Below are 72,089 nucleotides of genomic sequence, written 5' to 3' on the forward strand. Positions count from 1 at the left end.
CGATGGGGCGAAATCGGTCTAGCCTCCACTAGCCCAATTTTGCCACATCGTGTGAATAGCCTCAGAGTTTCCATGCTGCAGAAAGCTTTCCTAGCTGTGCAACCCACAGGGACATATTTCTGGGTGACACAGGGCACGGCAAGAGGCAGTGCAGATAGGTAAAATTTGATCTTTTTTCCCTCCACTGCATGCACAGGTGCACATTACAACAGCAACAATAAATATTTGTATACCGCTTTTCAACAAAAGTTTCCAAAGCAGATTACATAGAGAAATAATAAATAAATAAGATGGCTCCCTATTCCTAGAGGGCTCACAATCTAAAAAAAACCATAAGATATACAGCAGCAACAGTCACTGGAGGTACTGTGCTGGGGGTGGATAGGTGCAGCAGTAGTGGGAAAGTTCTCCACTATGTTGACACATCTTCTTGGTGCATCCATTGTGTGTCGCTCTGGATGTTAGCCCCACCCTCATCATCCACTCCCACACACACAAAAAACCACACACACAGAGCACAGAGACAACTTGGGGAAATGGGACTGTCCACACACTAGTACGCAGAGCTCTGTGTGTGTGTGTGTGTAAAATAATAAAATGTAATGACCTACACAAGTTAACTGCTATTTCCTACATGTAAATTTTCTACATGAATTTCCCATTTGCATTCAGTTATTTTTTCATGTGAGCAAGAAACCATCTATATGTTTTTCTAAAAAGGAACAAGGTTGCACTGATAAACATTCAAATAGGAAACCAGGAAAATAGGAGTAAGAGAGAGAGAGAGAACTTGGCAATTTGACAGTAGTGCTCTCAAGGACATGTTAGAAGTTAGCTAATCTCTGTAGCTAGCCGCATATCCTTTGCAATTCTCCATGCTGGACCAGAGTGTTGTGTTGCTCTGACTTGCAGCATGGAAATTCCTAAAGATGCAGAGAATCTTCATGCCAGCACTGCATATTACGGGAGGTGTGCATCACTGGCTGACAAGAAATCCCATATTACTAAGAGTGCCCACAAACAAATTGTGCTATGTTCATGTTATGGAGAGGGGCTCTAGCTTAGTGGTATAGCACATGCTTTGCATGCAGAAGGTTCGAGGTACAATCCTTGGTGTCTCCAAGAAGAATCTCCAAGAATCCACATACACTTAGGAGACACCAGCGACTGGAGAGACACTATGGCCACATTCACATGTAACATGAAACCGGAGGTCAGCAGACCCACGGTTATTTTTCCTAATTGTGAATCGCATCACAGACATTTGTCCAACTGCAGTCTGGCAAGCTCTGGTTTCAGGGCAGTTGAACCCCTCCCTTTCCCCTGTCCTTCGAGTCCACATCCCAGCAAGCTCCGTAGCATTGGCATCACCAGACTGTGGGCAAGGCATCAGCACATCACCAGGATGATTGCCATTGGCCATGATCTTCCAGGGGACATGTTGAGCATGATTGTGCTTTATCAGAATGGGCCACCTGCCCTTGGCATGGAAAGGGCATTTAAATCCCTTCAAATGCCATGCCATGCCAGCACCTTTTCTGACAGCGATTGTACCACCACTGTCCTAAGAGCCCAAAAACAAAACTGTAGCACACAATTTGGGGGTGGGGGTGGTTCCCTGTTAGGGTTAGTGTTAGGGGTTTTTTTTTTTCTGTTGGGGGTTGGGTTTCCAGCTTGCTGCCAGCAGGCTAGCACTCTCATGAGAGGGCCTGTCTACTGGGAAGGACCTTATGGCAAAACACCCTCGGTCCTCCATTGGACTGTGTGCTCATGAGTTGAGCTGACCCAACATATGGGGCCCTCCTCACCAACAAAGGGGCCCTTTGCCAACAAAGGGGGTCCCCACTCTCTCTGGTTAATGACATAACTTTTGCATTGCTACTCCCTCCTGCCCTCAGAAGACCTGCATGGTCCCAAAGGAGATTTTGACACCCAGTGTGTTAGAGCTTACCAACATGTGCAGATGGGGAAATACTGGGTGCAGGGACGGATCTTTACTCTCATTCAAAATTCCCAGGTTCAGTCCAGTGTGCCATATGCAGATCTTCCACCTTGGAGAGAGGGGTGTCCTGATTTCCAGCTCCCGCAGGAGAGTGGAGTCATCCTTTCCACGCACAAGCAAAAGTGCATATGTCCAAATGGGTAGACGGGCTGGCAGAGGGCACACTTTGACAGCTTCTTGGCAGCGGGGAGAGCAGTTGCTGGGTACCCGTCCCCGTGGATTTCCTATATAGAGCAACCTAGCTAGGTGTCATCTGCTGTCCAGCACCCATGGCCTGACATTCTCATGAGAGAGCAGTCCATGAGAGAAGGGGATGCCATCATACATTATGGGTGAGTCGGCTCAACACCCCTGTCCCCGCAGAAGGTCTTCTCATGAGCTGTGGGCAGATGCCTCCATGGCTTTACACTTTCATGAGTGAGCGGTCCCCTCGGGATCAGCATCTGTCATCATCACAGATGTCAAATCACCCCTTGCTCTGAGGCAATGCTGATTCTTCTGCCTGATGTTTCTCATGAGTAAGCCTAAGGTATCCCAAGGGAAAGGGGCTGGAGCCCCCTTCCCCAAAATCATTCTACAAAAAAATATGCCTTAGCCATTCAAGAATCCCTGGTTCAGGCTGCCTTTTAACCTGACCCTGGGTTAACATAACGGAGTTCCAACCTCTGCCCCATTTAACTCCAGTTGTGTATTACATCTTAATTCAGCCTATGTTGAATAGAGACAGTTGGTTTCCCCTTCCTAAATATAATTGTGCCACCACTTTTAAAATGCCTCTTTGCCCAGTTATCAGGAGTCACAGATGGAATAATAGTCTAAAGAAAACACCTTCCTATATCCGTTTCATTGGCGTGCAGAAAGTCAGCAAAAGAAAGCAGCCTACCATGTTGATCAGTACATGTGTAGATTCGAATGAAGGACCATTTAGGGACCAAGACCAACAGCAACAACCCTGGAAGCTGAAACAGAGCAACCTTCTCAAGGGCTTAAGCATGCCATATCTATTAAGAATATAGAAGAGCCTTGCTCTTCAGGCCCATGCCCATGGCAAAAAGAATGCTGGGTTAAATCATGCCCCCTGTCCTGCTGGTGCTCTGGCATTCGTAAGCATCCTGTCTGGAGATAACCTATAGTAATCAGGACTATTTTCCATTGATAGACCTGTCCTCAATCAATTTGTCTAATTCAGGGCTGGACAACTTGAGCTGTTTTTGGACTACAGCACCCATCATCCCCAGCCACAGTGGCCAATAGTCAGATATAATGGGAGTTGTAGTCCAACATCTGCAGGTGGGCTGAAGGTGTGCAGCCCTAGTCTAACACCCTTTTAAAACTATCCAAGCTGGTGGCTATCACGACATCCTGTGGCAGAGAATTCTATAGATATATCATGGACTGTTTGAAAAAGTACTTCCTTTAGTCTGTCTAAATGCCAATCAGTTTCATAAGATGACCCTGGTTCTAGTGTTACGAAAAAGCAACAATTTTCTCTCTCTATCCTCTTCCTTCATATCTTGTTTAATTTTATAAACTTCTATCGGATCTCCCCTTAGTTACTTATTTAGCCTACTTTTCTTAAGAAAAAAAAGCATATGAGATAACCTGGCCTTCTGTGTGTGTGTGTGTGTGTGTGTGTGTGTGTGTGTGTGTGTGTGTGTGTGTGAACCCCTATCAACTTCACAATACCTGGACCAATATGTACCAAATTGGTATAGTTGGAGGGACACATAGGGACACCTAAACAGCATAATTTGTGATGTTGTTATACACCCCAATTCAATATGGCAGATGCATAAACATTTGTGGAACAAGTGGGCTAACTTGTGAACTGCCTAACCGATTTGAACCAAATTTGCTACAGCTGTAGGGACACATAGGGATGTCTCAATGGCATAGTTTGCAAGGATGTAATTTGCTCCAACTCAAAATGGTGGACACATGAACATTTGAGGTGCAAGTGGGCTAACCTGTGGACTGCCTAATCAATTTGGACCAAATTTGGTGCAGTTATAGTGAGTGACACAAGGGTACACCTCAACGGTGTGGTTTGTGATGATGTCATCCACCCCAGTTCAAGATGATAGACACATACACATTTGAGGTGCAAGCAGAAACTGTTTTGGACCAAATTTGGTACAGTTGTAAGGACATATAAGGACACCTCAGTGACAACAATGCAGATCCCCATGCCTATTCATTTAAGGCAGGGGTTCCCAACCTATGGCATTTCATATGTTGTTTAACTACAACTCCTTTCATCCTCAGCCACAATAAACTGTAGCTGGGGATGATGGGACCCCAAGCTCCTGAGGGCCTCCCAGCTCCACACATCCCTATTTTCTTCATTATCTCCCTCACGTGGAGAGGCTACCAGGGAAAGGGGTGAACACAGAGCCCCTCAGTAGCAGCCCCACTTCCACCATAATTAAGGCCTGGAGACTCTTCTTTATTAACTGTATTAGCTTCCTCAATTGAGAAGCTTGAGAAAACACAGAAGCCAGCTAATCTGAGGAACATGGTTTGTCAATGAATTGGTGGATTTGATCTTTTTGTGGTTAATGGTCCAGGATAAATATTGATTGATTCATGGATTTGATTGGCAGAGAAGAAATTATCTTGGAATAATTTTTTGATAAACTTGATCCCAAGCGAGACAGACTTCCTAGCAATTCCTTGAGTAAATGAGCACTCGATGGCATAAGTGTTGGAGAGAGGTCACCTTAGATGAAAGAAAGAAAGAAAGAAAGAAAGAAAGAAAGAAAGAAAGAAAGAAAGAAAGAAAGAAAGAAAGAAAGAAAGAATCAGAGTGGTTTTGATGAGGGTCATTATGTTAGTTTGAATTGTTATGCTCTTGCTTCTTTTTCATGGTAGCTAGTGACAAACATTTTGCCTTCATTCCAAACGCATGAGAAAATGCTTTCCTAGATTCACATATTTTAACCTTGCCTCATTCGTATGTGTATTGTCAATCCATATGGAGTAGCAAAGCTTTGCTCAACAGCCACCTGTTGATAACAGCTACCTTTGCTATCTACCAACTCAAATTTCCTGTTACTCATTATCTGATCAGGGCTGCCCACCTCTTTCTTGTCTCTGTCTCTCACGCCCTTTCTTTGCTCCTGCACTCACCCCCTTTTTGGCTCTCAAAAACAAGCAAACATTCTGCCTCCTCTCAATTTCCTGCTGTAGGATTAAGGGGGGGGGGCAATCTTAGTAGAAACTAGAGTAAACAAAATGACCAGGCCTATATTTAGAAGGTAATAAAGTGAGAATGAGTCATCTTGCAACTGCTGATTTAGTCCCTCTTGTCACACTTGGAGGCAAGTAATGTAAGGAATCATGAAGAAATGTTGGCCTAAGGGAGTTAAAGCAGAAGCTGAGAACCAGGCCCCAGGACATGAACAATTAAAAAAAACCCCTTCAACTGTAGAAAATACCTGTGGGGAAGATTTAGATAAAGAGGACTCTCTAAAACTAGCATCAGGGCTTTGGACTCCTTTAAAGAGGAATGGTCATCCTTTAAGAGCAACTGCGTTTGCATCAGATAAAGATATCAGGAGATATACTCCAGCACACTTGACATAGTTAGTACCTGCATTTGCCTCAATTTGTGTGGTACTCTTTAGATCAGATTGTATCTTCTGACAGCAAATCCAATCCATTCTATTTCCTGCTACCATCAATATGTAGAACTCACAACCCACAAGTCTGGTACTTTGATGCTGCCAATTTATTGACCATATATTTTGTACAATTATCCAATGATCAAAGGAACACAATGCTGCTGCTGAACATAGCTACCTTCCCAAATGTATGAATGATAACATATGAAATATTAAGCTATATCATATAAATCCCACATGATACAATCTGGATTTTGAAGTACTAACCAGTGTTTGTCCAAAGAATAGTTTTGTTTTTGTTTTTGTTTTGAAAAAGCCAGTCTAGATGCTATATCTAATGGGGATCAGCATCTTCATAGAATTTTCCTTCCCTGACATAAGTCATAGGAATGACTATGACATAAGTCATAGGAAATAGGTAGATTTCAGAAGAACCATCTTGATAAGAACAGTTTCTCAATATAACCAATTCCCTGGGGTGGTTGTGGCCTCCCATCCTGGAGGTCTTCGGGCATAGGCTTGACCAGGGATGGATCTGGTTCAAAGAATTCTATTTGGTATTATGTTATTGTATGTCTATATGTGTTATACAGATGTGTTTGATTGTTTTCATGTGTGTTGAGAGCTGGTTATTTATTCATTTAGCACTTATTTATTTCCTTTATCATTCTTTGTCCAGTAGCTGCAGGTAGCCAGCAGCTCAGCAGCCCCTCCCAATGATGGGGAGTGAGTGGGGGGTGCACACACATCCTATTCCACAACAGTGGGGTACCATTGAAAGTGTGAACATGGGCCCTCTCTCCCCTCACTACACTCCTGGGCTCAGGGGCGTATCTAGGAGTAGGGCAGGCAGGGCACATGCCCCGGTTCCCTCTTGAAGGGGGCGCCATTTTTCTAAAATTTAAAAAAAAATTAAAATGGCTGCTGAAAACAAAATGGCCACCGTGCATGCTCAAATGGCCTCTTTGAGGCCCTAGGCCATGCCAGGCCTCGCAGAGGCCATTTGAGCATGTGCAGTCACCATTTTGTTTTCAGTGGCCATTTTTTTAAAAAATATTTTTTTAAAAAAAATGGCCACCGCACATGCTGAAATGGTCCCTGCGAGGCCCTAAAGGGCAGAGAGGGGAGGGGAAACATTTGCAGACCCCCCACAGCCTTTAGGAAGCCCCCTGAAGGGGCTACAGGTAATTTTTTAAAATTAATTTTAAAAAAATTAAAAAAATAATTTAAATTTTTTTTTAAAAAAAAATCAATATAATATAAGTCACTGTACACATATTCAGTTTGGCACTATGTACAGAGAATCAGATGGGTGTCAGATGTTTGGACAGGGGGCGCAATTTCAGTGCTTGCCCTAGGCACTATTTTCCCTAGATACGCCTCTGCCTGGGCTTAACAGCCATCTGTTGGAGATGCTCTTGCTCTGGATTTCCTCCATCAAACAGGGTTGAACAAAATGGCCTGCAATACATCCTGCAATTATTTGATTCTATGAACTATCTTGATTTGATTGTTTAATGACACAAGTATCTCAAACAGTTATGCTGCCTCATCAAGAAGTGATGAGAGTGCTCTTTGCTCAACACAGATTTTCAGGAGATGCTGAGCTGCTATCATCACACCAAAACAGAAGAACAAAAGATGGCTGATATCCTAACCAATGAAACGAGTGCACTTTAAGGAGCAGCAGGGACGTACCAGGAGCCCTCACACAACCCCCCCCCCAGTGTGTGCACTGTTGCAACAAAGCCCTTAGAGTTCAGAGCACTCCCTATGGTCTGGAAGCACTCCGCAAGATCATTAATACATCACTGAGGGTCAACGATGTGTTTCTGAGCTTGCAGAATACTTCCAGTGCACAAGCTCTGTTGCAATGGGCTCCAGCATATCCCTGGGCTAGTGTTTAGAAGTCCTGTTCATGCTTTTGTTGTAGTTGCAACTGGGTACTGCATGAGGCTAATCTGAGCCAGGTTTTGCACAGGATCCAGAGAAGACTAGACCTCTGTAGCATGGCTTCTGTGAGTCTAAATAAAATGGTTTCTTCAGACTGTTCTAAGTCTTTACTTCAGACACAAAGAAAAGTGTGCCCAAAGTCCCTTGGAGAACACCCACTTCTTTAGTCAGGATTTCTGCCACCAACCCTACAATACCTCCTTTATTAACTAGCTACTCATTAGAATCCTTCCATTGTGTTCACATGGCACACATAGGTTCAGATTGTTCCTTAATGGGCTTTGCTTACCCAAAAGCAAGCCAGGTCAGCTGGACCTTCACTTCACTGATAACTGGGGTGAGAACTGAATTTACATAGCCCTAGCAATGCTGGGAATCAATACAACTTGAGAATTATGATTCCTGGTTCACTATGGACATTGCTTTGATCAAGAGATGAACCAAGATTCCATAAAAAGAATACAGAAACCTTGAAAACCTTTAAAAGTATGAGGAGGGTCAGTTTCAATTAATATCTGCTGATTAAAAACGTACAGTTTTAACCTACAGTTAATGAATTAACCACACTGCGTAATGATTTAATGCTTGTCCAGGCCACATTTCTTCTCGGATTATGTAAAAATGTACATGCCTCAAGCTGAAGCAGAGTGGGATAGGTGGAAGGGGGATAGTTCAGTAATAGCAGGATCAGTCATTCCAGACACGTTCCCTCTTATGGTACAAGACCCACATTTTCCCCCTTCTTGCTCCCCAAGCAATACTTTATAGTAGTGCTATTATATGTGATACAGCAACATTAGGACGATGTCATAGATGTGGCCTTTACCAGAAACATGAAGACTTCTTGAAATTTCTGAGCCACTACAGAAAATCAATTTGCACATATTCGAGATCACTTTGTTTGGGTCTGGCTGTTTTATCCTTTAAAGATCCCATCAATACTGGACATGCTTCAGGCAGTGGCATGGGGCTTTAATCGGCACTAAAACCAGAAAATGACACCCATGTTCTCTCCAGATCAGAGAAAAGCTGATAGAAATGTTGTCTCTGATCCTGGAATTTGTTTCATTAATTCCTTGCCTATGATGAACATCTTTGAAATAGGTGGTTTTCCCTATGGGTGAGGGATTTTACATGGTGCGGGGGGTATAGACATGTAATACTAGGAATTGACCATCTAGTTTTGCAGGACTAAGAAGTGGCATCTTATAAGGAAATATTATGAGTGAACAGAGTGGAAAAGCAAAGGGTTTTGTTTTTTTTAAAAAAAACTTCAAGTTACTTTTCTTTTGGGGTGGTGCACCAAAGTTACTTAGAAATCAAAATTATCAGCATGGGCACCAAAAATACCATATTATCTAGCATTCTCGGCTGGAATCAATGTTAGGAAGGCTGTGTAAGGTTTTATGAGACCTTTATCTTGAGACCTTCAGATCTTTTTAACCTGAAAAATACCCTTTTAAATTGTAAAAAGATCTCACAAAAGTGCTTGTGGCCCAAGTGTCTGAGCAATAACATGATTAAAACATTGATCTGTCTGAATGCATAGAGGCAATAAAGAAAGACACAGAGACTGAATAAAATGAGCTAACCCGCTACCCTCCGCTTAATTACCCCCTAAATAGGGGACTGTTCTGTGGTTTTCAAACATACCTCAACATGAAGGGCTGGCCCAACCCTAGAAACAAGCTTGCCAACTGCCTGAGGTGCCAAAATTCCAGGGACACCTGTCCCAGATATGTGAATGCCTGGTGGAGAAAGCCACTACCTGCACTTTTGGAATACACACAGAGAAGTAGCTTAGTGACTCATCACCTAGGTGATGATAACCCCTCAGTTCCAGCAGACAGGGCAGAGAGACTTCTGAATCTAATCTCCATCAGCTTCCCAAGGCACACCCATAAAAAAGAAAGAAGTAAACAAGTGGCAGACATAGTTTAAAAAATGAGAAAAGTAGCATCCTGGTCAACTCCTGATCTTTCAGTGTTCTGTTATGCTGCTCTTCATCTGATAAGACACCAGAGAGAGAGGAAATGTTACTTCTCATAGAACAGGCCTCCTGCCCGCCACAAAAGGAGGACCAACAGTCTCAGCATTTAGAGTTAGAACTTTTATTATTACAATCTTAGGATAGAATGCACACAAAGTTAGGGATATTAGATCAGAAAGATAGCAACTGTTGAAACAGCAGAAACTAAGAACATTTGAGTACAGCATGCAATTGATAATGGATAGACTAGTTCATGCAACCATGAAGTTGGTAGGACAAGCCTCCCACCTATCTTCAGGAGTAAAAGCCATCAGGTTTTTACCATGTGTGAGTAAAAACCTAAGTAGGAGGGGGAAGTACTAGTTTGGGAGCCTAATGCTGGGTAGGATGGTTTTTCTTCCTATCTCATTAAACAGCTGGATACAGGTGCTGGGTAGGACAGTGCCATCCTACCCAGTATAAGGCTCCCACACAATCACTTCCACCTCCTTCTACTTGTTGGAGATGCAGCTCCTGATGGCATCAACTCTCTATGTGCTGCTAGACCAGTTTAGTCAAATCGAATGACAGGTCTGGTCCGTTTGACTGAACTAGTTCGGCAGTTCAGGTGGCTAATACTTGTAAAGGGGAATCTGGTCAGGATTACCCTTTACAAGTAAAGGGGTGGGGGTCCAGGAAATCTTCAGGGGCAGCTGGGCAGCGGCAGTGAGAGAGATAAAAAGGTCCAGGTAGCATGGCTTCTGGTGGTGCTGCTCTCTCTCCAGGTCCAGGTGGCATGGCCCCAAGTGAACTCAAAGCTCTGCTTAGGAAGCTGCTTACATGGAGGTGTTGTTCTGGCCTCTCTGCATGTGTGAAGGCCATTTGTGTGATCACACAATTGTGTGCCCATGCAAATGGTGTCCATGCATGAGCAGACACCACTTAAATGGCCTCCACGCATGCACTAAGGCCTGAACCATGCTGCTGCCATGCAGGCAGTTTTCTAAATGGAACTTTGCATGCTCTTGGGACTGCACCGAGGTGTGTGTGAGAGCAGCAGCACTGGCAGCCACACTGCCAAGGTTCACCTCTCTCGCTGCCCCCCACTCAGCTGCACCTCATCTCCATATCAGGCTTGGTCTGGCTTTATAGCAGACCAAACTGCCCCCAGTTTGTTTTGCAACTGAGCCACCGAACCAACCCAGTTCAAGGTGAACCAGTATGATGGTGAATGGTTCATGCATACACCTATTGCAGAGAGAAAAGGGAAGGGAGCTTTTTCATCATGGAGACAACAGCACAGGGACAGCCAGTGGTCCTGGGGCTGAATGGATTTAACTATGAGACCTGGGGATGGAATCCTATCTGATGAGCATGGAGCTGGAAAATATTTTTCTAGAGGACAGACCTGAAGCAGCTGGAGAACAAGAAGCATGGGATGCTAAAAATAGAAAATTCTACGGACGCATCTTGCATGTGAGAGACCCAATCATTGTGCATTCGAGAAAGACCAGGATAGCTAAGGAAGTTTGGGAGACTTTAAAACACCTGTATGCTAGAAAGACAACTAATAAGGGTATTGATCTGATTGTCAGACAGTGTAATATGAAACTCAGAGAAGGACAAAATTTAACTGAGCATGTTAACTGAGCCAACTAATTGCAAGGAGATGTGCACACACACTCACACACATTGCAAGGAGATGTGCACAAGAAAATTTAAGACTCACAGATGAAGCAATTGTTGGATTAATTTTGAATAGTCTGCCTGAGAAATTTCAAGTGATATGATTTGCTTTGGAATAAAAAGAGAAGATTGGAATTTAGAATTTCTAGACTCCAGGATTTTGATATGAGATCAGATTCAATCCCTAGTGAGCTCCCTAATGAAAAGAGTTAAGTTACATGGTTTCAAACCAAACAAAACAGCAAGGTCTGTTGGCTGTGTAGGAAGCCAGGCCATTTGCACATCAATTGTCCTCAGAACAAAGGCCCTGGCCACAGCAGAGCTGCTGAAAGAAATTTCAAGAGGGATGACTCATCACCCAGAATCTCTCCAAACCAGAAAAAAGCGCTAACACAGATTCAAAGTAAAGAGAAGGGAAGGGGTATGAAATAAACCCAGAAATTCTTGAACCTTCTGAAAGTGATGTGGAAAGCAATTCCAAAAAGTGACTTTGCGGATCTAGTTGTTCATAGTGGCACAAGTGCAAATCTGATTAAAGTCAAGGAACTGTTTAGAGAGTTGGACTTGAATTATAAAACCCAAATAAGCCTGGCAGATGGCAGAAAGATCATTGCAGAGGGAAGAGGAGAAGCAAAAATCAGTTGAAAACTGCCAAAGGGACAGAACATAACCTTTTGAACTGAAGAAGCTCTTTATATCCCTACACTTGAAAGCAGTTTAATTTCAGTCTAGTACGCCATGCGCAAAGGTTACGAAGCAAAATTCAAGAATGATCACGGCTACATCAGAGACAAACAGGAATTGTTAATCAGAGGTTCTTTAAGATAAAGTGGATTGTTTGAGATTGATTGCATTAATGAGAAAGCCAATGTTGCAAAAGGATGCTTGCATTAACAATGTGAAAAACTGTGGCACCAAAGATTTGCACATAGAGAATTTAAAGTAATTTCTCAACTTGAAATGGGTCATTTAGCAAGAGGTTTGAGAATTCAGCCCTGCAAAACCAATGACTCATAATGTGTGTGCTGTTTGAAAAGCAAAGGAGTCAGTAAGAGTCACAGCTCCCCCTAGAGCTTATTCACAGAAATGTCTGTGGACCAATGCAGGTTGAATCATCAGAAGGAAACCTGGAGCGTCACCCACCATGCATCACCTTACTGTCACCCACCACGACCCGCATTACCCCTCCCTCTGACTGCCACTCTGCTCTTGCTTCTGCCTTGTATTCTCATGGACACCTTGGGTTTTTCCCAAATTCAAGCTCTAATTCTGATGCAGGGGGAGAATCATGATCCTTAAGGTGTGTATTCTAAAAGGAGAAGTGGGGTTGGTGGTGGTCTATTTATGCTGTCTGAGCCACACACAAGGCTTTCAATAGGAGAGGAGATTTGTCCCCTTAGCTAAGCAGGGTCTGCCCTGGTTGCATATGAATGGAAGCGTAGAAGTGTGAGCACTGTAAGATATTCCCCTCAGGGGATGGAGCCACTCTGGGAAGAGCAGAAAGTTCCAATTTCCTTCCCTGGCATCTCCAAGATAGGGCTGAGAAAGATTCCTGCCTGCAACCTTGGAGAAGCTGCTGCCAGTCAGGGTAGACAACACAGAGTTAGATGGACCTATGGTCTGACTCAGTATATGTCAGCTTTAATTAAAAAAAAAAAAATTATTAGAGACATTTAATATACTGCCCACTCTGAAGACTCTGGGCAGTGTACAACAACAGGCAAACAGGCAACATTAAAAATTACATTACATTAATAATTAAAAATTATTATCAATCAATCAAGCTTTATTATGGTCAGAGACCAGCATAAAATTACACATTACATGAAGGTAATACTGGAGAAAGGTTACATGTTAACAGAGGTGATTGCAAATATGATGATAGCTATTATAAAAAGGCTAAAATTTAAAATAATTACAATTTAAAAGGAGACAAGCTACTAAAAGACTATAACCGTTAAAAATACTTTTCCATAATAAAATGCACAGAAAAGATAGAAGGGGGATTTAAATAGTAGTAGTAATACTATATTAATATAGCTGGAAATGATTTCATATGTGTTAAAATGCTAGAATTAAAATTAAAAATGCTTAAAACTATAATGGTTACCATAAGTTAGACTATTACTAAAAACTGTAAAGTTACACGGAATTACACTGAATGATAAAATACACTAAAATGCGCTAAGTGGTGAAGTTACACTGTATTCATCTAATAAAACATTATGCATTGCCATGTCACAATTAATAAGGTACGAGGAATATGGAGGCAAGTGTTGACAGGACTCAAATTAGGGGAACCCATCAGCTATCATCTTTTGCCAGATGCCAATTGCAGCCGCGCAGAACTTGGCAACAATCTTTGTGGTGGCGGGGTTAGAGTCAGATAGCAGCAATTGATTATAGAAGTGATTCGTACGTCCCGGAAGCTTGTTCAACAGTGGAGAAATAAGGGTGGCACGGATGTCTCTGTAGCAGTATAAAAGGACATACTCAATGGTTTCAATTTGCTCTGAGCCGCAGGGGCATAATCGCTCTAATTAAAAATTATTAAAGAACTAAAGTAACTAGCAGAAAACAGAAAAATGAACTACAGGGCAAAGGCCTAGCGAAAAAGAAAAGTCTTCAATAGCGATTTGGAGATTGGTAAGGAAGGTGCTAGCTGGATCTGTAGGCAGAAAGAGTTCCAAAGGAGCGGGGCAGCAACTGAAAAGGCCCTTTCACGGGTCCTAGAGCCCCAAACATCTCGGAAATCAGGGACCAACAGAAGGGCCGTCTAAGCTGATCTAACTGGAAGGGATGTAACTGGATGGGAGAGGCGGGTCTGTATGTAGACAGTAGCCAGGCCCCGCAAGGCTTTGAAGGTCAGAACCAGGACCTTAAATTGAGCTCGGAAGTGAATAGGCAACCAGTGCAATGACTATAGGAGAGTCATATTTTGTCATATTTTCTGGCACTAATTAGTAGACGAGCCGCTGCATTCTGGACCCGCTGCAGCTTCCTGATCGTCCTCAAAGGTAATCCTAGATAGAGAGCATTACAATAGTCTAAATGGGAGATAACAAGGGCATGGGTCACTGTCATTAATGCCTGCCAGTCAAGGTAAGGGCGTAATTGGCAAACCAGATGAAGCTGGGCAAAAGCACTTCTGGCTGCAGCTTCCACCTGCTTTCTATGCTCCTATGTTCCACTGTTGTGCAGACACAGAAGCTGAAAAAAACTAGGGGAAAAAACCCAAATAAAGAAGCAGGCTTTATTTTGCAGGGGTGCGTTTGGAATAGGGGTGTGCACGAACTAAAAACCACAGTTCAGTTCTAATATGAATCTATTTGAAATGAGCCACGTTGCTCTGAAGTTGTGTTGCCAGAACCTGAGGGGTATACTCGTGAGTTAAATGGGCCGTAACCCAAAATTTGGCTTTAAAAAAGCCAAATCTGGCAACAGATTGGTTCAGATGAACCAACTGGCTAGTCTGATCCTTTTGATCTAACTGGTGCAGCCCCAAGTGCGCTCCCCCCTCCTTTACCAATCCACCACCGAGCTGGCCACCCGCCCTCCCAGCTCCCGCTCACCCTCCCGGCATGGCCCAAAGAGCGCTCCCCCCACCTTTACCGAACCACCTCTGGTTCAGTCCATGATCAAATCCCCTGGTTCGAGGCAAACGAGACCCAGTTTGAGGCAAACCAATTCAGCACCAACTGATTGTGCACACCCTTAGTTTGGAGGGGAGTGAGCAACGTGGGGTAAGTCTAAGGGAAGGGAAAGGGGATGCCACCAGAGCCCCTGGTGGTGCTGTGGTAAAACTGCCGCCCTGTAACCAGAAGGTTACAAGTTCGATCCTGACCAGGGGCTCAAGGTTGACTCAGCCTTCCATCCTTCCGAGGTCGGTAAAATGAGTACCCAGAATGTTGGGGGCAATATGCTAAATCATTGTAAACCGCTTAGAGAGCTCCGGCTATAAAGCGGTATATAAATGTAAGTGCTATTGCTATTGCTATTGCTATTAGTGTGGCCTCTCCTAACCCACCCCTCCTGTTTCACAGTCTCACCTAGTACCTAATTTCTTCCCCAAACTAGGCCCTATTTAAAGAATTCTAACCTGACCTAGTGGGGTGGGTGACCTTCTGGTGTCTTCTGCTGGAGTCTGGCCAGGTGCTGCTCTCAGACGCACTCTGGCCGACTGTGACTCAACAGCTGGGGGTAGGGCAGGTGTGACACCTTTTGAATTATGGCATGGGAACAAACTCAGACATCTACATCTATCTATCTATCTATCTATCTATCTATCTATCTATCTATCTATGTTCCTTGGATTAACTTTTTTCGTTGGTGGGTTGTTGTTTTTTACTGTTAATATATTGAGGGTGGCACTGGGTGGTGGTGGTGAGAGGCTATTAAAACAATTTCAACTACCACCAGGTAAAGGCAGCTGTATTTCCCTAGGTGGGCACTGTGAGGCAGACACCTCTGTCAATCCACTACTCACTTTATTGCAGCCTGTTAGTGAGCCAGACATGCTGGCACGGACTCAGTATAATGTGCCAGATGCAAGAAATGCTGGGAACAATAGTATTTTTAGCATCTCTGTCACAGGTCAAAAGTGCTGGAAAGACTACAGTAGGGATGTGCATGGAACCAGCCATGCCGGTTCGGTTTGAATCTGGCCCACTCCAGAACCACTGGACCAGTTCAAACTGGTTCACAGACCAGTTTGGGGGTCTACTAGTAATGGGGAATCTGGTGAGGATTCTCCTTTATGAGTAAAGCGGGGGGGAGGAGGCTGGGAGGGGAGTCATAGCGACTTACTTTAATCATCATTGGCTTCAGGGGGAGCCTTGGGGAGGCACTGGGGCTGGCAGGGGCTCCCCCCACTCCCACTGGCCTCCTTCAGAGTAGCCCGTGTCAGCTACGGCCCAGTTCGGGCCTCTGCATGTCTGCAGAGGCCAGAACCCAGCCTGGGCTACTCTGGAGTAGGCTGGCGGTGGCAGCGGGGAGCCACCATTGCCTTTTAAAGTAAGTAGCCTGACTCCCCTCACTGGGGGTGGTCCAGTTTGAATCCAGACCACTCAAACCACCGAACCACCTCAACTCAAACTGGGGTTCAAACTGAAATGGTTCTCACACCCCTGGACTACAGTTCCCAATTATCTTTGCATATAGTACACTGTAAAGATGATTCCATGCCAGGTGTCAGGGGAATGGGGAAAGATCACATCTCCTCCTGCCACGACCACTATTGGATCCATGAGGAAGGAGAGGGGGAAAGAAGGAATTTAGAAGGAAGGAATGGGTGGTAGGTAAGCAGGACTTAAATATGTCCTCAGCTCAGATTACAAGCTGATAATTTCTTTAAATATATCATAATGCCTTTTTTTTTTTTTGCCTTGGAGGATAGGATTATAAAACTGACATGTTCCGCTTCTGTGCTGTGCTCAGATGAAATTAATGAGTACTGGAGACTAGAGGTGTGCACCGAACACATTTGGTGTTCCGTTCTGACTTGGAACGGATTGCCAAATGGCCGGAATGTTCTGACCTAAACACCGAGGTAACCCTGGCCTTTGAACAGAACAGAACTGTTCCACATCACATGCACAAAGGCCAGGTGAGATCCAGAGAGGCGTCACCATCGTGTGGGATACCAGTGGCAGCACTACTGTAGCAGCTTTCAGGGCCTAAGGTACTGCTGGTAAGAAGAAGCTATGTTTGATTGTTAAAATAGCCTCTCACCACCACCACCCAGTGCCACCCTCAATATATTAACAGTAAAAATAAAAAATAAAAAAACCACCACAGAAAACTTGGAATGCTCCAAATAGAACAGTTCTGTTCCGTTGTGATTTCAGAACAGGGCCACTATTTTAGGAGTGTTCTGTCCCAAGCTCGGAGCACTCGAAATGGCCTGTTTCAATTTGGAATATTCTGTATTCAGACATTTTGCACATCCCTACTGGAGACTGTAGTTTTATTTTGTTTAATGTTTAACCTTCAGCGGAGGTGTTGCAATTGTAGTAGTATATTTGTCTGTTCCTGGGATGCTGTGTTTCTTTTGTTTTGTGATAGCTTTTGGCCACGAACGATAACGAAAAAAGTTAATCCAAGTAATCAGTTGAACTCATGTACCTATATTACATGCATGGTGTTCTGTTCTACTGCGAATATAATGATTGAAAGCCATGGTGTGGCACTTGTCTTTTCCTACACAGAAATGATCTCCATGTATGAATACCATCAGGTATGAGTGACAGGACCAATTCATATATTGCCATAGCAACATGGGAGCAGCTTCCCTATGCCCTCTTCCCACACTGCTGTTCCAGGCAGGGCCATTCTGCTTTTTTGCCATGCAAATGTTGCCTCCCTCAGTGCCAGCCAGCACTCACATGGGAAAGGACTACATCACTGGACTCATCAACACAGTTCAGGGATCAAAACGTTACCAGATCAGTGTGGGAAGTTCCTACAAGAAGTCAGCTCCTTCACTGCTTCAGTCACAAACGAAATGGCTCTCAGTCCCTTGCAGTACCATTTTACCTCATGGAAATCACTGTTCATTACATTTTGTGTGTCAGACCTTTGATGAGGAGAGTTTGCATTCTGAATATCGGGGGAAACCAATTAAAGCCATTACACAATTCAAAGCATATTATAGACACTTCTAGGCTTGCTTTTAATTTTATTTATTGGGGGGGGTACCCTGCAGTTGATCAATATGTAATTGTGGCTAAGAAAAGGCAAGGAGGTGAGAACTGGAAGCAATGGTGTGTGTGTTGGAGTGGGGGAGGGGGTGTTGGTTCAATAAAAGTCAAGCTACACCAAACTGAATTTGGCATAACTACATGCAATAGGGAACACTTCTTATCGCACAAGCATATGAAATGTGTTCAGAAATGGGCATTAATTAAAGCCAATGTCAAAGGACTGCACTAGTGGCTGATAGCTTGCAAAAAATAATAATAATAGTTTGTGACAACAGCAAGATGAGAGCGTCTGACATAAGGGACTTACAACCTGTTTCTTTCCTGTTTAATTAGCCTTTTAACAAAGAGAGGGAACACTTCAATATTTAACTTTTTAATCACAACGTTTTACTTTCGCTCTGAGCAGTGCTCACTGCTAGGCGCAGAAATGGCAAATTTAATTAAGACCTTGCTTTTCAATTATGCTTCACTGTATTATGTGCCAGTGAGTGCTTTGCTTTATCTTTACCTTGAGAAGGGTGCTACTGAATGCTTGTTTTAGGAACCTTAGTAAGATCAGGTTGAGAAGTCTTTCTAGCTTTGGGTGAATTAATGCCTGGATGAGACAACTGGGGGTAGGGAGCACAAGGATTCAACAGATGGCACTATTTCCTATGTATCAATACTTAACTAGTGGCCTAGAATGGTTCTGGAATCCAAGAAGTAAATTAAACTTTTATTCAAATATTATTTCCAAAGAACATTTTCAACCTAGGTATATTTTTCCTTGTTTACCATCCCAACCATGTATATTCTTTATATCCTCGTGTCACTATGTAAAAGGAGGGGCCATCACTCAAAGGAAGAACACATCTGTGACATGTATAAAGGTCCAGGTTCAACTCCCAGCTTCTCCAGGGTAAAGCTTTTCTAATAGAAAGGTTGGGAAGTCCCTTGTCTAAGAATGCCACTCAGAGGAAACAATATTGGGCTAAATGGAACTGTGGTATGGCTGAATATAATACAGCTTCATATGTTCAACGTGCTATATACTAATGTCATGGGGAAATACAACGGTTACAAGAGCCTACATTGCCTATATCAGTGTCCAATGTCACCACTAAATGATGGTCTTGTTTTTCCATTCTGTTTTTTCTCCCTTTGTGAATATAAGACTAATTGAGGATATAGGCATATTGATTTTTCTTAAGCACATATAATGAACAGTAAGATGGAAGAGACAAGCTTTGTAGAGTTAGGAAAAGCTAGAATAAAGTAGCTGTTCTGACTGTTCATTCATTTTGTCCATCTGACTTTTGATTAGTGTAAGTTTAATTTGTATTAATAAATATATTCATTAATTCATGGTTTGAATCTAAAAGACATTCAGCAAAGCAATTTAGTCACATATTGGTGTAGGTAAATATTCAAGCAGAAAGATAATGAACAGTCTTGTAGCAACTTAATGATTAAGGTACTAAAGTACAGTCTTGTGAACAGTCTTGTAGCAACTTAATGATTAAATACATTCATGTAGCATCTGTACTTTCAGGTACTCAAGTAGGTGCGTTAAGTGACCTATTTTTTATTTATTTTAAAATTATACGCAGTTTATATCAAATCTGCTCCCAAAGCTTTTTAAGGAGATGGTTACAATCATAGGTACAGTTTTTCACACTGAGCCCCCAAAGAAAAAGAAAATGCAAAATATAACAAATATTAATTCTATGAAACCACAGATGTTCAAGTGTATTTTACAAGCAATAAATTATTGACTAGTCATAATAAGCTTCTGATAACTTCAAATTATCAAGGATATGTTAATTCTGGTAAATTAACAAAATTGAGTGATTGATTAAAAAGACAGCTAATCAACAAATCTCCCTTGACAACTCCAATCAGGATGTCATTATTATTTGCAAAATCACTTTTTCTATTATTTTCATAATAGAAAACTAAAGAAAAGAGACTAAAGAAAATAATAGGGTTTTTGTCTATTATTGGACCTGATAGAACACACATATAGTGCTGTTTTTAGTCAGAAGCTAAACCCTGGAAAATATTCCTCATTCCTATGTTTTGAGGTTCCCAGTGTTGTGCGGTGTGTGGCTTCTAGACTATGCCAACAACGCAAGCTCAATCCTGTGTATGTGCCAGGATTTTCTGTTGTGGGGGATCAGAATATGTAGCAGATTTAAATTGTCTGCAATTATTTCATGGTTGGATTGATTATGTTAAAGAATGTATTATTTTCACATGCTCCATGCACAAACTAAGAACTGATGGAGTTGGCCCAAAACCAACCTGAAGGGCAGTACAGCATTCCAGGAATTCATCTTGTAAGTTCAATCTTCTTATCAGTAACTTGACAACTATTTTATATAAAGAGCCCTGGCACAAAGGTATGTAAGGAATAACCTAACAGACCTGGCTTTGATTGCATAATACATTCCCATCGTGCCTGAAAAATATGTATGCTTGTTGTTTTGTCCTCTGATGTCTCCTGAGACCAGGAAGAAACGTGGGGATGGAAGGGAGGCAGAAAGAGCAGAAAGGGCTTTCCCAATTGCTCCCACAGTCCAATGTTCACCACATCCTTTGGTCACCAGAATAAAGAGCTGAATAGGCATCCCTTGCTCCCATCCCACTACTGTCCTCCTACACATGGTATGAATGGTTTCTGTGAGAATCAGCGGTAATCAGACTTCAATTGACAGGTCCCAAATGTTTGTGAGGAGAAAGTGCAGCTCAAAGTACCCTTCCTTATCAGGAACTACAGCTAATATAATCATGACATACTATGAGTCTAAAAGAAGAACTTCTATCTCTGTAGAATAATGCACAAGAAAAATTTGGGTGACTTGGAACAAGTGTGCCAAAGTCCACTCTTTTTGGTATGCGCACAGTGCTCTCCACCATATATTTGCTTGAAGCTTATTGCCAGAAAATGTTTTCCTTGCACATGCACACTCCTATGGTTATAGTCAGCCTTCAGTTTTGCTACTGCCATTTCCCCAGGTAATTCATGTAACCTCCGGCAGGAGGCAGTGTCTGGCTTCTTACAGGATGCAAGCAATAGGCTGGATACTTAGGAGGGCTGAGTATACTGAGCAATGGCAGGTCCAGAGCAATGGTCCAGAGCAATGGCAGGAATGTATGTAGTATCTACAGTACCACCTGTAAATGGCCTGCAGAGTTTAGCAGACAGGCAATAGAGCAGATAATGAAGTGGAAGTCAATCAGAATCTGGGACAGCATCCTGTGGGTAAGCTAAAGCTAGGCTGACAATAGTAGGGATGTGCGTTTCGTTTCGGATACAAAATGTTTTGCGCACAAAACAGGCCATTTCGGCTGTTTTGTAGCCAAAACAAAACACCCAATGCTCAAAACAGAAAATTTTATAGCCAAAACAAAACATCCCTGTTTCGTATACAAAACGTTTTGTTGTTTCGGCTGTTTTGGAACTCCATTTTGTAATCGCAAAAAGTCTTTCTCCTTCAGCCATTTTGAATTCTGACATCTGTTTGAATTTCCAGCCTTTCCAGCCCGCAGATTGACCAGCGAAAGCATGGGTTGATCTGCTGGCAATTGCCTCCTTATTCCTTTTAAGCAAATTTAAGGGTAAATTTTATGCTCATTGGCTAGTGGGGCAGTGTGCATTTACTCTCATTGGCCAGGGCAAAATGCAGGCCATGTGCATTTTATTGTTGTTGTTTCACACTGTTGTGTGTAGATCAATTGCATTTCGGGGGGGGGGGGTGGATGTGCATGAACTTTGGAAATCTCTGCAAAGGTCTTTTGTTCTCTGCAAAGGTCTGCTGCTGTTGTTGATGTGTGATGTTGATGTTATTTGGGGTGGATTGGGGGCAGAAAGGGGGCTTTGGGGGCAGAAGAGTGGTTCAGGTGGTAGTGCCCCAATGGGTGCCTGCTGCCACCCAGATTCCAAAGGAATTGGGAAAAGGGCTAATTTTTAAAGAATTTCTGAAGTTGACATGTCTTTGGGGCAGAAAGGGGGCCTGAGGGGCAAAACAGTGGGTTGGGATTTTGAGCATATGAGATTGTCAATGACAAACCATGAATCCACTCTCATATGCTACCAGAGAATCTGAATCTACACTAAAAACATCTCAGAAACAACAGAACCCAGTACCCCATGGGGCAACCCATGGGGGTGGTTGGCACCCTATGTGCTCTATACCACAACTTGCTCTGGGCCACCCTTGGTGCCCCCCCATGTGCAGTTATGGGGCAGGAATTATGGAGGTCCATCATTCCCTATGGGGGAGAACTTTACAGACACACAAACTCCATTACATCTTTAAAAATCAGCCCTCTGCCCAATTCCTTTGAAATAATTCTGGCAGCTTCCTTGCCTCCACTGGGCACTACTCTGCTCTGGGCCACCCCTTTCCCCCCAACATGAAGCTATACTTTTGCTGAAACCTCCATTCTTCCCTATGAGAAAAATCCTATACTTCAAAAATTTACCAAAAACCAGCCCTTTGCCCAATTCCTCTGAAATTTGGGTGGTAGTTTCCACCCATTGGGCACTACCACCCCCACCCACTAGTTTTCCCCCAAGGCCATTTTTGTAAATCCAAAACGTTTCAGATTCGGATTTTGCAATTTTGAACAAAGAACAAAATTGGGGTGTTTTGCATTGGCTGATTTTGAACAAAGAACAAAATGGGGGTGTTTTGGATTCGGGCCAAAAACAAAACAGAAAAAACAACAATGCACAACCCTACCATGGTCCTGTTACATCTGAAGGCAACCAGTGAGTAAGGGATTCCCCTCTGACTACTCTGCTGTCACTGCTTTGTTAGACTGATGGTCTTAGGATTCATTCTCTCACCTGAGAGACAGACTTCCACCTTCTTCCTCCCAAAACGCACAACCCTAGACAACAGTAGTCAGAAAGCAGGTAGACTGGAGTGTAGTTCTAGTAGTGGTCTGAAGTCTTTTGAGAGGGGAGATCAGCCTTCAAGTTCTCTGTTCCTGAGGTTCAATTAGGCTGATATTTCATGGGTTGCCTTTGAGCTAGGCATTGTGGTAAAGGCAAGATTTCTAGAGCAGAGGAGTTACTATAGAGAAACTTCTGAGGGAAATCATGTTTGTTTCATAACACATTATGAGGTAGGAAAATTCCTGTCCCATCTAGTTTCATAAAGTTGCTAGGGATTCATGATTTCTGGCAAGATAGATATATGTGGGACTCCTTCTCCATACTTGCCATGACTGGAGTATGAATGTATGTATGTATGTATTTGATTGATTTCTATACCGCCCTTCCAAAAATAGCTCAAGGCAGTTTATACAAAGAAGTGATAAATAAATAAATAACTAAGATGGATCCCTGTCCCCAAAGGGTTCACAATCTAAAAAGAAACATAAGATAGACACCAGCAACAGTCTCTGGAGGTACTGTGCTGGGGGTGGATAGGGCCAGTTACTCTCCCCCTGCAAATAAAGAGAATCACCACGTTAAAAAGATGCCTCTTTTCCAAGTTAGCAGGGGTAAATCAAAATCAAAATCAAGTTAGCAAGTTAGTAAATCAAAACGATTTACAATCATATTTTAATTCCAGTACCTTGGGTCTCCCTTTTCATTCTAAGTGTTGCTGCAATTGATGCATTGTGCACACACATGGAAATATGAATATCATGTGTGGTGGGGAGCATTGTACATTCCAGTGAGTGTTGACCTTTCAGAGGCAAACATGTCCAAAACATCCCTTAGTTTAAAGGGATTGGAACTGGATAGCCATTATATAAAACTCCCAATTTTAGAACCAATCACTTTCCAACTTTTGCAGCATAACCCTAAGCATGTTTACTCTAAATACTTGATCTATCATGGATTCTACTAGGCTTCATGGAGTAAGAGGAAATGCCAGTTCTTCGGGAAGCTTCAGATGACCCACTGCAAGTAAGCTGGTGGGAACCTGAGGTCCCTGGTGAGTGCATCCTCCTAGTGCAAGCCTCAAGCTGCCTGCATTTCAAGTCACACGAACCCAAAAATGTCAGGTGACAAAGCAGCCCATACCTCTGCCACCCAACTTCAAAAGAGATGAAAGTTTGGGGCGGTGTACAAATTTGAAGAAATAATAATAATAATAATAATAACAACAATAATAATAAGATGCTAGTAAATTGAAATATATGAAAGACAAGAAGCTGAAGAATGAAAATACCAAACAGTATCTGCTCCAAAAATACCACCTAGATTCAGGGAAAATTAGAAAAGTCCTGGAAATAATAAAGTAGCAAATAACAGCAGTGTCAAAGAAGATTAGCAGATACGAAGCCAGAATTACACAACACAGGCAGAATCTCCAATTCCAGTCAAATCAGAGACGTTTCTACCAAAGCATAGAAGGAGAAACTAGAAGAAACACAGAAACACCAAACAAAGAGGAAACAGTGCAATTCTGGGGGAAATTATGGGACAATCCAATAGATTATAATAAAAAAGCAGGCTGGGTGAAAGAGGTCGAAAAATGTAACCAACAAATGCAAGATCTAATAATAACACCAGAATTAATAAGTGAACGAGCAAAGAAAATTAAAAATTGGACTGCGCCAGGCGATGATGAACTGCATGGCTTTTGGCTTAAACACCTAACAAGCCTTCATAAACAACTATCAAAACAGTTCAATCACATTTTGCAAGGAGGTGATATTGAACAATGGCTAACAATGGGGAAAACTCATCTCATAATGAAAGACCCAGCAAAAGGTGCGGTTCCAAGTAAAAGCAATGAGCATGTGGAGTACACAGTTAACAATCAATGGTGAGACACTTGGACAGGTTAGCATTAGAAGAGGCATTTTCCAAGGGGACTCACTATCCCCTCTGTTTTTTGTAATAGCCATGACTCCACTTTCACAAATACGAAACAGAACAGGACTCATATACCAAACATCTAAAACATCAAGTAAAATAAACCATCTGCTGTACATGGACAATCTGAAGTTGTATGGAAAGTCCCAGTCAGAAATCAAATCACTGCTAAACATTGTCCGTATATTCAGTAGCAATATAGCAATGGAGTTTGGACTAGACAAGTGTGCTGCATTCATAATGAACAGAGGAAAAATAAGAAAAATGGAAGAAATAGAACTGCCCAATGGAAGCAACATCAAGAACCTGGAAGAAAAAAACACACATTACAAATACTTGGGCATTCTCCAGGCCGATAACATCACACACACTGAAGTTAAAAGAAAAATTGGAAGTGAATACATCAGGAGAGTTAGAAAAATCCTCAAGTCCAAACTGAATGGCGGGAACACCATACAAGCCATAAACACCTGGGCTATACCTATTACCAGATACACTGCAGGAATAATAGATTGGACCCAGGCAGCGCTAGAGATGTTAGATCGTAAGACCAGGAAAATAATGACCATCAATCATGCTCTGCACCCCCGCAGTAATGTAGATAGGCTATACTTCCCTCGCAGCTCAGGTAGAAGAGGAATGTTGCAAGTCCATCAAACAGTAGAGGAGGAGAAAAGAGGTCTTGAAGAATCTATCAAGGGCAGCGAAGAAGATGCACTTCAAATGGTCAATAACGCGAAACTATTCAACACCAATGAAAGAAAGCAGGCCTACAAGAAAGAACAAGTCAAGAAGCGAGCAGAAAAATGGAAAAATAAGCCACTGCATGGTCAATATTTGCACAATATAAGTGGAAAATCAGACATCACCAAGACCTGGCAATGGCTTAAGAATGGCAACTTGAAGAAAGCAACAGAGGGTTTAATACTGGCTGCGCAAGAACAGGCACTAAGAACAAATGCAATAAGAGCAAAAGTAGAAAAGTCAGCAACAAACAGCAAGTGCCGCCTTTGTAAAGAAGCAGATGAAACCATGGACCACCTAATCAGCTGTTGTAAAAAGATCGCACAGACTGACTACAAACAAAGGCATGACAAGGTAGCAGGGATGATACACTGGAACATCTGCAAAAAAAATACAAGCTACCTGTGGCCAACAATTGGTGGGACCATAACATTGAAAATGTTGTAGAAAATGAAGATGCAAAAATATTATGGGACTTCCGACTACAAACAGACAAACATCTGCCACACAATACACTAGATATAACTGTAGTCGAGAAGAAAGAAAAACAAGTTAAAATAATCGACATAGCAATACCAGGGGATAGCAGAATAGAAGACAAAGAAATAGCAAAAATCACCAAATACAAAGATCTACAAATAGAAATTGAAAGGCTGTGGCAGAAAAAGACCCAAATAATCCCAGTGGTAATTGGCGCCCTAGGTGCAATTCCAAAACAACTTGAAGAGCACCTCAACACCATAGGGGCCACAGAAATCACCATCAGCCAATTACAAAAAGCCGCTTTACTGGGAACAGCCTATATTCTGCGACGATATCTATAATAACCAACAGTCTTGATGATAAAATTCAGCCACCCCAGGTCCTTGGGAAGGACTCGACGTCTGGATAAAACAAACCAGTCAATAACACCTGTCTGACTGTGTAAACAAGAAATAATATTAATAAAATAATAATAATAAATCTTGGCTATGGATGTCAGATGGTGGGGCTGCTTGGTCATCCGATATTTCCAGGTTCTGGTAAAATGTACTTGTGGCTCACACTATCGGTGTGCATGGAACTGGCTGGTCTGGTTCAGCTCGAGTCCGGACCAGACTCGAACTGGACTGGGCTAGTTCTGTCTGGCACCCCCTTGAACACCCTCCCCAGGTTCACTTCACTCAGTGGGGGGTTCACAAACATTTTAAAAAAATGTTGGGCAGAAGCCAATTGGGCTGGCACGGCAGACTCCAAAATAGCCACCATGCCATAGGGGGAAGGCCCAAATGGGCCGAAGAGCCGGCCGAACGGCTGGTATGGGCATGAAGGGAGGCTGGCAGAGGGAGGGAGAACCTCTGAGGACCCCCCCTGCCACCTCCAACAACTCCCCCGAAGGGGATAAGTAAAAAAAAGCCTGCGAACCTCCCAAACAGTCGGGGGGTGTTCGGTCAGGGGTTGGACTGAACAGGGGATGGTTCGGATTGACCCCGAATAGTTGAACCAAACTGGTTCGATGTCGAACACGTTCAATGCTGAACCTGTTTGCACATCCCTAGCTCACATCAGGAGCATGAACTCACAAAGATCCTCTGGTTCCTGCCACCTTACTTGCAGCCGGGTCATTTGAACCATCCCTTTGCAAGCGGTTGATAGCTGTGCTCTTCATGGCAGTTAAGTTCCATTAGCCTGCCAGAAGAAAGTGAAGCAAGGCTTCAACACCCAAAGGGTGGTACAATAAGGCGAGGGAAATCTTGACAATAGATAGGATTTCATCTCACATCAAGACCATATCTTAGGTAATCTGATATCTTTGGGGTTCCCCTTCCTTATATATACACAGATAAGTAACAACAACAAAATCTTGTGAGTGTTCACCTGGATTTATTTTCATTACATTATTACGTTTATTAATGAACCTAATATTCCTATGGCTCGTTGAACAAAGCTGTCTTGCCTACCTTGATAATCAACTATATCTTGTCTGTTATGTTACCTCTATATGCTGGCTGCTGTTTATCAGCATGCACACTACTGTTTAGTTTATTAATGTTATATCTTTTATTGCATCTAAAAGACTCTGGGGGGAAATGGTAAATCCTCTTGAGCTCAACAGGGCTTATTCCCCAGTCAGTATACTTCGGTTTGCAACCTTAATCATTTGAGTATGGTCACCTTGTCTTAAATAGTCTTATTCTTTGCACTGGAAACCAAAACTAATTCCAAAACATAATTAAATGACCCTGAAAGCACAGCTATTTCTCAGAAGTAGAAGCATTCCTCCACCACCACGGTACTCCTTCCGTTACACATCATAGCTGACACAGTATTTTCTTAAAGTATCTAAGAATAGTTGGTACTAACTGGCAGGAAGCTTATTGCACATTCCAAGGGCCCAGCCATGTGAAGTGAGGTCAGCAGTCTAAGTTCACGAATTCTGGAGAGACATCTGAGACAATTAAAGTAATCCCATCATAGCTGACCTCATTTGAGAGGCATTAAAGAGTGCCCTGGATGACATACAGCACAAACAGAAAGAGCTGCTACAAAACAAATATGAACAATTATCTTAAAATGCCTGCAGGCTACTCCTCTAGTCACCGTCTGGATGGTATTTCATATTTATGCATAGTTTTTTTTAAAAAAACGTATGACTTCAGTTAATCAAAGTACAAACCAGTCTCATGAAGGGCAGAGTTTACTGGGGGAGCTCTCTCTCAAAAGGCAACAAATGGATGAAAATGGCAGGAATTCATACTTTTTACTGTGTTTGACTGATAAACCCTAGAACCCTCTGAGTTGTTGTATGGCACAGATCTTCTGCTTTTCATATTTGGAAAGGACAGCTGATTCACATTACCCAAGACATGTGGCGGATGCTTTAAAAGTCGGTGTGTTGGCTCCTGTTCATCATTTGCTGGTTACATGAACCAGATATATAAAGCTGCCTTATATTGAGCCAGGTGCGGAAGGTGGGAGCTCCTCCGTGGAAGGGCATCTTGTTTCCCATGCTAGTCTGTAGGCAATACTGAACTAGATAAACCAACAGGATATATTTGGTATAAGGCAGCTCCCTATGTATTTAAGTAGGGATGGGGCCCCAGCTCAGTGATACAGCATCTGCTTTGGACACAGAACGTCTCAGATTTATCTTGATATAGAAACTGAAAGGACTCTAACCTGATATCTTAGTGAGCTGCTGCTAGTCAGTGTAGACAATTCTGAACTAGATGGTCTGACTCAGTAGAAGGCATCTTCTTATGGACATAGACCACTGGCTCATCTAAGTCAGTATTAACCCCTGCTAACTGAGCAAAGAGGCATATTTTAAAGTGGTGGTTCTTTTTATTGAGCAGGGGGAGAGCAACTGGCCCTATCCAACCCCAGCATGACATCACTCCAGTGGCTGTTGCTGGTGTCTGCCTTACGTTTCTTTTTAGATTGTGAGCCCTTTTGGGGACAGGGAACCATCTTATTTATGTATTATTTATTTTTCTATGTAAACCACTTTGAGAATTTTGTTGAAGAGCAGTATATAAATATTTGTAGTAGTAGTAGTAGTAGTAGTAGTAGTAGTAGTATTGTCAGCTCTCATGGTCAATTGCTTTCCAGGAGTCTCAGGGCGAGAGATCTTGCTCAGCACATGTATTTAAATGAGAGATGCCAGGGACGGAGCCCAAGATGTTCTGAATGCAAAACATGTGCTCTACCATTATAGCTAGAATTCATTTTGCTTAAAATCTATATTATTAATTCTCCAAGATGGGCCATGAGTGGGGACGTGATAGAAAGGAGGCGATTGGCTGGCAGAGTTTGCAAGCAGAAGCACCTGATTGGGCAGTGGGGGTTCCATTTGCAGATAGGGAGAAGGAGCCTGTGAGAGCAGAAGCACCATGGTGATTGGGCAGTGGGGATTCCCTGTGCAGATGAGGAAGAGCCTGTGATGGTTAAGGTCAGTTGGAATGCAACTATTGCTGGTCGGAAGATGTTCTTGATTGTAGAGGAGAGGAATCTATCTATATACTGTAAAAGGATAGCAGGCAGGGGTCTGCAAAAAGACAGGTCGTGAGGGAGGAAAGAGCCCCTTCAGGAGAAGGAGGATGCCATTGCGTGAATTAAATGAGGAAACAAGATGAACAAAATCTGTTAACTCAGGAAGGGAGGGAGAGAAAAACATGAAGGGAGGGGGAAGAAAGAGTGGGGAAGAGCGAGTGGAGGAGAGAGAAAGAGAAAAAGAAGGGAGGGGGAAGAGAGACAGAAGGAAGGGCAGGGAATGGGCCTGAGCCTGTCAGCAGCCTGAGGGGAATGAGCGGCCATGGCAGCACTAGCAGCAGGGAAGGGCCCAGGCAACCACTGCTGCTGGTTGGGGCTACCGAGGTCATTGTCAGAGGGAGGCAGGCAGGCAGGCAAGGGACAGGCCCGGGCCTGTCAGTGGCCTGAGGGGAACGAGCAGCCATGGTGCTGGCGGCAGAGAGGAATGGCCCGGTCAACCACTGCTGCTGCTCCTGGGGGGAGGAGCAGGAGCGGGGCTCGGGTGAGGGTGAGGAGGTCTCTGGGAATAGGAGGCTGCAGCTTGGCCAATAGGTGGCAGCAATGCTGCAGCCACAACCAAGAAGGGTGAGGGGGATGGAAGCAACGGGATCGAGGAGGAACAGGAGTATAGCTCAGGTGAGGGTGGGGAGATCTCTGAGGTGAGGGGAGCAATCAAGTACTAATGCGCAGATGTTCTAGAGCATGCAAGATTTCCAGCATTGAAGTGGATAGAAATAATGGTGGTGGTCAGGATGCAGAGGTGGAGGACCGGCAGGCAAAGCCCCTCCGGCTAGAACAGGTGGGTGGACGGCGGGCGAAGCCCCGCTGGCCAGGAAGAAGAGGTGGTGGCGGGGGAAAATTATGGCAGCGGTGAGGAGGTGGGCAGACGGCAGGCAAAGCCCTACCAGCCAGGAGGAGGAGGTGGGAGGTGGCAGCGGGATAGCCTGGCCCTGGCCCACCCAATGGGGAGAGCTGCAGGAGGAGAGAGTGAGTGAGCGAGCTGCAGGGTGGATAGCGAGCGAGCTGCGGGGGCATGCCACAGGCTCAGTGCACAACTGCACAGATGCTCTGTGCGGTGTCAGCTAGTTACCTTTAAAATGTAATGTTTGCCTTTATTCCACAATGCCCCCCAATAAGATTTCAAACAAGCATCAGCTATTTCCAAGCCCAGTACTCAAGGTCAGTGAGCTCAAAGGGTTTGTTTCTGGAAGAGTGCAGTTGTGGCTGTCCTTGTTGCTTGTCCTATACCTCTGTTTATCATGCCGTGAACTGGACTACTGGGGCTTCACATGCAAGCATGCCTAAACAGAACTTCACAGAGCTGCCTCGCTTTGATTAGGCAATTCGGTTAAAAAAACCACACACAGTAACCCAAAATCCACAAACCACCTATAACTATGTGTAAACATTTATCAAAGCATAGAAGCCCTCTTCAGATGTTATCAGCATGAGCAACTCACATGCTTACAGGAAGGAAAGTGGGGAGGAAGCCCCGCCTCCTTGCCACCACTCACACACACCCGAAAACATGCTTATGGCACCATGTGTCTGAAGGGGGAGGTGCCGTAGACATCGTCACCGGTGATTCAGTGAGCTGTAACCTCCATCAATCAAGGTTGCAGCTCACAGAATCGCCAGTGAACACGCTTACAGTGCCTGCCCCCTCCCACCTGACAGGTATGCTTATGATAACAGACATAGCACCGTTAGCTTGTCTGTCAGGTGGGAGGGAGTAAGTGACAGCAAGGAGGTGGGGCTTCCTCCCCACTTTCCCAGTTTAATTGTGAGTACTGTTCACACTGAGAACATCAGAAGAGGGTGATAGTGATCTGCATTAGGTGTGTAAGGAATCTACATTAATTGCACATCCCTATTTATCTGTGGAATTTCATGGGAAGCAAAAATGATGGCTTACATACAGCACAGCGCCTTGCCAATCCAAGACTGGAACCCATATGCTCATTCTGTGCCCAGGCCTGTCTATCACCATGAGCCCTGTGCTCCCCCAGGCCCAACCATCACTGTACTCCCCATCAGACACACTCCCTGTCAGCTGACACTCCTTGCCCCCGCCCCACAACTGCTCAGTATCCAATACGTAAAGCACCAAGGAGTTCCATCGCCCCCTCCTTGTTCAAGTGAGAAGAGAGGAGACTGGACTTTTCAGTGCTGTGGGAGCTGGACACTAAATGAGAGGCATGTGTGCACCCTGATTAGGCATTACATGACACTGGGAAATTTAGTTGTCACCCTCCTCATTCGAATGACAAGAGAGGCAACCAAACTTCCCCGCTCCACATGAGCTGGATACTAAATGAGAGGTTGGGATGGGCAAACCGGTTCAATGTTGAGCCAGTTCAACATCAAACTGGTTCAGTTTAACAGCTTGGGATCGAAGCAAACCACCCCATTTGGTCTGACCCTGGACTGAGCCCCGCCCCAGCCATTTGGCGGGGGGGTTTGCAAAAAGAATGTTTTAAAAATGACCCGGCCATGCAGAGGCTCACTAGGCATGTGCGACGGTCTCCAAAATGGCCACTGTGATGGAGGGAAGGCCTGGAAAGTGCTGAAGAATGTCCAAATGGAGCCATTTACTGCATAACAGAGGTTGGCAGGGGGAGGGGAAACCACCGCGCGAACACACACACACACACACACACACACACACACACACACACACACCACTACCTCGGTGAAGCCCCCTGGAGGAGATAAATGAAAAAGAATTTTTTAAAAAAATGTTCATGAACCCTCCCCCCGAGACAGGACCAAATTGTGGGGTTCGATGCGGGCAAAACTGAACTGGCCCAGTCTGGTTCAGGTGCAGTTTGGACTTGAACCAAATTGGGCCAACCAGTTCCATGTTCACCCCTAATGAGAGGTGCACATGCACCCTGATGCCTAATTCCACAGAGCTGAGAAAATTTGGTTGCCTCCCTTTTCATCCGAGTGATGGGAGAGGCGACTGAACTTCCTAGCAGTGTTTCCTCTAGTTTTTTTCATCTGTGTGCAGAATGAGTTTTGTTCTGGGTGGCAGTATCAAGGCCGTGTGTGTGCATGTGCATTCAGAGTGAGGCCTTCCTGATTCAACCTGAGCAGGATCTAAAATTAACTGAGTGGACATTAAAAAAATGTGTGAGTGCACACACACACGCACACACACCTTAGAGGGAACACTGCTTCCCAGAGCTGTGTGATCTGGATACTGAATCAGAGGCAGGCATGCACCTCATGCCTACTATTTAATATCCAGCTCACACGACGCTGGGAAGTTCACTTGCCTCTGTCATCACTCAAATCAGCACCGAGGCAATCAAATTCTTTAGCACCGTGCATGCTGGATCCTCAGTGGGGCAGAGGGCTAAGGAGCGGCAGTGAATGAGTGTGGCTGACAGAGAGTGCTGCTTGCCCAAGCCCCACACCCTCCTCGGGATGGCCCTGTCTGTGCCTCTGCAAACCATGCTTTCGCTTCTCCTGATTTCAAACAGGCTCTGTCGCTGCTGATGATTGCATCATTGCTACAGGAACAAGCCTGCCACTATTCCCAACAGGAGGCTCATCACTGCAGCAATGACACAGAATGAGCACACACGTCTTGCTCTTGAATTGGCAGGGCACTGTGACATTAAGCCAGTGTTAACCAGTGCAAACCTCTATCTCTTACTCCTGGAAAACGTTTGGCAGCCTTAAGACTCTTTTTGCTTCCCATGAAATTTTTCAGATGCTTTGCTGAGGCTGACCCTCAAATTCATTCAAAGAGCTTTATTCTATGTAGCCATGGCATAAAGATACCCTAATCCAAACTCATGTTTGCACAGCTAGTTGGATTAGAGCAGGCCTGCAGAATATAAGACCCAGGTCTGGATCTGGCCCACGAGGACTGTTTTGCTGACCCAAAGGTAGGAATAGTCTGCTGCAACCCAGAAAGGCAGAAGGTCACTCTTTGGGTCTTTCTCTCTTCTCCAAGGGGGCCATCCTCTGTGAAACTGCCTTATCGTACCATCCTATGCATGTTTACTCTGAAATATTCCCACAGTGTTCCCATTGAGGCCTCCTCCTATGTAAGCATGCCCAGGAGTGCAACCTGAAAGCAACAGCAATTTAGCGAGAGGCGAGGACATGGCATGACAAGCCTAACCTACTTCACAGGGATGTTGTGAGGAGAAACTTAAGTATGTAGTACACCACTCTGGGCTCCTTGGAGGAAGAGCGGGATATAAATGTAAAATAAACAAATAAACAAATAAATAAATAAGATTTGTTTGGGGCTGGTATGCACTCCAAGAGCCCCACAGACTGAGCCTATTTGCTGGCCACTATCCTTAATTAAAATTATGGGTCCCTTGACAAGAGAAAAATAATCCACAAGTAACTAATAACTGCTTTCATTAATATTTTTAATAATTAATATTATTATAGTAATACAGCGGAAACTGACCTTGGCCCCGAAACACCACATTGTGGTTGGTTCCAGCCCACTGGGGCATTTGAATTGTGCACTCCTGGATTAGGGTGATCTTGTATGGTACAAAAAGTAGAGTATTCTGATGTGAATCTTCTTGAGATGGCTATGATAGATGTAAGTTTTGGATGGTCTTAAAATATGATAGATAGATAGATAGATAGATAGATAGATAGACCATTTTTCTTAGCCCCGAAACATAAAGCAGACAATTAAATTACTGATTTTTTTTTTAAATCCTCCATCTTCAACAATTAGTCCTGTTCAACAACACTACATATATAATTGGGTGAGATGCCAACCCTTGAGTAGACACTGAGCCCAGAGTGGTGAGAAATTGGAGCACGGAAATGAATGAACTGGCCCTTGGGTGGACCGACCAATCCAAACTCATGTTACTACTAGTTAAGCCTACTAGTTATAGCTTGGCTCAGGAAAACATCTGGAAATTTTTCATTGCAGCTACAATATTCGTTCTGCTTATACAAGTTACACACAAATGTATGTGGAATTGACTGCCAGCAGCATATGGAACTGACTGAAACCATAGTATTGTAACATATGGACATTTATGGGGTTTTAAATTGATATGCCATACATTATGTGGATTCTTTGCATACATGACTTTTATGGTTATATCTTTTGATAAATGTTTTGAGCTTGAGCTAGAGATGTTCCTTTTTTAGAGGGGTTTTTTCCCCCCCAGTGGTAAACATTCCCCCTTTCTCTTCTGTATTAGGAGCCAGAGATTGCCATACCAGCAAATGCATTGCAACTAACATCTAGGGTATGCCATATCCTCATAACTGGGTGCATTGTCCCTGAGTTTCACTGATGTAAGTGGTCCTTAATTCCAAACACTTTGCCCTTACTCAGCTATTCAGGTAATGATCTTAATTAAAAGCATAGTCAAAATATTCATCTTGGCAGTATATAAGAAAAAGAAAAAGAGGCTTATCAGCACAACCACTACAACTTTGTCTTCATTTTGATCCTTGCAGACTAATCCAATCAAAATCCTTCTCTCATTAATGCCTTATTATGCATATTATATGTGTAGTTATAGCTATATATTTTAAAGTCATATTTCTTCATACAGAAGAGAGTTTGGGGGTTCTATATTCTCTCCAACATTTTACAAATGAAATTAAATGCATATTTTACACTATGATAACAAATGGTGTACAGAGCAAGCCGTGAGAACAAGCTACTCCAAAGTATACATTTTCCTATGACCTAGAAAGGATACAGATGTGTTAACATGATGATGGCAGTTGTCACTTGATAGCTTGGGTATGTAATGTACTCATCACATAATGACTCATGATGAAACAGCTTTTTCAACTCCCCAGAGTGGAAGAAATTAATGAGAAGAAAGCTCATGCATGACGAAACTATCACTTCATAAATGAGTTAAGAGATCTTCCTGAGCCCTCCTCTACCAAACTTATATACATACCTCTAATTAACACAAATCTGTGCTATTCAGTGTTGAAAATTCTCTCTGAAGTGTTAGTGCTTCCAGACTTTATTTGTTTAGTGAATATTAACAACAGCAGTTACAATAAGAGCCTTGTTGAAGAACAGAAAACATGGGATTTTCTTGGGTGAATTGGTACATTTGGAGGCCGTGTTCCAGTATTATGTTGAAAGTAGGCACAAAGCACTACAGTACCTACACTGGGAAAACAGGGAAAGTTGCAGAGCATGATTTATTCATGACTAGAAAAAATAACCTAATAGCAATTCTATATTCTCTTAAGAACAAGATAAAAGATTGGACTTCCTAACGGTGGATCATGTCTCAACCTAAGAGGGTCTACATTAGCACCACTAATCATTTTTCTATTGATGGTTTGGGAGTTTTTAAGGAAGAAGAGAAAGATGGGGAGAAGGATAAGGGGCAGAATCACAAAACATAACACAACACAACACAATGGCAAACACTGGTTTTCTGCCAAGCATACACTTGGCAAGAGAGCTGCAGGAATCCCAGCTGTCCTGAAAGTGTACCTGCATGGGATTCATGTTTGCATACATGTGTTTGTTGTTATCACATTTCCTTTTTAAAAACCATCTTATATGTACACCTAATAAATGTAATTTGTTAAGCTACCCAAAGACAGAGACCAGATGAAAGGAAGAAACGGTTGTGGGAGAAGGAAAGGGAGAGAGAAAGGGACAGATGATTGTATACTATAAAAAATATAAAATGGTTCCCATGTTGCAGACTGGGTCTGAAAATGCTGAAGACAGCTAATGTAAATGCTGTTTTTTTCAAGGTCCCTCTTAGGTTTTTGAAATGGTCACTTTCTGAATCGGCTCATTGAATAGCACAGAAATAACAGAATGCAAGGGCTACTTGCAGAGCAATCTTATGCATGTTTCCTCAGAAGTAAATCCCATTGTGTTCAACTGGGTTGATTCCCTAGGAAGAAAGTTTAAGAAGACTGCAACCTTAATGTATTACTGCTTGTAATTAAGAAGAGATTCCCAAGCACGAAATACACATGTATACCTTCTGCCCAACATTAAGCTGTTTTGTGTATATATTTCCCTTGCAAGAGGTCTCACTTTCCATACATGCTTGCATCCTTTCTCTGTACTGTTTTTTGTGCATTTTGTACCCAGGAATCAGTTCCTCTGTTTAAAAACATGAAGCAGCAGCCCCATGTTTCAAAAGAACTTGCTCTAAATAAGCTTTAATATCATTCATTGAGCAATACACATAAGCATATTGATTCAGATAAAAAGCAAGTGTAAGGTTTCTCCAGAAAAAGGACACTTCAGTTTCTTTCACCACTGAGTCAAGCTCTTGGGCCTGTAGTTTCTTACCATTAGATATATCAGCTTAGCTATGCAAGAGCATTATGCTCTAGAGCAGGGATTCTCAAACTTGGGTCCTCAGGTGTTATTGGACTTCAACTCCCATAATCCCCAGCCTCAGTGGCCTTTGGTTGGGGATTATGGGAGTTGAAGTCCAATAACACCTGAGGACCCAGGTTTGAGAATCACTGCTCTAGAGCCTGTTCTTAACTGTAAGGCCCAAGAGCCTGTGACGGCTGGCATCAGCCCTAAGTGTGGCTCCTGTGCGAATCTTCAGCCAAAGCTGGATATTCTGCACAGTCTCCCAGCACCTTGCGGAGGTGACCACTCCCACCATGCAGTGCTGTGCCTTGCCCAAAGCTGGTGGAGCTCCTTTAAGGGAAACAGAGCCCTCTTGTGCCCCAAACACAATCTTGGAAGGCGTGCACAGAGTGCTGGAAAGTGTAGCCTTTCCCAGCACTTTCTCCCTAGGGCTCTTAAGAGAGGGCTCTGCCTCTCTTAATGGGCCCTCCCAGCACTGGGGAAAGTGCATTACAGTGCTGAGGTCAGCAGCACAGTGTGGCATGGCCCTCACATTGAAAGCGTTTCTTTTGCCAAAGTGACTCCTGCTTGAAAAATAATGGAGAGCACTGCTCTAAAGCTGAAGGTTCCATCTTGAATGTTAACCCAATTCTGTAGTGTCATTCCAACACAGCCCTCCTGGATCAGGCCCAAGGCCCATCTAGTCCAGCATCCTGTTTCACACAGTAGCCCACCAGATGCCTCTGGGCAGGAGCCCACAGGCAACACTGATTCAGATTCGGGGCTAAGAGAGAACTGGGGTGACTGCAGCCTCAATCTCACCTCAGCTATGAACTAACTAGGTGGCTTTAGGGAAACCACCAGTTCTCAGGCTCAGTCCATTTTCCCTGGCCCCCACATCTGCCACATGGGAGCAATAACATGGGTGTGCTTTACAGGGCTGTTATAAGAATGACTGAGAGTCCCTCCAGGAGATGTACCAGAAGCGGACTTGTGCAAAACACAGCCCGTGCATGTGGCCTAGTTGCAGGCGCAGCACGTCACGTCATAGCTGGCAGCTCATCCAAGATTATGATCCTCTTCTGCAAAAAGAAAAACCGCAAGTTCCAGTTTTCCTTGGGAAAGAGTTATCACAGTTACATGACGGGACCGCTTGTGTATGCAATTGTTCCAGCCAGCCAGACACTCGTGAACCAGCAGAACTGACAATGAAGTATGAGTAGGAAGCACTTGGAACACTTGAAAGGAATTATACAATGGTGTGCTATTATGATTGAATGTAAAGAGTTAGCAAAAATCACACCATTATCGCCAATTCAAACTCATCCCCACCGCTACCCCTGGATTGTATGGAGTGCTCTATACAAGCGCTGCCTGGGCGGCTGTGGCACAGATGTACAAGGGCTCTTCAGTGCTTTGATTACTCTGCTATTGCAGTTCACTTGCCCATCCTGACTGATAGCTTTCCTGTCATCTCTCTGCTTACCATGTTCCTGATACTTGACCTCACAAAATAATATATCGCCGAGTGTCATCTTTTATTCACTGTCTGGGGCTTAGGTAACTACATCCCAGCTGGACTTCTATGAAGTACAACTGTTGCAGCAGTTCTCTTTGAAAGGTTGCTGGGGCTTTCTCCTAGTGGTGCAGGGGAGACCCCAACCAAGCCAGAACTTGGCATGTTGTGAGGAGAAGCCTTGGCATTGCCCTCCGAATCATATGTACCACTTGCTCAGTGCCAAATAAAGGCTAAGAAGTAATTTTGAAGTGGTTTCTTAAGAAGCCCAGATAAATTATACAGTCTCTCTCTCTCTCTCTCTCTCTCTCTCTCACACACACACACACACACACACACACGGACACACATACAGAGAAACACATACATACACCTCAAACAACAGTTGCTAGACTGCTCTAAATTTTGTTACCATGGCCACAACTATGAATATTGCATTCAGTCAAAGTTAAGCTGTTCAAAGTCCCAATGATTTCAATGGGATAAGTCATTTAAGCAGAGAAATGCAGAACGGTTTGATGGTGAACCGGTCCACTGCAAACTTGGCTGGTTCGAGCGGTTCGACTGTGAACCCGACTGGCCTTCAGGAAAGGGGGCCAGTCCAAGATAGAGCCGAATCAAACCCGGTTCTAAGCTAACCAGTTTGACTATTTGAGTGGTTGTGGCGGCCCTGGGTGTCATTTTGGAGGGCTGTTGCTGATTGGTTTTCTGCTTACAATCTCTTCTCTTCATGGTTGGCTTGTTATTATTCAAAATCATGTGTGCTCAGGGCAACTCTGCCTCCACTGGCTGGGGGGAGAGGTATGAGGGAGGGGAGCAAAAGCGGAGGGTGATTTCAAACTGTATTTAAAGCCCAGGCAGACACTGCCATGCCTGGCTTCATTCTGCCTCTGGAAGGAAGAGGAAGAAGCTGCTGTGCTGTGCTGAATCACAGGGAGCTGCTACTGAATCATGCTGAATCACTCACTGGCCTGCTAGTGGGGGGGGGGGGGAGAGAGAGAGAGAGAGAGCCAACTGCTTTTTGTTTTCCTAAAGTTACCAGCACTCCAATGACTTTAGTTGGTTGCTGTGGTTTTTCTTCTTCTGCTGCTGCTGCTGGTGGTGGTCCACTCCCACCCTGCAGCTTTTTCTGTTCTTTTCTGATTTTTTTGGTGAGTGGTTGGCCCAACTGCTGGCCTGCATTTGCCCTCCCCACAGCTGTTAAGTGCCAGTGTGTGTTCAGCCTGATTGCCTGGAGCTCCTGGTTAGACTCCTGCTGAAGACACCGAAAGATGTCGGATTGGTGAGCTATTGACGCATATAAAATACAAAAATTCATTAAAAATCACCTGATTGTTTTGTGGGTTGGGTGGTAGGTAGCACCCATTATGTCCTCCCACCCAACTGGCTTTGGTGTCCCTAGGAGCTACCCATGGGGAACAATAGGATGGTTTGAGTCCCGCATTATTCTCTATGGGTGAACCATTTCAAACCAGTTTAAGTTGTTTCATTGAACTGACCAGCCAACCGGTCAGTTCAACTGAACCAGTTTGTGAGCCTGCGGTGTGGTTCAAATTCGGGCCAAACCATGGAAAATGATCAGCCTCTTCTTGAGTCTCCTGGGCTGGCAGCAGCCCGATTAAGGTGTACTCCAGCCCATTTCAGTTCTCTGTGCAGGTGTATAGGTAATATTTCGGTGCACATGCAGATGGGCCATTTGCATGACAATGCATTTTGTGGATCGTGGTCATGCAAATGGCCCATGCTCATGCACGGAGGTCCCAAAAATGGCCTCCATGTCTGCACAGAGGCCTGAAACAGGAAGGAGTAGCGCTTACTAAAATGGTACGGCCACATTTGGACTACTATATACAGTTCTGGTCACCATATCTCAAAAAGGACATAGAGCTGGAAAAGGTGCAGAAGAGGGCAACCAAGATGATCAGGGGCCTAGAGAACCTCCATTACTCGGCAAGGCAACATCACCTGGGGCTTTTTAGCTTAGAAAAAAGATAACTAAGGGGAAACATGATAGAGGTCTATAAAATTATGCATGGTATGGAGAAAGTTGATAGAGAACAATTTTTATCCCTCTCTTATAACACTAGAACCAGGTGTCATTCCCATGAAACTGATTGCCAGTAAATTTAGGACAAAGGAAGCATTTTTTCACACATCGCATAATTAACCTATGGAATTCTCTGCCATGGGAATGTGGTGACAGCCACCAGCCTGGATGGGCTTAGATAAATTTATGGAGGACAGATATACAGTAACAATGCCTCTGAATATCAGCTGCAGGGGTAGCAACAGCAGGAGAGAGGGTGCACCTTCATTTCTTGCCTATGTGCTTCCCAGAAGCATCTGGTGGACCACTGTGTGGAACAGGATGCTGGACTAGATAGGCCATGGGCCTGATCCAGCAGGACCGTTCTTATGTTCTTAGAGAGAGCAACAATACTACTAAACAGAGTTTTTAGTAGTGCACTCTGTGGTGGGCAGGGCTCTGGGCAAATGCTGCTGCTCAACCTTTCCTGAAAGTAGTCCTCTAGTAGAACTGGATGTTGATCAGTAACTCTTTACAATAATCTCTCCATCCAAGCAGAAGGGGCATCTCATCATCTCCTATACCGTAAAGACTGTGTATCAAGCTTATTCATCAGAATGAGCTAACGCATTTTCAGAACATGTCCAGTGGGAATTTTGCACAATAAAAATGCCTTCAAACCATTTTGACATACCAAAGCAACCACACACTACAAACTGAATCAATCACATGCAAGTCAAAGCTGAATCCTTCCTGCCTTGTGAAGAAGGGTCATGCATCCCTGCAGCTCTGGTAATGGGAAAAGGACCTTTGCTGGGGGAAGTCATCTTACATGTCAGCAGTTCAAAGTATGTAATTGCTTTTCCCTACACATGAAGAATCAACTTCAGTTCAAAATATAGCGGGGAAAGGTTCCATCTTTTTTTTTTTTTTTTTTTTAAAGGATATGAAAACAAGTGTTTTCATATCCTTTCCACAAACGTGAATGTTCTTATGAAATTAGAGTAATAGCAAAACACTTCACATTCAAGGTAGTTTATAAAGACAATTGCAAATTTAAAATGGTGGGCAGCATCCAAGTTAATGATGCCCTAATGTTAGAACATTTCATGTGTGTGTGCAATAATTTTTGCTGATCCCCCTTTCTCTTTGCTGCTTCCAATCCCCGTCCCTGAAAATATGTCTCCGAGGGCTGAGGGACCTTAGGGACATTCATTGGTGGCAGCAAATGAAAGGGGGATCAGCAACAATTGCCGTGTGTCTGAAACATTGTAATGTGAAAGGGCAGCATTAGTCTGGATGCTGTCTGGTATATTTTGCTTTCTGGGGAAAATGTATAGGGAAAAGGATATTAGCCTTTGATTAACACATAAAGGTCATGTACATAACCAAATTCATGTCAGCTGGGGGAAATGCAGGATCCTACCTTACTGCACCCAGATGATCTGAACCTGCTCCTGCCACTGCCACTCATGCTCCCATGTGAGTGGCACAGTGGCGATGTCCGGAGCAGGGCTCTGGAGGAGGAAGTCCTCCAGTATCCCACAATACATCATGCAGGCAGCAGAGAGGCTGCTTATGTCAACAGTGCAGCAGCTCCTGGCTTCCTGGTCACTCTAAATACAGCCCTCCCTAGTGGAGATCATGCCCCACTGCAGGGAGCTGCTGAGAACAGTCCGATCATGTGAGGTAGGATGGGGTTTCCCCATCTTACCTTATTAAAGACCAAGGTATTGAAGTCGGGTAGCCCTGGTCTGGGGCAGCAGGGTAGGCAGCAGTCCTGTGGCTTCACACAAGCTTGTAGAGGTGTGTTTACTGTATCCTACCCTGGAAGTGCTGATCATGAGAACAACCTCAAAGTATGATTGAAGGGACATGATGCAGGAAACTTGCTGAAGTTAAACAGGCCAAGGTCTGGTCAGTTGCTGGATGGGAGACTACCCAGGAACTTTGTGTATAAGGTAAAATGGATATCAGTAAGTAAGTAAATGTATGCAAATAAATATGACTTTTATGTAAAATTAGATGCCACTTTTAATAGTGAGGATCTGGCAAACACCTGCTGCTGACAGAAGAATATACAGCAGGAAAGTGCATTCTGACAGACATTTATTTCATTCATTCATTTTTATAGTTTTTATCATGCTTTCCCCCCTCATCAGAATGTCCAAGGCAGCTGACCAAAGTGAATGCATGATAAAACAATATGACTGAAACATCCGATGATATCCTATAAGAAAATTAGCAATACTTACAACAAACTAGAACTATTTTACTATTGACAGAGCACCCTCGACAAGCCAAGCATACCAAGTCAGAATTGGCTTTTGCTCCATAATCCTTTTAACCGGGTTTTTTCCTTGGATATGCCAAGCTGATGAAGTCCTCATGTACCACATTTTTTAAAAGCAGCTTCAAAATAATTCCAATATACATTTCCCCCCTCCAAAGCTATACATGCTCAAGCAGCTAAAATTCACAACTTTCACCAGAGCTGGGGTCCAGTGGTGTGGCCCACTGCTTAAGAAAACACAACCTCATCTTTAAACAATCTGCAGTTTATATTTCCACTCGATGATGTCTCTGCTCTGTATCCTTGAGAAACTCTGCTTTTGGTGCCAGCTTTAACTGAAAGCCTGTGAACCCAAAAAAGCCTGCCAGGTATTTATACAAACAAAATACAGTGTTTGCAATGTGCAGAGATGTATTGGTATCAGTGAAGCTTATTTCATCAAAGAGCAGCTCTAAAACAGCAAATATGTAGAAGGAAAACTGGCATTTTTTCTGACCATTATGAACAGCTTATGTGATAGAGTGGACTTATAGGCTTACTATGCACAGATACTTCTAATGGCCAGAATCAGTAACCATGAGTATGTGCCACTAAGGAATGCTACTATGTTATGTTATACTGGACAATGTGAGTATCTTTTGACTTATCTGGGATAGTGTCAAGAATCCCTCTTTCGCACCTTCAAATATATCTTGTCCACTGTTTTCCCAAGCATTCTCACCATGTCAGAAAGAGAACTTGGAACATGGATGATCTTAAGGCAGCTCAGCAATTGTCCATGCACTAACTGGGTGGACCTGTTCCGCCTGCACACCTTAAGAATCTAGGATCATCTGGAAGACAACAAAATGAAACAGCCACATCATCATTTTTCTCTGAAAATTGTTCATCTTGAAAATGGATCATTACTCATGCTGGCACTGGATAATGCAGGCCTGCTCAACTTAGGCCCCCCAGCTTTTTTTGGACTACAACTCCCATAATCCCTAGACACGGTGGCCAATAGCCAGGGATTATGCGAGTTGTAGGCCAACTTCTGCAGGAGGGCCGAAGTTGAGCAGTCCTGGAATAACGAAACCACTTTTGGCTTTACCCATTAGATTTGAGATTCTTCTTGAATCAGTTGCCTAAACCTTAGTCCACCACCCTTGGCTAGCCATCAATTCCAAATCCAAACTATCTCTCTTGTTTTGTTGAACTAACTTCCTCTTGTCTGATTAACTCTGTGCTCTGTGCCCCAAAGAGGCTTTAAAAAGACTCCAATCTGTTCTAGAGCAGGCCAGCAGACAGAAAGACTGTACTGTATCATGTTAAACTAAAATCTTCTTTTAGGATTTGTGATTCACATTCTTGGTGTCCACTGAAAAGCAAGCTGATGTCCCTTTTGATTTACTGATTTTGAAATTTGCTCCCACGGTGGTGGGGGACGAGGCAGGACTACATTATGAACAATTACCAAAGCCATAGGGTGAATTATAGTATGGTAACAAGTGATACCACGCCAAATCCAAATTTACTACAGGTTCACCTAGTGCAGAAATGGTCCTGATAGCTACAGGCTGTGTATGGATCCTGCCTGGATTGTTGTGGCTCTTGACTTACCCTCTCTGCCAGGTGAGGGCACTGCACTATGTTGTACAGTGTATATAAAGATATGGAAATCTCTGTATATGAGAAAGGAAATCTCGTAAAACTTGCAATAGGAATGTGGCTAAGTGTCCATCCCCCCCATTGTTGTGCATACCTCTCTTCAGTCTTACAGTTTATGGACTGGAGCTTTTGAGCTGTTCCCTCCATATTCTTCGTATCAAATCTGTACAGCAGGGGACAAAATAGCCTGAAAATGAAGTAAAATATATCTGACATTCTCTCAGCATCAAAGGACAGAGATGTACGTAATAGCCCATGTGTATAAAAGGTATTTTGCATACTGGCTTTAAAAAATAGATATAGGTTTGGGACCTGATTGTCAGTGAAAAGGGCAATTTTTGAAAGAACACCAAGATCCTCATATGCTCTGGGGACTTTATTATATGAAGCACATCCTTTATAACATGTTCTTACCCACCACCTGTCTGCTGGTGCCCCTGATTGTGACAATAACTGTTCCACTGACATTACTCTAATTAGGACTAAACTTTATCCACTGAGATTACCTGTCTTGCTAGTGAGAAAGCCTAGGGAAAACATGCTTAAATTACTGTTATCTCATTCTGCCCCCATCTGTTGGTTTCACTCACTATTATGTCATTGCTAGAATGATATCTGAGCTCAAAGATATATGGTATTTGGGTGTACCCAGCATGCAATTTATCACACACACACCATGTGCAGAATTTTTTGACATCGAAATGTTTTGACTCAAAATGGGCCATTTTGAGCTTGAAACAGAACCCTTCAAATAAAAGGCCTGTTCCAAGCTTGGAGCAGAACAACCCCATTTTGATTGAAACGTTTTGACATTTCAAGTGCCATTTTGGAGGCCTGTTTTCCCCTTGCTGATTGATTTTCTGGCATTGGCTACCAATCATAGAAATCAAGTGTTGTCATGGGCAGCTGTGCCCCCCTCTTGGATGGGAGCAGGGATATGGGAACACACAAACACACACACAAAGGAATTTCAAAAGGTATTCAAAGGGACTAAGAGGCAGAGAGAGCCCTTATAGTGTGCCTCTCTTGAAGAAGAGGAGAAGAGAGTAGATGAAGAGAGAGGAGGTAGGAAGTTTTGGTTTTGTGGGTTTTTCCCCCTCAGCACTGAGTACAATATGCTGTGCTGTTGCTGCTATAACTGTCTGGTTTTGCTGGATCTCAGATTGACAAAGGCAGAACTTGGGTGCCTGCCTGCCTTGAGTTGTAGTTTGTTTTGCTTGTGAGAATAGTGTTGTGATGACAAATGGACACTGATGGCTGTGGGGGTTTTAGGAAAAGGTTCAAAATTTGTTTAAAATTTCCCGCTTGCCCATTTCTTTTGTGGGTTGGGTGGTAGGTAGCATCCATCATGCCCTACCACACAACCCACTTTGGTGTACCTAGGAGCTACCCATGGGGAACAATGGGGTGTTTCGTGTTTCCCCATTGTTCCCTATGGCCAAAACACCCAAAACGTGTCGCGTTTGTTCTGTCAAAACAGCTAGGGTCAGCCGCTGTTTTGACAAAAATTTTCAGCCATTTGCATTTTATTTTGAACTTGAAACAGAATGCAAAATGCATTGCATGCACATCCCTAACACACATGTGCCAGGTCTTCAGCCTACCCTGGCAGTCACAGATTTTGGCCTGGAAGTTCAGTGTCGTTCTCTGTGTAGGGACATTCTCCCTCAGTGGGAGAAGAGCATTCTGACCTACCATACAGGCCTGTTGAAAGGATTACTAATCTATTATATATGTGGAAGAATTTGTTTGCGCAAAATAAAATCATACTTGTTTATTTAACATATTAGTATACTGCCCACTACTGAAGTCTCTGGGCAGTTTACAGCAATAAAAACAAACAGAAATTTTAACAATTAAAACATATAAAAAGATCAAATTAAAATATCCATAAAACTACCAAATAGCTAAAAAGCTTGGCTGAAGAGATGCATCTTTAGTCGTCTCCTAAAAGCCAACAGGGATGGAGTAGGTCTAATCTCAGCAGAAAGTGTGTTCCGCAGCTCTGGGGCTGCTACAGAGAAGGCTCGCCTTTGAGTCGTCAACAGACGAACTGGCAGCACCCTCAGATGAACCTCCCCTGAAGATCTTAATAGGAGGCAGCAAGGAAGCTTGCGGGAGCTGGGTAGAATAACCGTGGCTGGTAACATAATAAAGCTTTAAACTGTAATTCTGCCTCCTCATATTTTCCTACACACCAAGACTTGATTAAATGAATACCAAACTTCTTCCCAAACCAAGCTAATTTTCCCACTTTAAGCTTAGTTGGAGTGTCTAGTAGGCATGTGCAAAATGTTTCGGGTACAGAACGATCTGTACCCGAATCTGCCTGTTTGGGGCGATTTGTGCACAAAACAAATTGCCCCTCCTCAAGTCCCGAAAGCAGGGGAGTAACTATAATAGGGCAAGAGGAGACAGTTGTCTGGGGGACCACTGCCTGGGGAGGGGGAGAGGCAAGTCACATGACTGACTCCCCCAGCTGCACACCCGCCCGGGCTTCCTTCAGTTGTATTCATCCTCCAAAATTGATGTGGGTGTTAAGACCTGGAGCTACCAGAACAGCATGTCTTTCTCTAGTACCATTAAATGACTTTCATCATCCACAATTTAAAAAACCTTAAAAAAAAAAATTTAGGATGATGTTCTATTGTGGCACATAGGGATGGGTGTGTGTGTGTGTGTGTGTGTGTGTGTGTATGTGTGTATATATATATATATATATATATATATATATATATATATATATATATATATATATATATAATTTTATTATGCTTTTTGTTACCACTATTCAGCCTCATTTAAGATTTCTTTACTTCATGAGCTGAGCTTCAGTGAGGGGGGCCCATTTTAAAATGTTGTCTCTGGGCCCACTCCAACCTTGCTACACCCCTGCCTGAAAGGTTCGGCTCCAAAACAAATCGCCCAAATTTCAGAGCCAAATGTTTTGTTGTTTCGGACCTCCATTTTGTGGTGATCTCTGTGTGTAGTCTCCATTTTGTGTTTGAAGTTGATTTGAAATTCCCACCCTTCCAGGCTTCAGATTGATAAACGAAAGCATGGATAGATCAGTTGACAATTGTCTCCTTATTCCAGATTGGCTCTGTTGGCCCTTGAAAGTGCTAAATGACCCCACATTGGACAGGGGAAGGTCGAAGAAGGGGCAAGGATGGGGGGAGTTCAAGAAGGGATTTTCAAAGAGATTTAAAGAGGCAGCAGCCACCATTCTGCCTTTCTGCCTCGTGGGAGAAGAGAGCGAGCAAGAGAGAGAGAGAGAGAGAACTTTGCTTTGCTTTGCTTTGCCTTGCTGTCTATTGTTCTGCCTTGCCAGCCTGCCTTGCAATCATATTAAAAGTTGTGTGTTGTTTAGTTTAGGAGTTTAAATAGGGGTTTTGTCTGTGGAGGAATCCCCGTACTAGTAGGTGGTTAGAAGGGTAGCATAGCTTCGTGGTTTTAAAAAACAATTCTGTCTTTTTTCCTATTCCAAATATATATATTTTGGCATTAAAAACAAACAAACCAGAAGCCTGTCCTCCAGCCCTCTGTGCCCATAATATGTCAGTATGAATATTCTCTGCCCAGCAGCCTACAGGCTCTGAGTGGGCAGGAAGGTACAGACTCTAGCCTATTCCCTATGCCCATTTACCCCCACCCCCAACTGCATCAAAATGAATCCACTCTCATTTGCTACCAGATAATCTACTCTCAGAACACCTCAGAAACAACAAAAAACAGTATCTCATGGGCTTGTGGGTATGAGGGTGGTTGGCACCCTATGTGCACTACACCACCACTCGCTATGAGCCACCCCAATGCCCACCAAGTGGAGTTATGGGGCGGCTGAAATCCCCATTATTCCCTATGGGGGAAAGTTTAAAGAAGCGTAAACTTCAAAAATCTTTTAAAAATCAGCCCTTCGCCAAATTCCTTTGAAATTAATTTTATTATTATTGTTGTTGTTGTTTCAAAATTTGGGTGGTAGCTTCCTTGCACCCATTGGGCATTATCACCCACCAAATCTCACTCTGGGCTACCCCGGTGCCCCCCATATGGAGCTATAAGGTTGCTGAAATCCCCATTATTCCCTATGGAAATAAGCTTAAAAACACATAAAATTTAAAAATCATTTAAAAATCACCCCTTTGCCCAATTTCTTTGAAATTTGGGTGGTAGCTTTTGGATTCAGAAAATCCGGGTACGAATTGAATCTGGGGTGATTCGGAGGGGGTCAGATTTGGACCCAGAACAAATTGGGGGTGTTTCAATTTGGGTACAAATCAAAACAAAAAACATTGATTCATGCACAACCCTAGTGTCTAGCCAGCACTCCAGGGCAGTTCTGGTAACAATAATATTGCCTTAAGCAAAATTTGAAGATACTATGAAAGTTTATATTTGGACAAAACCTCAACTTAATTTTGAGAAAGGACAAAACATTTCAAAAAGACTGGCAAAATTTCACACATCCCTACATTTGTACAGAATACAAATTTATTTTGTAATTTTATGTACCTGATTCCATAACTTCTACAAAAGGGCCAGACTGGACAATGCCTATCCATTGATCCATTCCAGACATGTGATGGGGAGCAAATGTGCATGTTCTCTGCCCACACCCAGCTTGCTTTCTCCTCCTCTCATGTTCCCCAAACATCCATGAAGGTGTGGATGTTCAAACAGGACTTATAATCCAATTCACATAGGACCATACTGCATGCTAAGTTCGCAATTTCATCTGGACCATGGAAACGACGGGCACACGCGCGCAGGCGCGTAACGATGATCGGGCAAGGGGAGACAGTTGTCTGGGGGCCCCACAGCTTAGGGGGCACCCGAGAGACATGTCACGTGCCTCTCCCACCCAGCGCTGGCCCCAGCTTCCTCGATTCAGTGTATTTTTTAAAAAAATGTTTTTTAAAAATTCCACCTTTGTTCCGGAGCGCCGTATTTCCTGCCTGCTGCTGCCTCCGCCCACCCTCCACCCTTTTGCCTACTTCTGTGGCCGACGGGGCTCCTCCTCTTTCCCCACCCATTGGCTGCTGCTGGTGCAGAGAAACACGCATGCTCAGCTGCTGCTGCTGCCTAGCGCGTGCTGCCGAGAAAGGAAGAGGAGGTTGCAGCTGGAAGTGGAGGTCCCCCACTCTCCTTCCCCCTCCCTGCCCGCATGGTTCCCCGTTCTCCTTTCCCCTCCCTGGCCACCCACATGGTCCTTGCTTTCCTCCCCCGCCCGCATGGTCCCCGAGTCCTCGCTTCTCCCCGCCCGCCCGTCCGCATGGCTGCCTCTCCATGGCCGCGGTTCCTGGCCGGGCCGGCTTTCCTCCTCCTGGCCCGTGCTTTGCCCACCCGCCTGGTCCCCGCTTTGTGCTGCCCACCTGCCCGCCCAGTCCCCGCTTTGTGCTGCCCGCCCGCTCCCCGCTTTGTGCCGCCTGTCCGCCCAGTCCCCGCTTTGTGCCACCCGCCCGCCCAGTCCCCGCTTTGTGCCGCCCGCCCGCTCCCCTCTTTGTGCCACCTGTCTGCCCAGTCCCCGCTTTGTGGTAGGCGGTGATGGCAGGTGGGGGGCCCCATTTTAAAATCTTGTCTCTGGGCCCCCTCCAACCTTGTTATGCCCCTGCACGCGCGCTCACAACTTTCAGCCACTTCCAGCCGACGGGGGGAACAGGGCGGCAGGGAGGAACACTGCCACCCCAAGGGGCTTGGACTTTGAAGAGCGCCGGCAGGGGAAACGTGGCGGGGGGGTGAGTACACTCTCCCCCACCCTTAAAGTGCTACCCCCGCTGGTGCCGAAGAGTCTTCAGGCACATCCCTAATGCATTGTTCATTCCAGCCCAAAATATTACAATCCTGTAGTTGTCAACCAAGTAATGGCTAGAATGAATGTACAGACCAAAGAAAATCCTCATCACAGTCAACAGGCAGGCAGAGAAGGAAAGTTAAAAGTGAAGCAGGAGCTCTGGCCCAACTCTGTTAGCAACTAAAAGCTCTCAGTGTAGAATGAACTGTTTCTTTTTAAAAATTCATTTAACCGGGGAAATTTACATTCATTAAGTCCTTAAAAGTTCCCACTTGAAATTATCCTGAACAGTCAGAAACTGTTTTGTAGCCAAAATATGAATGCCTGTCAATACTGCAATGACATTTCAAGAGTGCTTGGTCTTTCTCATTTGGCCTGCTATTGTAAAACAACTTTTTTCCCCTTCCCCCCACCGCACCCCATCATACACATGCAACATTACTAGTTAGAAGCTGGCTGGAGCGGACATATCTTGAAGCACCATGTTGCGAAGAAAAAAATTGGAATATTAAAGATTTAAAAAGTAGGTCAGATGTAATAAATGCATTTTAAGTAATCCAGACTTTAAAATTAAATTCTGATATAAAATGGATGAATTTTCTGCTCTGTGCCAGTAACCACGGATTCACCCTAGTGCTTTTATTATGCTAAAAATCTTGTTCACACAGAAAAAGGCTTATGTACATTTACATCAAAAAGAACATGAGAGAATCAGCAAAATTAAACCAAGTCCTAAATATTAATAGTGCACAAAGAATCAAGGTGGAAAGCCAGATTCATCAAGAGCAACAAACATTTACTTGGAAGGTATACAAACAATCTGATATTTCTGCTTGGTCTGTTAGAATCGCCCATTCAAAATTGTCAGTATCATCTACCCACATTGTCTCAGTATAAGCTAAAAAGATTTCCTCTTTTTGTATGAAAAACAATACTTTCTTATTAACAACTATAAAATAAATTGTTCACAAGCTATGGGTTGCCACTGAAATGCAATAGTGCCTTGTATAGTGACTCACTGATGGGTCATGTTGTCATTCTTCCCTGCCAAGTACTGCTACCTACTGAACAGCCACAGGGAGGGGAGAGAGGTGTCTAAAAGCAGTGGAGAGGGCAATGCCATTAGAAACTGTGCCCAAAGCTCAAAGGAATCTGATCCCAATTTGTAACTGATTGATAGTGGCAGTGAACCAGTGAAACACCGAGTTTGCCTTTCTGAGTGTCCAGCCCTTCCACTCCAAAACCCAATGCCTGCCATCACTAATCCTCACAGCAATGCACACCACACAGAGGACCTTGTGTTGATGGAATCCCTATACATACAGAGGGACTCACTCTTTCCCTTTCTTCAACATATATGGCTATTTATTATGTCAGCTAGGCAGGATGTTGTGTAGACTGATCTAGCCCTAGTAATTACTAAATCAACAGCAAGACCCTTTCCTGGAGAATGGCTATTCCAGGAGTCAGGGGATGCCATTTCAGGAACTGAGTATAAAGGAATCTGTATCACATGACTTTCTGAGTTTTATTGTGCAGCTCTTTTTCTAGCAGTTGCTAGAATCTTCCAGAGACTGTAATAGGTAGAGTGGCTAGAAATAAACCGTTTGACTCACTACAATACACAGGGCGCAATAAAGCAAGCACTAGATAAACCGAAATGTATATTTGATGTGTTTCAGTGTATATGCACATAGTCAGGAGGTGGTACAAGGCCAGCTGCATGAGGGGGAAACTGCAGCTAAGAACACAGCAACTCTGACATTGGTGGGTGAAGTGTCATGCTGAGCTCAGAGACCATGCTGCCATTCACGGAATCATCAGCAATGAAAGAGAAGTGGGGGAACATGTTGTGTTGTCATCACACTGTAAGGCTGGCTGCAGTCCAAATTAGCTTCCTTAGAGAGTGTGAATCAAAATGACATGTAATCTGAATGTTAATGAATTTTTTCTCTTGCTTAAGGCTTCAGACTCCCATGCAGAAAGTTGTCATCTGGAAGACATTATCTCTTTTCTCTCGGATTACGAATACTGAAGTATATGCAAAAAATAAAATAAAAAATCCTTCTTTGTATAATGTCAGTCTTTGCGGCTCAGTGCTCTAGAATTCTGAAGTCAAGTTCAACATAGGCCTGCCCCAGATATACTTGTCAGCAAACATGCATTGGCCACTGGCTAATATACATATGCATGCATGTGTACAAATGCACATTTGACACATAGACATGCTGTATTGCAATAGATGGCACAGGGCATGATTTGAACAAGGTACGTGGTGCGGCCTGAGTGCATCAGGTTCGGAGTGGGTCGTAAGAATGCAAGAGCACAGGCTTTGAATACAGAATATCCCGGGACCAACCTTTCGCATTTCCAGGCTTCGTTAGGAAACACCCTGGAGACCCTATAGAATCCAGGAGAGCAGTTGCCAGTCCCTAGATGGACTGACTCAAACTCTGTATAAGGCAGCTTCACTTGTTCAACCTTTCTGAAGCTAAGCAGGTCTCTGCGGATGGTCAGTGCCTAGATGAAACGCCCTGCAATCTGCGCATGCCTCTTTGTTCTCGTTGATGGAAGAAAGGCAGGACATAATGTAAATAAATAAATAAATAAATGGGCCCTGTCATTCATGGTGACATGAGTGTGGGAGTTCTATGTCCATTTTTCAGGACCTGTTGGAGTGGAGAATTACAGTTTAAAAGAGTGCTTCAGGGTTACATGGGACATGGATGAAAACAAAATGTAAAGTCGGAGATCAAAAAACAACAACAACAAACCGGAAATATTGACAGACTGAAGTTAGCACTTTGGATTGTGATCAGAAGATAATAGGAAGCCATGGAGTTTTTCCACACAGGGCTTTTAGTTTGCATCTCCTCCAGAATGGAGGTGTGCGTTCACATATTGTCCAGTTTTACCCCGAAGTCCCTGAGAGCTATTGGGGAGCACTTCACACACGATTTGGGTTTTTCATTGTGCATTAGAGCGTAGCCCAATAGATTTATATCCAGGTGGTTTTTTGTGTGTTTTTTTAAACCTACTTTTTTCATCAGTTTTGGGGGGCAACCTTTAACTTGCAGTCAGGGGCTCAGCCACCATAGGGCTAATGGTTTCAAAGAACCCGGGCCACTGCCAATCAGGGGCCACGTCTTGCAGCCCTGACACACCCCGAGCATGTGACATCAGATGCGGGGAGTGTTCTTTCACTCCCAAACGGGGACACGCAGCCCCATTTGGGAATGAAATCAGCCCACGCTGTATTGGCAGCATGGGATGGAGCAACTCTCCCTGCCTTAAGGGAGAGCAGCCCTGTTTGGGAGGGAGATCCGCCCGTGCTGCATTGGCAGTGTGGCCAGAACAGCTCTCCCCGCCTATACAGGCAGGGAGAGTCGCTCTGGCCCACATTGCCCGATGCAGCACAGGCTGATCTCCATTAATGCTTCCGCGTCTGACGTCAGGCACGGGGGCATGGCTAGATGACCCTCTGCATCTGACATCAGACGTGGGGGGGGGACCAGGGGGCCATGGCGGCCGGACACAGGATACCTCCAGTCTCGCTCTGCAACTGCTTGCAGTAAAGTCTGCTGTGAGAAAACACCCACAACAAAGCTAGGGCTGGTGCTAAACAGCTGATTGATATTGCTGAAGTATATTTCATTGGGCTTTTAGGCTAGATCCTTTTCTTCCTTCAGAGAAAAGATTCATTCCTTCAAACAAAGGAGTCAAGGAAGGATCCTTTAGGCTCCAACCTTAAGCTTTTAAAAATTCCTTCCTTCCCCAGATGTAAAATATTGAATTTGTCAAGCTGATATGTCTTTAAAATTTAACAAGATAAGTATCCCCAAAGAAAGTTCAATTTCAAAAGCAAATTATGCCCCCACAAAAATATCATTCGAGAATTAAGACTTGGCCACACCCCCTAGGAATAAGAGGGTTCTCCTATTCTGAAATGACAAAATGGAAGATTATGGCACTTTCTTGCTTCTATTGAGATATAAAATTCTTTGTCTGTTCCCTCCAAACAGCTAACTAAACTAAACATTACAATCATATTGCTCCTTTCTCTCTCTTTTGCCATATAAAAATTGCTTTCAGATATGCTTTCACAAGCTACTGAAAGCTGGAAATGTAAAACCAAAAGAGAGGAAGAGAACGGTCCAGCCACCAGCCTCAGGAAACTTAGAAACATGACAGCAATCAACATGGCCAATGCAGTTACTTATAACTCACTTCACACTTGTGGAAGAACATCATAGCAGCTGTGTTGAGGGGACTTTTGACATTGAATTGGCCACAGTCATCGCTGAACAACGGAATTAGCTGAATTGAAAAAAACATAAAGTAAGTAGTAGTTAATGCTTCCCCAAATTCACCTCTTGTTTTTCTTCTTTGATGTTTTTCACCATCAAACAAGGTTTCTTCCCCAAAAGAATAAGTTGGAAACAGATTAGCTAATAATGTTGGAGCCTTCATTCATGAACAGTGAATGCAGATGCTTTAAGTTATAATTTAGTAAAGCAACCAGGCAAGTAACCAACAAGCAGATTAACAGAAATGGCACAAAAGGAGATGATGAACACTAATACACATAAAAAAAAAAATCAGACACATCTGAAAAAGGTGCCTGCTATCACTAGGGAACAGTTAAAGCATTTGTCACAATTAAGCCACATTATAAACATACAATTTAGAAGTATAATCTGAGTAGAGACAAAATGAAGAATGCTATTCTCCCAAATTACAGGATGGATTATGGAAATTTCAACCACTTTCTGATGCTTGTTGAAAATAGTAAGAGCTTTTCAGGCATTTGCAATCCTCCACACAACGATTTTTCCAGTCAAAAACAATTTTGCACTGTGTGACATTTTGTAAAAATGGCTGTATACCAGGTTATGACCATTCTTCATAACTGACACTTCATTGGCTTTTTCTTGGCAAAAAGAAACAGAATTAGAAGCAAAAGCTTCTATTAAACTGCAATCATGCCAATCAATTGTTTAATTTTTAGGATGTGTTTATTATGGTTTTTAATGCTTGTTGTAAGCTGCCTTGACTTTTTGTCAGGGCAGGATATAATTTTTTAAAACACACAAAATAAATAGCACTTCACACACACATATCAGTAATTCTTATAAATGGCTCTGTATGGGAGATTTTCCTCGTAGTGCAGATGAGGTGGACAAAAAGAAATAGGACAGTACAGGTAAACCTCATTATCCGCAGTTTCAACAACTGTGGTTTTGTGTATCCGTGGACAGGTCCTAGAGACTCGGTTTCTTTATTAGCGGTAGAAAAAATAGGCTAAAATTAGCATATACACAGTTTTGAGTTGCCAGAAATGACCCAGGAATGATTTCTGATGTCATTTCCAGGTGCCATTTTACAGTGCAGAGCCATCTGGTGGCTCCTTAAAAAAAATAAACAAAATCTCATGAATTTTTGCAGAAAATCAGAGGAATTGGGGGTGGGGGGTGGCATTCTGGAGACCTGAAGAGCAAGGTATAGTATTTTATTGCTCTTATTTCTGCCTCCTCTCCACCTTTAGCCCCTTTTTGTGTAGGAACCTAACCTCTGGATTCCCATAGGAGTAAGGTTTGTTTATTTATGGTGTCCATATTTGCACCTTTAGGCAAGAATGGGACCCCAGTGAGCATGCACATTGGGATTAACAACCCCAACTTCAAGTATACGTTGATGGGATCTGAGCTGTTGGTGACTGACCAGGACAGGGATCTTTGGGTCGTGGTGGACAGCTTGTTGAATGTGTTGACTCAATGTGTGGCAGCTGTGAAAAAGGCCAATTCCATGCTAGGGATCATTAGGAAGGGGATTGAAAATAAAATGGCTAATATTATAATGCCCTTATACAAAACTATGGTGTGGCCACACCTGGAGTACTGCGTACAATTCTGGTCACTACAGCTAAAGAAGGGCATTGTAGAACTGGAAAAGGTGCAAAACAGGGCAACCAAGATGATCAGGGGCCTAGAGCACCTTTCTTATGAGGCAAGGCTACAACACCTGGGGCTTTTTAGTTTAGAAAAAAAGACGACTGCGGGGAGACATGACAGAGGTCTATAAAATCATGCATGTTGCAGAGAGAGTGGATAGAGAGAAATTCTTCTCCCTCTCACATAACACTAGAACGAGGGGTCATCCCATGAAATTGATTACCGGGAAATTTAGGACCAACAAACAGAAGTACTTTTTCACACAATGCATAATCCACTTGTGGAATTCTCTGCCACGGGATGTGGTGACAGCCAACAACCTGGATGGCTTTATGCTATATGCTACTCCAGTTGCAGGGGAGTCATGGCAGAAGAGGGAGTACACCTTCATCTCCTGCTCTATTTAAATCTAAATTGGCAGACCATTGGAACAATAGTCCAAATTGAAGCAATCACAGCTGATTCAGATTGAAGCACTTTGAACATGCTTCAGCCACTTTGGCCCATTCTTCCACTGCACCACCCTGAATTGAAGCAACCACTGTTAATGGGGGCAAGGTGAAGCAGAAAACACTTTCAAAGCACTGAGTTGGGATCAAGCTCCAAAGCATCAAGTGTGTGAATAGTTCAGCGCAGTGGCCACAGTCCAATGCAGTTACAAATGCTAAAGTATGCTTTTTTTTTCTACTGGATGGTGGCTAGTGAGTTTAGGCAAGAAACAAGTGGAATAAGAGAGTAATAAGTGGGAAAGAGAGTAACCATATGTTGCCTTTTGGATGCATGGAATAAAGCATTTAATTTATTTTATAACTCATTCTTCCTCTTAAGAGCTCAGAGTGTCTTGCATACAGTTCCCAGGCAGGGCCCCATTCAAGCAATGTGCAGGGCTGGCCAATTCAGCTTAATACGAATACAACAAATATTTATATACCACTTTTCAACAGAAGTGCCCAGAGCGGTTTACAAAGATATAAATAAAGTGTCTCCCTGTCCTTAAAGGGCTCACAATCTTAAAAAACAAACAAAACACAAGATAGGTACCAGCAACAGTCACTGAGGGATGCTCTGCTGAGGATGGATAGGGCCAGTTGCTCTCCCTCTGCTAAATAAAGAGAATAGCTGCTTTTAAAAGATGCCTCTTTGCTCATTTATTTTATCTATCTAGTCATCAGTCACTTTTCAGTCCTAACAAGGGCCCCCAAGATAACTCGCATTCAGTTAAAACACACAATAAATTCATAACCCAAAACAGCATCCAATCAGACTGCTAGCTTCAGCAATAGAATTGCATCAGCATAGATGTGTTACATGCACATAGGTTCTGTAGAGTTTGGGGAGACTCTCTTCCTTTCCTTGAAAGCCTCACCTTCCACACCCCTTTAACTCCAGTACCTACGACACTGGGAGAAGTTTGTTCACAGCCTGCTCAGATGTGTGGGATTATGTGAATGAGAAGCAGGGGTTAAACAAAGCTTAGAACAACCTTGTATCATAGGTAAATATGTCCATTTAATCAGAGGAATGAGCAAGAGCTGAAGGTCAGTTTACACTCTAAAGATTTACTAGCCCATAACTGCCTGTTGATGTCACTGTGCGGGTATCTTTTGAGTGTATATGTCAATATGATGCAAGCAAATGTTTCTGTTACCTGAATGATAGTTACTAATTTCTGGTTGCTATTTCTTCTTCTTTTTCAAAAAAGCTTTTGTTTCAGCTCTGCAGTTTTCCAATCTTGATTTTGTCCCTCTGATTACAGTTGCAGCTGAGCATACAGAGTTAGGCAAAAGGGGTCATTGGTTTAATGGCAGATATATAAGCATTACTTTATGTCAATACAAGCTTATTGATCTAAAGCCCTCTCCTGTGTGGCTCAGTTAGTTTAAGTGGAGCTCCACCAGGACTGGATTGAGCTGACTGTTTTTAAGCAATAAGACAGGTGTGTCATGAAATCTTCCAACTATAGATTACCTTTCCCCTTTAACTACATGTTTTAAAAGGAATTTGTGCACAAACAACACACACTCCTTTTAAATCACATTTGGCCCTTGCCTGACTGAGTCAAAAATGTAATTTCCCAATTCTTGTTTATTATAAGAAATACGGTCTCCCTTGCCTTTCTGTGTTCTCAGTGACAGTATTCCCTACAAAGATACCACAACAGTTTGTGAGATAAACTCCCAAGAAATGGAGGGCCTCTATAACCTCTCAAGGTTCTGTTGGTGGTTGGCTCCCCTCCACGCTTGCTTAGCCTCAGCTCAATGAACTAAGGCAGAAAGCCATGTTCATTACAAGTGATGTTACACTATATCTCTTCTCCTTGCATTCACTCATGGAGGCAGGCTGGCTCCTGGAGAAATCTCTATGCTATTGTCTTTTAGGAACAAAATGGTATTTGCAGTCACAGCAAAAGACGCTATTTTAAGGACATTCCAAAATATCCACTCATCCCCTCCTGCTCGCTGCCTTGCCACGCCTTTTCTTGTGGTGTTTGGCCGGTTGTTCCTTCCAGCATATATCATTTTAAAGGGACTTCACAACATCCATATCCCAATGGGTCTCATACACATTAGTGCTGAGTTAAATTGGGTCTGCAAACCTACTTGCCCTGCACAACATGACAGCTTCACTGGCTTCTGGTCTGTTTCCAAGCCCAATTCAAAGTGCTGGTTAGTCCTAAACAGATGTGGAAAGCTACACATAGAGAATAATGTAGTCCTCACTCCTAGCAGTCCCACTGGTCCAATCCTCCTCAGCCTTGCAAGCCAGAGAGAAAGAGAGTGGGTGGGTGTGGAGACTACCTCCTTTTGTTCAATTGCTCCCCAGCCCTCTTTTTGTGCACAGAAGACCCAACTGTTTCTGGCAGGCAAGCAATTGGAGGCAAAGATGTATGTTCAACCAACACTCTCTTGCCTGCAAAAGCACTGCACCCACAACTGTTAGTCAGTCAGCATGGCAAACATGGGAAGATGTAGATCTTGCATGAGGAGACTGTATAGAAGAGAAACACACCAAGACAACTAGACAGGGCGCTTGCAAGTTTTCACACATAATGGATAGTGCAACCCTTAGACATCAGAAGGGCCGTCTTCTCTTGTATGAGCCTCTCCAAAGCATTGTTTGTTTGTTTGTTTGTTTGTTTGTTTGTTTTTATTTATTTATTTATTTACTGCCTGACTCCAAAGGCTCTAGGCCAGGGATTCTCGACATTGGATCCCCAGATGTTATTGGACTTCAACTCCCATAATACCCAACCAAAGGCCACTGGGGCAGGGGATAATGGGAGTTGAAGTCCAATAATAGCTGGAGACTCAACAATGAGAACCCCTGCTCTAGGCAGTTCACAACAATAAACACAACACAACACAACAAAACCCCTGTTAAAAATAACAATTTGAAAATTTAAAACATTCAGAGATTACTAAAAGTCTGGCTGGAAAAAAAACACACGTTTCTTAAGGGCTCTTTTGAAGGTGGCTGGCAAAGATGTCAAGCAACGAATGTCTATAGGGAGGGCATTCCACAGCCCAGGAACGATTACAGACAAGGCCTGCTCCCTAGTCACCACCAGACAAACTGGTGGTATATGGAAACAGATCTCTCTTATTATTTTAATGTGCAGTGGGGATCATGCAGAAGAAGGCACTCTCCCAGGTAACCCAGTCCTAAGCCATTTAGGACTTTAAAGGTAATCACCAGCACTTTGTATTTTGCCTGGAAACCTATTGGTAGCCAATGCAGTTGCTTTAAAACAGGCATAATATGGTCTCTCCATGACACCCTGGTGACCAGTCTAGTCACTGCATTTTTGAACCAACTCAGGTTTCTGAACTACATACAAAGGCAGCCCCACGCTGAGCTCATTGCAGTAGTCAAGACTAGGGGTTACCAGAGAGCACACCACAGTTCTGAGATCACTGTTTTCAAGGAATAGACACAGCTGTCATATCAAGTGAAGTTGATAGAAAGTGTTCCGGGCCATAGCCTCAACCTGAAAAACCAGAGTGAGGTCTGGGTCCAGAAGCACTCCCAAGCTACCTACCTGTTCCTTCGGTGGGAGTGCAACCTCATCCAGAACAGGGAGATCTATCACATCCCTTAAAGCATGACCCCTTACCATGAGTACCTTGGTCTTGCTTGGATTCAGCTTCAATTTATTATCCCTCATCCAGCCCATTATTGCCTGTAGGCAGACATGGGGGGGGGGCTATGCCATTTCCTGATGATGATGCCATGGAAAATAGATTTCCATAATAGAAATAGAAACACCCTGCTCCAAATCTCTTGATGATCTCACCCAGCGGTTTCATGTAGGTGTTAAAAGCATCAGAGATAGGATGGAGCACTGAGGGACACCATACAATAGCTCTTGTTTCAGCAGCTATCTCAAGCAACACCATCTGGATTCTACTGGAGAGATAGGAATGGAACCACTGCAAAACAGTGCCACCTATTCCCAAATCCCCCAGATGTTCCAGAAGTACCATGGTCAATAGTATTGAAAGCCACATACCATGGTCAATAGTATTGAAAGCCACAGAAAGGTCCAAAAGAACCAACAGATTCACACTCCCTCTGTCCATTCCCTAAGAGATCATCCTTCAGGCATTAAGAGATCATCCTTCAGGCATTAAGATCTGCTGGAGAGGATCTCCTTCATGTTCTGCCAATATCTGATGTGTCGACTGGAACACAAAACAGGGTCTTCTCTTTAGCTTTGAAATAGTCTCCCCAGAAGGGATCCACTTGCATCTTCTTGTTGGAATGCAGCTCCTGAAGGACCACTCTTAGCACCAGCAACTCCATTGACCACTAGGGCCATTAGGGGTAGAGACAGTCGCTGAATTCAGACATAACTGAAAATTGGAGGTCCCTTCACCTCTGGTTTCCTTGGATACATGTCCAAATTTGGGAAACCAGAGATGAAGGCAAGAGTGACTTTGGTTCAGAGTAGAGTTTGAATGTCTCCAACTCCAGTTCTGTGGCACCAGCATTACATCTGAATGCTGGCACCACAGTTTCATCCTCTTTGAGCCAGAATTGCTCCCTCATTCTACCCCAATTGGCTGTGTGGGCTGTCCTTCTGTCAAGAAGGAAGTCTGCCCAGTCAGCTCCCCCGCCTCTCTGCTGTATCGCTGGCTGCAGAGAGGCAGCTCTCCTGCATGTCCAAAAGTGGATGGGAGAGCAGGGGGTGGAGTTGTGGAGTGCAGGTCCATTGGACCCATGGTCCTGTAACGTTTGAAGGGGTCCAGTGAGTAAGGGATCTCTGACTACTCTGCTGTCACTGCTTTGTTAGACTGATGGTCTTAGGATTCATTCTCTCACCTGAGAGACAGACTTCCACCTTCTTCCTCCCTGCTCTCCTGATGTGCCTAGCAGCTAGAGATGTAGGCTAACTATCTCTCCGAGGCATTATCTAAATAAACTACTTTACTGAAAACTTTAACTGCACATCACCTGACAATGTTGATGAACAGTGCTCCTCTTACTTGGGCACTTCTGCTGCAGGTGTGGCCGTTAAATAATCTAACCCTTCCGAACGCTAGCTCGGATGGTCTTCTGCCATAAGGTGAAGATATATTTGTTTCCGCAGTCCTTGAGCCCTATTGCTGCATGGAGATGTGGTTTATGGGATCTCTGAAATCCTAAAAGAGAGCAGAGCTTCCAAACCTTTCTATTTGGGTGAAAGATTCCATTTTAAAGACAACCTAATTCTACCACTTTTGTACTCCCCCGCCCCTCACTGCCCTTTCAGTAGAGCCTTATGATTCTAATCCATGCACCAGGGTGCTTTCCAGACGGGAACTTAAAATTGCTTTGCTATGTATAGGCTTGGTGTACTTTCGTACAATCTGGGTTTTGGCACCACCTTGCATACGGGAACAGCAAGGTGCCATTTGCACAGCCACAGTATGTATTCAGATCTTATCTTGATGTTTCAGGTTTAAAGCATTGTATGTGCATGATAGAATAGTAGCTGATTTTTTAAGTTTTGAGAACAGTTTGCAGGCTTGCTGGGTTTACTCAGAAGTAAATGATTTATTCAATGGGCTTCCCAGTAAGAGTGCATAGGATTGCAGCTGTATTTTTCCCTCTGTGCCTTTTAGAGGTGTGTGTGTGTGTGTATGTATCTGTGTGTTTTATTATTATTATTGTAAGTAACTGAAATGACCTGTTTGGCTCTTGATCTTGGGAGACAGCTTGTGCGTGTGTTTTGCTTTGGTTTTTGCTTTTATTATCTTGTGCAACAGTACCAGTGTTACCAGTGGTACTGAAAAAAATGCCAATTTTATTTTATTTTTTGCAAGAACCTGGTGCTCTTGCACAAATTCACCGAGGGAAGGGGGTAGGAGAAGCCATCATGTCACCCTCCCCCTCCTCGTCCCTCAAAGTCTCAGCATGGGAGGAAGTGGTATAAAATCTGATGGCTAACTCTAACCAGCTTCAAAATGTTAGGGTCTGCCATAGGATTTTAATTTAATTTAATCTAATTTAATTTCTTTACCGCCCTTCCAAAAATAGCTCAGGGTGGGTTACACAGAGAAATAATAAATAAATAAGATGGATCCTTGTCCCCAAAGGGCTCACAATCTAAAAAGAAACATAAGATAGACATCAGAAACAGTCACTGGAGGTACTGTGCTGGGGGTGGAGAGGGCCCTTTACTTTCCCCCTGCTAAATAAAGAGAATCACCATGTTAAAAGGTGCCTCTTTGCCAGGCTAGCAGGGGTATTTATACCACTTCTTCCCATGCAGTCTGGAAATCACCCAGGTGGTGTTGGTTCTACTGGATTAATTAGTAAGGGTAGGGTTGTATGTATATGGCACATAAAGTGGTAGATGAAACAACACATATACACAGACATACAACCTCAGCTGATGTGTTGTTTCATCTACCACTTTATGTGCCATATACATACAACCCTACCCTTACTAATTAATCCAGTAGAACCAACACCACCTGGGTGCTTTCCAGACCTGTTGGAATAGGAGAGGGGCAGGTGTGACTCTGAGACCACAGTTTTCCACAGAACTATGAAGTTACATCATGCCTAATCTTATATAAATGAGTTGTCATTCCCATCAAGTAAATGACCACATCACTGAAAGGCAGGAAAAGGGAAATTCTAAAATGCAACCATTCTAAATAGTAGAACAGAATCAAGTGGTGCCCTATTCTTTGTGATAGACGCTGTGTTTATTTAAATGGGCTTCTTGCTTCACGCTCTGTTCTCTGGATTATTACACAAATATTTTATGCTCTGGTCATTTTACAAGCGCATTAGCTCTTAGGAGAAGTGTAGTAGTTTTATTAGTGTTCCATGAGACCATAATAAAGAAATCCATCTGGGAGGTTTAAATTTTATATTTTCAGCTGCACTAATTATTCTCCAAGGGATTAATTAGGGGAACTTTTTCTAGCTTTTCAACAAGTTTATGCTCACATTCAGGCTGATTTAAGAATCAATTTTAACTGTGATCACACACACACACTTTTCCTCTCTCGTTCCTTTAATGTATAAACTGCTGATATGGTAGTACAGGTGTCACAGTTAAACTAAATCTTCGTATTTACACAGAAATAATGTAAAGAGTGGTTCTCTTTCTTTCAGCTGTTCTAAGCTCTCAGGGAAGGCTGGAAAGAATAATTATAGGTAAACATTCAGTGAATAAGATGTGGAGATCAGAACTATTTGTAAAGTGCTTCATTTAAGTACATTGGGTTAACCCAGAGGGTGATGCCAGTGCACTCTCTCCTGAAGGCAATTTTTTAAAAATGTATTTCTCAATGTATATATACAGTATATATTAAAGATCTAACAAAATGTTGCATGCATATGCATGTAACTGGACCCTGTTTGCACTGTTTAAAAAACAACAAATAGTTTGGGAAGGAAGCAGTTTAGATCAGAAAAGTGGGAAACAGAATGCTTAACCCTTTTCCAACCAGCCTGTTTCCCATTCCGTATCAGTCCTTGACTGCTTCCCCTGGCCAACAGGATTTCAAACACACATTAGCCTTGCAAACATGTTCAGAACCCTGACCGGTAACATGGGGTTGTGACCGTGAGCAGCAAAGCAGTGGGTACAGAAAGGTTAAGCAAACCCCCATCCCACCCACCCCACATCATTTCTCCACTCTGGATGGCTTCCTTCTTGAAGCTGCTTTCAAAAAAACAAACACAAACACACAATGAAAAACAGTACAAAACAAACAGCCTTTTGGTTTGTTACAATAATTGTGCAATTTTCAGTTAGGTCCTTAGTGCTCATATTTGAAAACTGAAAACTTGGGCCCAATTCACACTAAAGATTTTTGTTCTCACAAGCAATCCCCAAGGTCCCTGGATTCACGGTAATTACTCATGTAGAGAAATGCAATATAAAGCAAGCAGTCAGTCTGGTGAAGGATCAAAAGAGTGAAGCATTTTGAACAGCAAATTGTCTACCATAATACACAGAGGTCATTCACACAATCAAAAACTGTGTTCTACCCGGGTTTGGGAGCTGTTTGTGCTCCCAATTTCTGGTTGTGTGGAAGCAAGGTAGGAGGAAGACCTAGATAGAAGTGATTGTGTGGAAGCAAGGTAGAAGGAAGACCTGGGCAGCTTTTCCTCCTACCTTACATCCACACAATAACATCTACCTGGATTTTCCTCTTGCCTTGCTTCCACACAACCAGAAATTGGGAGCACACACAACTCCCAAATCTGGGTAGAGCAGAGTTTTTGATTGTGTGAATGACCTCAAAGTGTTTTTGAACCTCTACTCTGTTTTCAATGTATTTTAAAACAAGTCCTTGTGGTCTTGGTAGGGAACAGCTGTTGCAGAAATACAGGACTAAAGCCAGTTTTGGTGTATGGATCTAGTTGTGTATTCTTTTTAGGTCCTGGATAAAGTCCGTAGCAGTCCTCATGGTGGCATGCCTTCCAACGAAAATAGGGACATGCTTGTGAATGTGTAGGGGCATGGCCAAGCAACCTGGGAGGTGTGGCATACAATTCTGACTACCAGCATGCCACAGTTGGGAAAAAGATACTAAAGTGCATTATTCCAGATTTCTAAAGCAGAGGAGTCAGTACCCTCTTCTCCAACATTTAGCAGATGAAATTGTGATACACTTGTATCCCCTAATCATGATACCTATTCCCTTAGTGAAACAGGGATACACTTGGTAAGAATTGTTAATTCTAATAACAAAGATTAGTGCCCAAATTGTCCACCCACTATGACAGGATTCCACCCACTATATGCTGTGCACTGCACATTGCCTTAGTGCTGTGTACCCATTTGCCTGCAGGGACCCTAGAGACATCCATACCCCCTTGCTCTTGGAGATTAATTTCTAGAGACTCTGAGGAAGAAGTTTGATTCTGAAGAATGACCACTCACATGAAAATAAGAGGTAAAAAGGGGGATTGAATAGGGACAGTAATTTACCAGAGACCAATCCCAGGAAAGAGGGACTAACTCTGGTAAACAGGGATATTTGGAGCCTCTGTGGTGGCACCTTTTCTTGCTGCCACAGTCATGAGAACTGCTGCTGGTTACACTCATTGCCATCCACTTATTTCTTGATGCAAGTGCATAATGAGGTACATAACTATGTAAGTGAAGAGTTGCTAGTCCCTCACTACCAGCAGCATTTAGCCATGAACAGGTAAGGATCCTCCATTCACAACTGCTTCCAACCACTATCATCTACCAGGGAATCTCAATGTTGGGTCCCCAGATGTTATTGGACTTCAATTCCCATAATTCCCAACCAAAGACCACTGGGGGTTATGGGAGCTGAAGTCCAATAACATCTGGGGACCCAATGTTGAGAATCCCTGATCTATGAGACACTGTGCAGCGCAATCAGGAAATAAAAAGAGTGACCAATAAGTCAATGGGCAGCAGGAGAGCAGCCAGGATTTCAGTCTTGCTCCCAGCATGCATTCACCAGTTGTTTGAGAAGGGCTCCAGATGCATTATATTATAAGTTTTTTTGCATTGTTAAAAGACCTCACATAATAACAACACTCAGTTTTGGAATATAGTACAGACTGATGTCTCTGTCTATGCATCACGCTGAATTTAAAAAGGAAAAGTAGTAAGGGAAGGTCAAGGGTGGGAGGCTGGAGATGAAGCACCAGTTGCCAACCAGTCAGTTCTGCAGAGAATTCCTTCATGCACCAACAATTAAATGGCATGGATAGCACTGGATCGCAGCCTCTGATAATAGGACTGAAGAGGTATGTGCTGATATGATGACAACTAAATTATTGTAATTAGCATGACTGGAAGTGGATGAATTCTGGGAAGGTTTTGTGCACACTTTTATCAAATGTCCAATCATTCAGAATGAAAATGAAAATTGTGGATAAAGGAGGGGGAAGCACCCATTACCCTTGCTTTGTCTTTCTCGTCATGGGCTAATGGGGAAAGCAAGTAGCTAATTTCATTGCCACATGCTCAAAGAAAGTTTTTTTTAAGCAAGTATTAAAATTGTGCAGTCAAGATTGTTTGATTGCATCATTTAACCCCCCCCCCCTATAAAATACAATAATAAAAAGAATGGAAGACAATGAAGCTATTCTATTCACACAAGTGGGAGGCAGGGAGGGTGAGCAGGCAGGGGGAAGGCTGCGCAAAACCTACCTTCCCCTCAGCTGATCCTCAGTGGTGGGGGGAAGCATGGATCCATGCTGCTGCATCTGATTGATTCCATCCATCTGATTGATTTCTATACTGCCCTTCCAAAAATGGCTCAGGGTGGTTTACACAGAGGCTGGGATGATGCATCCTGGCCTCCATGTATCCCACAATGCACTGCGCAATAAGCGCAGTGCATTGGGGGATAACCCTGTGCAAGGGCCTCTCTAGGCACCTGTCTGTGTGTCCGCTTGGGCTGCAAGCAGCTCGAGTACACACACACAACCCCAGCACCAGGTCTAAGGCATACTTGCGCCCTTAACCTCAACTGAAGGCCAGCGTAAAAAGTTGTGTCAGTTGGGCAGGCAGCTCCAGGATCCATGCAGATCCTGGTGCTTCACACATGCAGCCTAACCCAGGCTGGGCTGCCCTAGCCTGGGTTAGGCTGCATGTGTGAATAGCCTTTTAGTTTTCTGTGTGGAGAAGTGATCTGTTTACTATTTCATTTTACAAGTGTATGGTTTAATGTGCACTCTGAAAGATCAAAGTATTTTACTGGGAAATAAATATATGAATCTCCCTTTCTCTCATCAGCTGGAAATCTCTCTCTCTCCCTCAGTCTTAAATCTAACCAGCTCTGTTTCCAGAAAATCATTTTTAAAGGATGGAATAACTGAAGTTCTCAAACATCTTGGTACTATGACCCTATAAAATGATATATAAAGTTATGTTAACCTACCCCCACCCCCAACATCGATTAAAGCTACTGATTTGATTAAGTAGAGGTACGTGAAGCACATTTACCTTTTCAATGAGAATAACAGGTTTGTGTGCTGCTGCTTTAGTTTCTCAAACCTGGGCTTTATATGTGAGATGGTCAATTTTGGGCTCCAAGTTTGTTTTTGATCACCATTTGCTCTTTATACTGGCACAATAATCCAATTTGCACAATAATCCAACTTGCACAATAATCCAAAATTCAGGAAGAGACATCACTGGAAACTAAAAGTGGTCCTGAAGAACTGTAACATCTCCAAGGTGCAGGGAAGTGGAGAGGAGCCAACAACTACTCAGCTCCTTTGCTGCTCACAAAGCCAAGGGCAGACAAAGCAGCAGTGCTTCTTTGGCCAACAGACTGGGAAAGCATTCCCTCTCAGGAGAGCTTGTCTTCCAAGAAGAGACATGCTTCCATTTCATTAAGAAATGTCATTGTGTGCCTGTACTCAGCTTTGGGAGCAGTAGAGGAGCCAGGTAGTGGTTGACTCCAGTCTCTCTGCCTGTCTCCAGCCCAGCATCTTAGGGATAGCTGCTTCCTGACTCCTGTTAAAGTTGCTAGTGGCTTCCTGAGGGAGGGGGAAAGGTCCCAACTCACAGTTCAAGAACCCCTGGAATAATGCATACTAGATGGTGACAAATGGATAAGTTAGGAAAAAAAGTGAAGCTACTCGAGTCAAAAGTGCAAAGGGAAACACTGATGACTCCAGAAGTGGAAGAAATACTCTGTTGAGAGAAACTAGAAGAATTGGATAAACAGGCTTAGTGAAATATGAGAGTGGTGACATTTTCATACCTAGACAGAGAGGCCTTTTGCATGAATGTGTCAGAGGGCTTCTTCGCCATGAGCCCCTCACCCATTGAGATCTTCTGGAGAAGTACGTCTATGGTTGCCACCAGCTCGTCTGGTGGCTACTCAGGGACATGCCTTTTCCATTGCTTCCCCTGGGCTTTGGAATGCACTCCCTGTTGAGATAAGAGCCTTCTTATCTTGGGCAACTTTTTTAAAGGTACTGTATACATATTTTTAGACATAGACATAGTTTTTAATTAGATTTATAGTTTTAATACTTTTAATGTTTGGTTTTAAATGATTTTAATGTTAATGATTTTAACGTTCATATGATTTTAATTGTAAACCACCCAGAGACGCAAGTTTTGGGTGGTTATAGAAAAATGCCAAATACATACATACATACATACATACATTTGGGGGGTCATTTCTGGGTAGACAAAAATATGCTGTTCCATTGTATTCTTTATGCACTCATAGCAGGTCTCTCAATAGAAATGAAGGGATAGGGATGAATGAAGTAAGAACTGCATTTACATAACCACTTTCATGGAGTGGAAGAATTTTGCAGCAACACTCATATTGTTTCCATAAGGAATACAATTTGAGAGATGTCACTGACATTATTTAAAAAAGAGGTGAATTTACAAAATTCACAGCATCAAATAATCATAGTGACCCATGTTCTCCAAGTTAATAGATCTCAAATAACTTCTGCTTCGGAAGTTAATCAAAATATTTTCTCTCCTGTTAGGTAAGATAGTGTTGAACATTTAGTTCATCTCTAAATTGTCATAAAAAGACAAGGGAAAAGACTGCAAAGCCTACCATTACCCAGTTTCAGTCTTGGCAGACATGAACATAATTGCATAAATGGGTAATTTGAAATAATCTTCCAATATTTCAGCCATTTGCTCTGACTCTTGAAGAGTGCCAATGCCTCTGGTCTTTTCCTTGCTCTCCCAGACTCCATTAATCTTTTCTTATCTTTGACTGAAGTGGCATTTTTGAGTAGGAGAGAAGCAAAGAAAGGCCAAAAGAAGATATATTTTATTAGGCCAACTAGTTGTTTTAAAGTTCTGAGCGTTCCAACCTTATATGTCTTGGCATTTAAAGACTTCATCTTATTTTCTCCATGCTATGCACTTTGCTAAGATCCCCCTAAGATACAACCCCCCCCCCCAAAACCCCTGCAGTGTTAAAACATATCATTATTATCTGAAGCATATTTTGTTTAGAAACAGCACAATCCCATCTTTTTAGAGGGGCTTTTTAGTTTTTATTCTTTGTTCCAGTACGTTTTTAATCTGTAAATCTGATTTGAACTGGGCCTAGTTTTTAACTAAATTTTATTGATTTTGTCTTGTTTTATCTCTTTTATTGTCTTTGTGAGCTGCCCTGAGCAGTATCCTACTGAAGAGGTGTGATATAAATACTTAATCCAGTGCACATTTACTCTGAAGTGAGTCCCACTGAGTTCTGTGGGCCTTCCTCCCAAATAAGTATGCACAGAATTGCAACAGATATCTCATTTAGCTTCATGATAACCCTGTTAGAAAGAAGTGGATCTAAAATAATCTGTGAACCTCAGCAGAGCAATGAAACTGACTCTCCTCATTGCAAATCTAGCACCCTGCTCCCCATAGCAAAGCAGCTTTGAACCAAAGGTGCTATTCTGTGAGCAGAAATCATTTTTTATTATGCAAGACAGGATCACTGATTCCCACATTGATTCCCTATATGTGCTGCACCTCGTTGTGCCCCCTGCCAAAAGTTACTCCTGAGGTGCTGGAGACCCTCCAGAACAGTTTGGGGTATGGCACAGAAGGCTAAAAACTGTATTACTCATTCTTGCAGTAAACAATACTAGTTTTCATGTTTTTAAGTGTCTGAACATCAGAACTGCCCTGCTAGATCAGGCCCAAGGCCTATCTAGTCCAGCATCCTGTTTCACACAGTGGCCCACCAGATGCATCTGGGAAGCCCACAGGCAAGAGCTGAGAGCATGCCCTCCCTCCTGCTGTCGTTCCCCTGCAACTGGTATTTAGAGGCATCTTGCCTCTTAGGCTAGAGGCAGCCTATAGTCACGAAACTGGTAGCCATTGATAGAACTCTCCTCCGTAAAGTTATCCAAACCCCTCTTAAAGCCATCCAGGCTGTTGGCTGTCACCACATCTTGTGGCAGAGAGAATTCCATAGGTTAATTATGCATTGTGAAAAAAGTACTTCCTTTTGTCGGTTCTAAATTTCTGGGCAATTTCATGGGATGACCCCTGGTTCTAGTGTTTTGCAAGAGGGAGAAACATTTCTCTCTATCCACTTTCTCCACACCATGCATGACTTTATAGACCTTTATCAAATCTCCCCTCAGTCCTCTTTTTTTCTAAACAAAAAAGCCCCAGGTGTTCTAGCCTTACCTCGTAAGGAAGGTGCTCTAGACTCCCGATCATCTTGGTTGCCCTCTTCTGCACCTTCTCCAGTTCTACAATGTCCTTCTTAAGACCAGAACTGTATGCAGTACTCCAAATGTGGCTGCAGCATAGATTTTTTATAAGGGCATTATAATATTAGCAGTTTTATTTTCAACCCCCTTCCTAATTATTCCAAGAATGGAACTGGCCTTTTTCGCAGCTGCCCCACACTGAGTTGACACTTTCAACAAGCTGTCCAACACGATCCCCAGATCCCTCTCCTGGTCAGTCACCGACAGCTCAGATCCCATCAGTGTATAGGTGTGTGGGGGGGGGTTGCCCCAATATGCATCGCTTTGTACTTGCTAACACTGAACTGCATTTGCCATTTTGTCACCCACTCCCCCAGTTTGGAGAGATCCTTTTGGAGTTCCTCGCAGTTCTCTCTTGGATTTCACTACCCTAAATATTTCAGTATTATCTGCAAATTTGGCCACTTTTCTGCTTACCCCAACTTCTAGGTCTGGAATTAGTCTAAGAATTTTGGAATTCACTAAAGACCAAAAGGCTTTCTACTGAACTGGTACTGACAGGGGGGAAATTGTGTACAGAAACTTTAGTCTTGTAAGACTGTTAGCAACATAGGAATCTGCTTTATACAGAGTCAGATCATGGTCCATCTAGCTCAGTATTATCTACACTGGCTGGGGCAGTGGCTTTCTAAGGTTTCAGGCAGGAGTCTTCCTCAGCACTACCTGGACATGCCAGAGACTGGACCTGGAACTTTCTGCATGCAAAGCTGATGCTCTACATTGAGCTACAACCCTATTCCCATACTTGAACGCAAGACTGCTCACATGGGCTTCCCAGGCACTCATCCAGGCACTAACCAATGTTCCCTCTAACAGGGATTCCCAGAAGTTGTTGACGACAACTCCCATAATCCCCAAGCAAAGGCCATTGCAGCGGAAGATGCTGGGAGTTGTAGTCAACAGCATCTGGGAATCCCTGTTAGAGGGAACACTGGCACTAACCAGATCTAGACCTTAGCTTTAGCAAGGGGTCTGCATCATATTCCCTCAGACCACATCCTGGGACTGAATTATCTGGGTTGTTTATTCTGAACTTGGCTCTGAGCCCATTTAACTGGTTATTCTGCTGAAGAGCATTTCTGCTTGGCTGCATTCGTGTGGAATCCATAAGCTCTGTAAGCTTCCTTATCACTTGCATCACAGCCTTGTGTTTTGACTTCAGTGCCAGTGCTTCAAGTGGTGTGCAACACTGTTATAGAGGCTTTGCATTATCTCTTTGATGTTGCCCAAAAAGGAGATTGGAAACTACCACGGCACATGAATGCACATTTTGGCAACTTCCGCATAGGGGCTGTAATATTTAAATTGACTTTTATCTGCTGAGCAGTCAGAGAA

General features: G+C 43.4%; 1 long non-coding RNA gene across 1 annotated transcript; it reads right to left on the reverse strand.

Moving 5' to 3' along the window:
- Window positions 1-42,372: 42,372 nt before the first annotated feature.
- On the reverse strand, window positions 42,373-57,828 carry LOC128342467 (uncharacterized). Its single transcript, XR_008314994.1, has 4 exons — window positions 57,697-57,828; window positions 54,325-54,414; window positions 44,401-44,493; window positions 42,373-43,489 (listed from the first exon to the last, which is right to left on the reverse strand). It is a non-coding gene; the product is annotated as an uncharacterized LOC128342467 (long non-coding RNA).
- Between the last annotated feature and the right edge of the window lie 14,261 nt (window positions 57,829-72,089).

The sequence above is a fragment of the Hemicordylus capensis genome, chromosome 1 (genome assembly GCF_027244095.1).
Source record: "Hemicordylus capensis ecotype Gifberg chromosome 1, rHemCap1.1.pri, whole genome shotgun sequence".
NCBI classification, from domain to species: domain Eukaryota; kingdom Metazoa; phylum Chordata; class Lepidosauria; order Squamata; family Cordylidae; genus Hemicordylus; species Hemicordylus capensis.